General features: G+C 43.0%; 6 protein-coding genes across 9 annotated transcripts in view; 5 read left to right on the top strand and 1 right to left on the bottom strand.

Annotated features, from left to right (window-relative positions):
* LOC134067246 (procathepsin L-like) overlaps positions 1-844 on the top strand; it is a 6,707-nt gene extending 5,863 nt beyond the window's left edge. Inside the window, exons 9-11 of one of the 2 annotated variants that reach the window (XR_009936489.1) lie at positions 7-108; positions 212-262; positions 525-844. Coding sequence is in view for 1 of the 2 variants with exons in the window: in XM_062522404.1 (XP_062378388.1) it covers positions 7-106 (100 nt within the window). In the remaining variant the exon portion in view is untranslated. The remainder of the gene's footprint in view (positions 1-6; positions 109-211; positions 263-524) is intronic. The other variant, XM_062522404.1, reaches the window with a different exon arrangement.
* A 4,464-nt stretch (positions 845-5,308) lies between these two features.
* Positions 5,309-9,446, top strand: LOC134067244 (procathepsin L-like). Its single transcript, XM_062522402.1, has 7 exons — positions 5,309-5,408; positions 5,590-5,732; positions 5,918-6,169; positions 6,372-6,563; positions 7,685-7,850; positions 8,225-8,330; positions 8,545-9,446. The coding sequence occupies exons 1-7, from the start codon at positions 5,309-5,311 to the stop codon at positions 8,642-8,644; spliced, it is 1,059 nt and encodes a 352-aa protein (XP_062378386.1). The 3' UTR covers positions 8,645-9,446.
* Positions 9,447-10,863: 1,417 nt separating this feature from the next.
* LOC134067239 (guanylate-binding protein 1-like) lies at positions 10,864-30,450 on the top strand. Of its 3 annotated transcripts, XM_062522393.1 has the most exons (17): positions 10,864-10,967; positions 11,943-12,010; positions 12,608-12,686; positions 13,316-13,331; positions 13,452-13,573; positions 14,178-14,202; positions 14,630-14,815; positions 16,205-16,282; positions 16,510-16,559; positions 16,973-17,082; positions 17,286-17,470; positions 18,134-18,385; positions 22,473-22,753; positions 23,854-24,066; positions 24,291-24,393; positions 25,659-25,852; positions 28,578-30,450. In XM_062522393.1, the coding sequence occupies exons 1-17, from the start codon at positions 10,965-10,967 to the stop codon at positions 28,752-28,754; spliced, it is 2,142 nt and encodes a 713-aa protein (XP_062378377.1). In that variant the 5' UTR covers positions 10,864-10,964; the 3' UTR covers positions 28,755-30,450. The 3 variants fall into 3 exon arrangements, with proteins under 3 accessions (XP_062378377.1, XP_062378376.1, XP_062378378.1); XM_062522392.1 differs by lacking the exon at positions 13,316-13,331 and having other exon boundaries at positions 13,436-13,573; XM_062522394.1 differs by lacking the exon at positions 13,316-13,331 and having other exon boundaries at positions 13,436-13,573; positions 16,510-16,554; positions 16,971-17,082.
* Positions 30,451-43,582: 13,132 nt separating this feature from the next.
* On the top strand, positions 43,583-45,661 carry LOC134067132 (uncharacterized). Its single transcript, XM_062522206.1, has one exon. The coding sequence runs from the start codon at positions 43,583-43,585 to the stop codon at positions 45,659-45,661; it is 2,079 nt and encodes a 692-aa protein (XP_062378190.1).
* A 12,299-nt stretch (positions 45,662-57,960) lies between these two features.
* LOC134067133 (uncharacterized) lies at positions 57,961-61,530 on the bottom strand. The gene is made up of 2 exons (XM_062522207.1): positions 61,464-61,530; positions 57,961-61,371 (listed from the first exon to the last, which is right to left on the bottom strand). The coding sequence occupies exons 1-2, from the start codon at positions 61,528-61,530 to the stop codon at positions 58,067-58,069; spliced, it is 3,372 nt and encodes a 1,123-aa protein (XP_062378191.1). The 3' UTR covers positions 57,961-58,066.
* Positions 61,531-69,210: 7,680 nt separating this feature from the next.
* Positions 69,211-71,231, top strand: part of sgpp1b (sphingosine-1-phosphate phosphatase 1b) — a 14,159-nt gene continuing 12,138 nt past the window's right edge. The window contains exon 1 of the mRNA XM_062522416.1: positions 69,211-70,389. Coding sequence (XP_062378400.1) covers positions 69,535-70,389 — 855 coding nt within the window. The 5' untranslated portion in view covers positions 69,211-69,534. The remainder of the gene's footprint in view (positions 70,390-71,231) is intronic.

A 71,231-nucleotide genomic window follows, 5' to 3' on the forward strand; every position in this document is an offset into this window, starting at 1 on the left:
GTGAAGCTGGGGTGTCCGCTGGGGAGAACAGGGCTACATCAAGATGGCACGTAACCGGGGCAACCAGTGTGCCATTGCTTGTTTTCCAGTTTATCCTCTGGTCTGAAGGTGAGTTTGTGAAGACTTAGACAACATCCCTAACACAGACATATACATTCTAGGCTTCAGAGCTGAATTGGGTTTCTTGTTAATAGAGTATGATGTGTTTTAGAGAATGTCTAAAGAACTGTCAGAGTTGTTTCCTGTTTCAAGACTGATTGATGTGAGTAGGCTATTGATTCCTTTAAAGGTTTAAAGGGGAACTGGAGAATTACTTGAACTTTTCACTATTGTTTTGTGTCCATATGCTGTCATGTAGTCGTAATTCTTTGTCTTATTATTCATGAACAATCTCAGACACAGGAATTCCCCTTTAGTTGCACAGATGATTCCTGAAGTTCTCTGTATAAATTACAGATCATTTATGCAGGGAGTCTGCAAACTAAGAGGTATTCATGAGTCCCACTCTTGTCTTTCCTGTCTAGGGATCATGTGAGGACTCCGACACTTGAGTGTGCTTGGCTTTCCATTCTTACGTTACATTACATTACATTTAGCCGACACTTTTTGTCAAAAGTGACTTCCATATGTCAACTATATTACATTGTCATTATATTGTCCCCGGAGCAACTTGGGGTTACAGTAAGTGCCTTGCTCAAGGTCACAAATTGGAAGCCAGGAATTGAACCGACAACTTTCAGGCTACTGCACGCTGGTCCAGCTTTATGGGGCAAATAACCATATGTAGTCACTTCCGCACACACTGAAAATTCCCTCCCTCTGCCTCCATTTGGAGTTGTAGAGTCATGTGGTTTTCTCTCAGCCAATTAGGGAAGATCAAGCTATCTTACAAATATTGACATCATAGCATTTGACCAATCAGCAGTGGACTACAGCACCTCAAACACAACCATCTGGCAGAAATCACATATTTTAGGTTTTTGAACCTGGCTCATCCCACAACTATCATAATAGCATCAAAACTAAACATTGTAAGTTGATGTAACTCACACATTATTTGGTTGAATAGTTGTGTTAAAGATTGAGATTGTTGTTATTTGCATAGCATTTTTAAAAATGAGCTTATTGTTTGGCTAAAAACTAAATGCACTATATTTGATCATACGCCCTATTCACATTAGTGGCACAAGTGTCCATTTTTACACATATGCCTGATGTATGTATCTTTTTTAAATATAATTAAATGGCACACAGGTGCTTATTGTTAGTGTGAGACCTAGTACTGTGTGCATTTATTTTAATGACTCAATACTGGTTAGTGATAAAACACAATTATGAGCAAATATAAGTGGTAATTTAGTGATTATAGTTGTATTTCGGTTTTTATACACTGGTACATAGGAGTATAGCATTCATAGTACTAGGCACCTGTGTATGCCATTCATGCCATTTAATTATATTAAAAAGATACATGGTATACGAGTCCATGTACCAAGTTTGGTTTTGATACATGCAGGGGTTGCTGAGATATAAGCTCACTTTCTGTCTGACGGCTTCGCAAAATTGGCAAAAATGGGCAAAATTGGCTGTTACGGGCGAACGGTAAAAGTTCTGAAGAAAAAACTGAAATGGGTTGGTGAGGCATCAGCTGAGGATGCTCTGTGTCAAGTATGGTGTTGATTGGAGATTTTTTTTTCAAATTCACCCTCTGTCCCCCCCCCCCCAGACGGGCAAGGACATATATATGGTAACTTCATTGACCATGATTTGCTATCCCAAGATGAAAAATAATGATTTTTTTTTTTTTTAATGTCCTGAAACATACCCCATTAACTTTCTGAAGTTAAAATTTAGAATTTCCAAAGATTTCAATGAGTGCCCTATAAAGGGTTAATCACTAGACTTGCCACAGTTTTGACATTGTGCCCCTCATTCAAATGAATCAAAATTACTTAATGTCTTGTCTTCTTCTCACATTTGAAATAAAAATAACTTATGAAGAGTCTGCATGAGAAGAGCATTTTGTATCCTCTGAATGTTGGTTATTTGTTTTCAGTGCTTTAACTGAATGTGTGCCATATGTTTAGTTATGGATATTACACTTTAAAAAGGATAAGATGCTAAATATTAACATTAAACACAACACAAGTCTAGTCATTATATGGGCAGAGCAACTGGAACAAGTGAAACTAACTTGTCAGACTCCGTCTGAAAACAAATGTATTGAATTATAGCACATCCGCACTGCAGATCCAAAGGGCTAATGTGAAGCTGCTCAGGGAGTTTGGTTTGCAGAGCTACACCTGCTGGCGGCCATTACATGAACACATTGCTGCTATGTGGCTCATCAGTGAGATGGTGGCCATTACATGAACACATTGCTGCTAGTGGCTCATCAGTGAGATGGCGTTATAGTGTCTGATGCTGTGGTGGCGTCTTATTGCTTTCAGCAGCAGGTCAGCACTTTTACTTTTGGTCCCTAAGTTCACCTGATCAAATTATGAGTCGAGAAGGGAACTTGAAGTTCAACTAGAAATGCAATTCCAAGGAATTACCAGTGCATGAAAATGCAAAAAAAATATAGATAGATAATGTAGATATGGCTACTAAGGTATAGCTAGGGTAAACATGGTGGTTGCATAGTTTAAAGAGAGTTGATAGTGTTTAGGTAGACATTTTAAAGCTTAAACATTCCTGTTCTAACTTAACTAATGATTTCTAACAGGTATTCTAAAATGTTAACTATGCTAACAATGATAACCAGGTTGATTGGTTTACTTGGCTAATGATTTCTAGCAGTACTGTTAAAAATGTTAACTATGCTAACAATGCTAACTATGCTAACTATGCTAACCACGTTGATTAGCTAACTTAGCTAATCATTTTTAGCAGTTATGCTAAAAATGTTAACAATGTTAACTATGCTAACAATGCTAACCAGGTTGATTAGCTAACTTAGCTAATCATTTTTAGCAGTTATGTTAAAAATGCTAACTATGCTAACAATGTTAACTATGCTAACCATGCTAACTAGCTAACTTGGTACTGAGGACTTTTATTTTGAAACATTTGTTGATGGGGTATCCATGGCTGCCACTATCAGGAATAAAGAAGTTACTGTAGTAAAATCATGTTGGTTGCTATGGAAACGGTCATAAACGCTTAATTTTGATGGTTGCTATGTTGGTTGCTAGGTGCATGGAGGTCTCATGTAGTTGACTGGAGGCATAGTTGATGATAACTGACAGTTGGAATGGTTGAACAGTTAAATAGTTGAGTAGTTTCAATGGTTAAATGATTTAATAGTGTATTATTGCAGTGAGGACTTTTATTTTGAAACAGTTGTGGAAAGAGGAAACAGTTAACAGGATATGTAGTCTTCACAGAGAGATTGTATGCTTAAAGCCTGAGAGAGAGAGGGCTGCTGCAGGTGGGGCTGGCCACCTGGCATAAGATTCTAATTGCTTAATGATCCGATTGTGATGTCATAGAGGCCAATGTTAAGTCTATGGGGAAATTTGTAATAGTTTTTAATTTATAGTTTAAAAAGTATAAAAGTTACAAAGTTGAAAAATACTTAGCAGCCTTCCCCTATTTAAGACCTACGTTGCGACGTTTGAATGAAGTTTCTAAGTTAAACGGTTCAAGCTGAATAGAAAAAATGAATTTGATCAGCGGAATAATAAGAAGAAGAAGCCTTGGAAGAACAGTACAGTGCATTTTCATGCACTGTAATTAAACTCTGATGACTTCAGTGAGTTTCACTTACTCAAGGACATGTGTTGGGTGACTCTAAACTTCCCTTACGTGGAGAGTTTTTGTACTGAAGATTCGCCACGAGTAGATTGGGGAATAGCAGCAAATATTGCAAATGTACAAAACCATACAAAACGTAATCAACTACAGGCTGTGCCAAGTGTGAAGAAAATGAAAATCATCAATTTGATTATAGGGTTAGCATATTCACAGGGTTAGCATATTCACAGGGTTAGCATATCCACAGGGTTAGCATATTCACAGGGTTAGAATAATCACAGGGTTAGCATATTTGCATGGTTAGCATATTCACAGGGTTAGCATATTCACAGGGTTAGCATATTATGCCACAGGCCTCCAGGCATCTGTGCAGTGCATCATGGTGGACAAGTACATACAGATATTATCCAGCAGAACCAGAAAAACAGCAGAAAACAAGCTGGCAATATCTCGCCTGGAGTAAGCAGCCCTGCCCACCCCCTGAATCTGTTGCTCAGCCCTCTCCAGTTTGGCTGCAGGTTAGAGCACAAGACTGGAAGGGAGACAATTACTGTACAAGAGAAGCTTTGTCCCCTCAGCCATCACTGCCACAGCACTTAGACTGATGCAACTCTTTTTCTTAGCCCCAGTATGTCTGCTGATGGTCATGCTGTATCCGTACATGTTTTTCTGTGGGGAGTGGGTTATGTGCTGAGAGGGTTATTGTGATCTGTTACATGTAAGAGGATGTTTCCTTATGTTTTAGCTCTTCTGCTGCTTGAAACCTCTGATGTGTGAAAAAGATCATCCCCTTGAGACAATAAAGAACCTAACCTAACCTTGATTTTATCACCTCAAACACACACACACACACACACACACACACACACACACACACACACACACACGATGGAAAGGATGATGAGCTTGTTTGGCTGTAGCATTCTGTGAGGTCAGTGTTTCTGCTCCATAACTAGTCGTATCATGTTCTGAAATGGCTGAGGGTAAGCACTTTCCCAATGCCTCAAGCTAACACTCGCTCTCTGAACTGTGTGTGTGTGTGTGTGTGTGTGTGTGTGTGTGTGTGTGTGTGTGTGTGAGTGAGAGAGAGAGAGAGAGAGAGAGAGAGAGAGAGAGAGAGAGTGTGTGTGTGTGTGTGTGCGTGTAAGAGAAAGAGAGAGAAAGTAAGAGAAAGAGAGAGAGAGAGAGGGGGGGGGGTGTTTGAAATGACTGAGGGTAAGCACTATCCCAATGTCTCCAGCTAACACTCGGTCTCTGAACTGAAAGTGGAGCTGCTATAGTTCTAATACTGTAAACAGTATAAATATCAGGCACTGGACACTGCGCTGTTTCACTCCTGGTGTAGAAGTGGAGAGTGTGTACAGTGCAGTGTAGTGCATCACCTGCTACAGGTGGTGTTGGACAGACATGACCAAGTAAGCTGCATCTATCACACACACACTACACACACACACACACACAATGTAAACTTTAGCTATGCATTATTCTGAACAAGGATCAAACATCATACAAGGTCTCTCTCATTCACTTAGTCCCTGTTGTGTCTTCCAGCATGAAGCTGTTGATCATGGCAGCTGCCTCTCTGGCAGTGGTGAGCTGTGCCAGCCTCTCTCTGGAGGACCTGGAGTTCCACGCATGGAAACTCAAGTTTGGTGAGACAACTGATGTTATGATTGGAGTTTATTGACACGTGTGTCTCTGTGTTGCATTACTCCTGATGTCAGCAGCGTTTACATGGATGGCACACTGTGTTCTTTGTAGTTGAATGTATACTCAAAAAACTCATTCATGGTTAGCCTGGCATAATGATGTGTCTGCATCATTTCTCTACAGAAAAATCGTACAACTCCTTTGAGGAGGAGCTCCAGCGTAAACTCGTCTGGCTCTCCACCCGCCGCAGTGTTCTGACCCACAACATCCTGGCTGACCAGGGCATCAAGACCTACCGCATGGGCATGAACCAGTTCTCCGACATGGTAGCCGTATTCCCCCTGACCAAAGACAAATCATGATTTCACAATTAATGATCTATAATCAATGTACAGCAAGATGGGACAGTTTTAACTCTGCACTTTCTTGCACTTGGATTTTCCTCAGCCGCTTAACTACTGAACCTTGTTAGTATGTTAATTATTTATCCATCAATTTTCCTCTTCGACAGAACAACCAAGAATACAATCAGGCCGTCCTCTTGTCTCACTTCAATCGCTCCAATGCCGATGCCAATGCCAATGCCAATGCCAATGCCAATGCCAATGCCAATGCTCAAGCCTCATCCCAGAAAGTGGCGTCTGCCTCCAAAAAGCAAGGGGGCGATGCTGAGCTGCCTGACTCAGTGGACTGGAGGCAGAAGGGCTGTGTGATGAGGGTGAAAGACCAGCACCAGTGTGGATCCTGTTGGGCTTTTGCTGCAGTAGGTTGAGAGTGGAAGAGTGGTGTGAGTGTGTGTGAGTGTGTGTGTGTGTGTGTGTGTGTGTGTCCTCCATTGCTCTGTGTCCTCTGTGTGTCTTCAGATTGCTGTGTTGGAGTCCCACACCTGCATTGAGCACGGCTACTGCTGTGTGTGTGTGTGTGTGTGTGTGTGTGTGTGTGTGTGTGTGTGTGTGTGTGTCCAGATTGCTGTGTTGGAGTCCCACACCTGTATTGAGCACGGCTACCTGCCCTCCCTGAGCGAGCAGCAGCTGCTGGACTGCTCCCGTTCCTATGGGAACCACGGATGCCACGGAGGTTGGGAGACGGCAGCTTTCCAGTATGTCAGCGATAACGGGGGAATAGACACGGACGAGGCCTACCCGTATGAGGCAAAGGTAGTGACACCTACTGGATACATATAGAGGGGTATAGACAGGGACGAGGCCTACCCGTATGAGGCAAAGGTAGTGACACCTACTGGATACATATAGAGGGGTATAGACACGGACGAGGCCTACCCGTGTGAGGCAAAGGTAGCCTGCTGTGACACCTACTGGATACATATAGAGGGGTATAGACACGGACGAGGCCTACCCGTATGAGGCAAAGGTAGCCTGCTGTGACACCTGGATACATATTTACAGAGGTGTTCATACGTATTCATATGTCCACACAAGTGTCCATTTTCTATTTAGTCTAGTATAGTTACAGTTCAGAATCACTGTATCTAGCCTGGGCAGAGGTCTGCCTGTGCTACCAAAGGTGCCAAAGAGGAGTCTTCTGGTGTTCACATGAGTTGTGTTTGGTGTTGTGTTTGGCTAGGTTCCAAAAGTTATCTGTGTTGTGTTTGGTGTTCAGGTTCAGTTCCAACACTACTCTGTTCTGTGTTTGGTGTTGTGTTTGGTGTTTAGGTTCAGTTCCAACACTACTCTGTTCTGTGTTTGGTGTTTAGGTTCAGTTCCAACACTACTCTGTTCTGTGTTTGGTGTTTAGGTTCAGTTCCAACACTACTCTGTTCTGTGTTTGGTGTTTAGGTTCAGTTCCAACACTACTCTGTTCTGTGTTTGGTGTTTAGGTTCAGTTCCAACACTACTCTGTTCTGTGTTTGGTGTTTAGGTTCAGTTCCAACACTACTCTGTGCTGTGTTTGGTGTTTAGGTTCAGTTCCAACACTACTCTGTGCTGTGTTTGGTATTGTGTTTGGTGTTGAGGCTCAGTTCTAGAAGCTTCTATGAGCTGTGTTGTGTTTGGTGTTGAGGCTCAGTTCTAGAAGCTTCTGTGAGCTGTATTGAGTTCGGTGTTGAGGCTCAGTTCTAGAAGCTTCTGTGAGCTGTGTTGAGGCTCAGTTCTAGAAGCTTCTGTGAGCTGTGCTGTGTTTGGTGTTGAGGCTCAGTTCTAGAAGCTTCTGTGAGCTGTGTTGTGTTTGGTGTTGAGGCTCAGTTCTAGATGCTTCTGTGAGCTGTGCTGTTGTGTTTGGTTTGGTTCCAGCAGTGCTCTTTCTTACTGTGTCCCCCCAGGATGGAATCTGCCGCTTCAAGCGGTCTGGCGTTGGCGCCCTCTGCCATGGGCATGTGGAACTGCCGTTTGGAGACGAGGAGACTTTGAAGGAGACGGTGGCGTTTGTGGGTCCTGTGGCTGTGGCAATTGACGCCGGACAGTCTTCCTTCCAGCACTACGTGTCTGGTGAGTCCGGCACACACACACACGGCAATCAAACTCATCTTCACTGACCCCAACTAGATCAATGATGACCAACTATGTGTCTGGTGAGTCCGGCACATACACACGGCAATCTGGGTTAAATGCCTATATGGGAATATAGCACCCTCTGGTGGTTTAGACCGAGACTAAAGCCTGCTAGTGCTTCTCAAAGCTCTGCTTACTAGGAGCACAACATACAGAAGTCTGACTATCACCATGCTAAGTTCAGTCTTTTAAGATTTAAAATTGGTCTGGGGAGTCTGCGCTTTATTTCTTCTGCACAAGAGACTTGGGCAGATCAATGGGCATTGATTGATGGCTTAACTATTTTATTGGTTTGTTTGTTTTGTTATTAGGTGTCCACTTTGACCCTTACTGCAGCAAGACGATAACCAACCACGTTGTGCTGGTGGTGGGTTATGGAACTGAAGACGGCCAAGACTACTGGCTGGTGAAGAACAGGTCAGACCGTTGGTGCTCACCTGTTTTTAACTTTTAACTAATGTATTGTTCATATATGTTCTTCATTTATTTAGACGAAAGCATCTGCAAAATATTGTATTATGCCATATCAACTGCAGCTTGATATGGCATTGTAACTCACCTGTGAGAGATTTCCGTAATCAACTCTTAAGTGGTGAAGGATATATGCAGCGATTTCCCTCTCTGTGTGCAGCTGGGGTGGCCACTGGGGAGATGAAGGCTACATCAAGTTATCCAGGAACCAGAACAACCAGTGTGGCGTCGCCTCCTATGCAACTTACCCGCAAGTCTGAAGAGCAACCCATGCATGAGACAGGAGGAGTTACTGTACATCACACCAGGATGAGACTTTCATCACATAGTCTGGCACTGTTTCAGCTTTTCATCAGCTTCATGTGATTTCTGAGGTTTTCCCGACAACACAGGCTCTCAGATGGTGCTTTTGTTTCCTAGGCAACAAGAGGGGAAATTGTGAAAATAGCATACGGCTTGATAATATCCATCATCAAGTGTTTATAACTTTGTGTCTTTGCATGTGCAGTAGTCCGTTAAATGGTGTAGTGAACATTGCAGCTACAGTCTGTAGTAATTAAGGAGATGAATTACCACCATATTTCCTGTGTATGTTCTCATTACCTCAGAATGAGCCCTTTAAATCTCCATGAGAGCAGGCAGGCCAGAGCCATATAAAGCCATATATTTATATGGCTCTGAGGCAGGCTACTCCATGGAGGTTGCCATGCCACCATGTCGCTACGGTAGCCCAGAAAGGACAAATCAAAACAGCACATTTTCCTGCAACTTGACAGCCAGTATAGCCTATAATTCACACCAGCTCTGGTCGATGGTAGTGTAGTGACTAGGGAGCTGGGATATGTGGTAGGCAGAGAAGTTCAATTCCCAGCTGTCATCTGTGAGTCAAAAGCGAATAAATAACAATAATGATAATATTAATAATAATAACAATCCATTAATCTTTAACAATCCATTAATAATAATGCTTGACAGAACAATTTTTGAAGTCTGTTGAATAGTTGAATGTTTGTATTTTAAACCATTATTGAATGCTTGTTTTTAACAGTTCCTGTACATGATCATTCCCTTTCAAACAATAAACAAGCAATCTCAAATAACTTCATATTTAGCATGGCATTTCACAGTCTGTTTAATTGATCTGTGATTAACTTTTGAAATTGAAATGGCAGTAATTTATTACAGAGTACTTTATCATTTACATACAGACATAGACATGTTTATAAAGAACAGAACGGCTGATGTTTTGCCAAGGCAGTAGAGTCCCCCTAGTGGTCACCACTGGGTATGGCATGTGGTGCACATAATTCCACAGCCCCATTATTATGGGATCCTTCATCTACATACGTGAATAATGAGTTTGTTTATGAGGCCTCATGTTAGGAGAATATTTCCTATTATTTCCTCTAAGTGTCATTTCTTGAAAAATATTTCACTAGTGTTTTATGCCTTTTCTTTATCTGGCTTGAATCATGTATTTCCACGTCCTTAGTTTATAACACCTGCAGTGCAACTATCAAGTTGTCAAGCACTTCAAGTTCCACAAAGAATGTTGTTACGCTTAACATACATGCCCACAAAGAGCAGGTATAAAATGTACAGTATGGAGCATGTAATAACCCCAGGCCTATAGGGGGCTGTAGCAAGGGGAGTATGCAACAGGAGCTGAGGGCTAATGTGAAGAAGAGAAGTGGATGAGTGTGGAGATGGACACAGCCATCTCATAGGACTTCAGCAGAGACAAGGGAAGCCAATTTGAACTCCTTTTCTTGACCTAGTCACCTAGTCAAAAATGAAAAAGGCTTACAAAGGCATTGTAATCACAGCTTTGAGTGACAGATTCACAACTGCACAAAATTGTAAGTGTAGGATCCTTATGACACCCTCTGAATGTTTTTTGTGTATTTTGATTCATGAGGGACCATTCAATAAATGAATATGTGTACATTTATTGACTGTAGCCTACACTATCCACACGCATGCACAAACACATTTAAAGATACGTGCACACACAGGTGCATACACAGACACACACACACACACACACACACACACACACACAGATACACACACACACTCACATTCATACACGTACACACACACACACACACACACTTGCAGGCAAAATGTTTTCTTTCTTCCGTTTTCTTTTCTTTGAATGCACCATTCCTATGTTCCGAGAACTACAGTAGGCCTACAACACTTGCGCCAAGCTACAGCCTATTCATGGATTTCATCAGGTCCCTTTCCACAGGTGTATACAATCAAGCACCTTGATTATCAATGCAGACTGCATGGTGCTTGATTAATACACCTGTGCAAAGGGACCTGATGAAACCCATGAATTGCAACTCACTGTTTAGCCTAGTAACCTATGTTTGGAAAGAAATTAAACGCTGCCCTAATCCTTGGTTTCCTGGAAGTCACCCTACTGAGTAGCAGCTAGGGGCGCGTCCCGTTGTAGTCACTTTCACTTTCACTTTTGACTCGAAATCGAAACGGGTATCTGCCTACACTTCCCCATAAAACACGAACAAGCTAGTTCACAGCCTCGTGGGGGACAGGGCAGGATCAACAACAATGGTAAGCATGATTCAAATCCTCCTTTGTTTTTGTAACGAATGTATTTCCCTCGCTATTAGAAAGGCTAATCTTCTCCCAAAACAAGTAGCCTAGGCCTAGTCTATTAAAGACTGAGATGATCAGTCGGATTCAGAGTAGGCTAATCGATACTGGTATGGCTAAAATGGCAATAGGCCTACAGAATGAAACTGAAAAAAAAAGAGCTAGCCTATTTCCAAGCAACGTAGGGTATAGGCCTAGATCCGATGTGTGGCCTGGATTTAACAGTTGGCACTGACGAATCCTGCTTTGCATCAATCAAGATTTCTCATTGAAGATTGCTTGAAGGCTAAGGGATGTCACCGAGTCATCATGGAACAATTGGTGCGACTAAAAGGAGGCCCCCGGCCAATTTGAACTTAGATTTCAACTCAGCTGATCATGTTCATTCTGTCGATAGGGACAAACGTGATAAAAAGGTGTTGTGTGCCTTCTGGGTTTTCCCCACCTGCATGGTTTTCTAGCGCGTGCTCGTTGCTACACATTGTTGTCCAACATTCACAAAAGGTGCTTTAGACGGATTGGAAGTCGTATTAGATCTACGTCATGGTTTTGGTGAACGGCTGCGATAAGTTCAAAATAGCCTCACATTTCTCTCCTAAAATAGGAACCAGGCCAAGTTGGGTCAGACCCCCAACACACACTCACACACACATACCTGTTTATGTAGGCCTAGCCTTTCATTGTAAATTATTTACAGTAAAGCATATGGTTTTCTGTCAGTGAGTGTGCTCCCTGTGGTGTCAAAGTCTATCAGCAATATTAGCAGCCTGCCTTATCAGTAAAGGGCACTAAGAACAGCGGTTGAGCTACACCCTAGTCTGCAGCTAACAGCCCTTATCTCAGCTGCTGTGACTGCTGTTCCGTGACCTTAGGGGTCAGATGATGTCATCAGGTGCGTGCTGCTGATTGGTTGTCCGTGTGCTGTGGTTGCAGAGTGGACAGAGAGGGATGCAGCGCTGCAGAACAGTGTCCAGGAAGGGAGAGACCATCTACTCTTGCAGGTCAGTGGGTAGCACGCGTGCAGGACTGCACTGGACTCTCACAGGTGCCCGTCTATGATCATTTCATAGACTTTTTTAATAGAAACGTTCTTTGTACAATAACATCAACTAGATGTACCGCATAGCGGTACACAATATGACCGCCGCTCAGTTCTGCACATTCTCTCCACAAAAAGAGAGGCCGGTGGTGGCCCCCAGGGACCAAACGCAATGTTTCCGTAAAAGTCTACTGGGCCGACTTGCCCACCAGGTTTCATGTGACCCGGTATTACGGTGTCCCGGGAATCTTTTACCAAAAATTCAGGAAGTAGGGGGAAAAAAGAAGAAGAAGAAAAAAAACAGAAAAAAAAACTTTGACAATCACTATATGACTGATAGCCGCGGTCATAATAAAGAATATCGATCAATCAATCGATCAATCATGTGCACAATCCCATGGCCTCAATTATAACAATAAGCTCTATTGCTCTCAATAGATGACTGTATGGTTTTAGTAGGGCTGCTTGATCATATGGCAAAATAATGATTATGTATTGCTGATCAGTGCCTGTGTGTGTGTGTGTGTGTGTGTGTGTGTGTGTGTGTGTGTGTGTGCAGGGACTGTGCTCTGGACCCCACCTGTGTGTTCTGTCAGGACTGTTTCCAGAACAGCGCACACAAAGCCCATGCCTATAAGGTGCGTTTCCATGGTGATGCCTCATAGCTCTGTCCTTCTGTAGCTCTTGTTGAGTGTATTAATTGCACCACCTATAGAACACTGTAAACACTCACACACACACACACACACACACACACACACACACACACACAGCGTTACATGTGCAGATGTGTTTGCATGTCCTCTTGATTTACGAACCCATTTCAGGAAACAAAATGAACGCATGCCTTGTTGGTGTCCTAGCAAGTGAATTTATTTTCTCCTGCGGGTGGGGCGAAGCTGCAGTAGTGGAATATGCCCGTCCCGTAACCGAAAAGGTTTTGAATTTGATTTCACACTTGCCAAATGGCTGTGCTTGTGTCTTGTGTTTCTCAGAAGCGTGTGTTAGCAGGTGTGTGTGTGTGTTTCTCAGAAGCGTGTGTCAGCAGGTGTGTGTGTGTGTTTGTGTCTTGTCTCTCTCAGAAGCGCGTGTTAGCAGGTGTGTGTGTGTGTCTTGTCTCTCTCAGAAGCGCGTGTTAGCAGGTGTGTGTGTGTGTGTGTGTCTTGTCTCTCTCAGAAGCGCGTGTTAGCAGGTGTGTGTATGTGTGTGTGTGTTTCTCAGAAGCGCGTGTTAGCAGGTGTGTGTGTGTGTGTCTTGTGTTTCTCAGAAGCGTGTGTCAGCAGGTGTGTGTGTCTTGTGTTTCTCAGAAGCGTGTGTTAGCAGGTGTGTGTGTGTGTGTGTTTCTCAGAAGCGTGTGTTAGCAGGTGTGTGTGTGTGTGTTTCTCAGAAGCGTGTGTCATCAGGAGGCAGCGCCTGTAGCTGTGGGGATGTGGTGGGCTGGCGTAGCGCCCCCTACTGCTCAAAGCACAACCCTGCAGCCTCTAACTGGGAGACCCCCAGCACAGGCCTCTGGGACCAGGAGCAGGTGAGTGGGGAACATCAGGGAGAACATGAGGGAGGAGGGGAGTGGAGAACATTAGGGAGGAGGTGTGTGGAGAACATCAGGGAGAACATTAGGGAGGAGGGGAGTGGGGGACATTAGGGAGGAGGGGAGAGGTGCTCTGGGGAGGAGGAGAGAGGGGGACATTAGGGAGGAGGGGAGTGGGGAACATTAGGGAGGAGGGGAGTGGAGAACATCAGGGAGGAGGGGAGTGGTGCTCTGGTGAGGAGGGGAGTGGGGGACATTAGGGAGGAGGGGAGTGGTGAACATTAGGGAGGAGGGGAGTGGAGAACATTAGGGAGGAGGGGAGTGGCGGACATTAGGGAGGAGGGGAGTGGAGAACATCAGGGAGGAGGGGAGTGGTGCTCTGCTCTAGTATTATATCATATTGAAAATGATAAAAGTGTCCAAGAGTAGTGGGAGGATTTGTGTTTGTTTTGAGATTGCCTATTCATCTCTGTGTTATACATATTGCCCCATAAGATATGAATGTGTATCACTCTCATACACACTGTCATCTCTGTGTTATGCATATTGCCCCATAAGATATGAATGTGTATCACTCTCATACACACTGTCATCTCTACAGGACTCCAGGGCACCATTTAAAGGAGGTGAGCTACTGTACATCAGTTTAAATATGTTTGCGCTGACACCTGTCTCTACATTCAGTAAGATGGCACTGGCTCTCTCAGCCACACACTCACTCACACACTCTCTCATTTTTTCTTTCTCTCTCTCTCTCCCTCTCCCCCTCTCTCTCACTCACTCAAATGTGTGGAGTTCACACCGTGGGCATAGGTAGCTGAATTGTACACTAACTATCAGGCATCATTGGGCAGTTTATCAGTGACTAGAATGTCCTCTTCTTTGGTCCAGTCATCCTGCAGGAAGTTGTTGTGTGCTTAAGATATATGATATATTGTACAGGCTTTTAAACAAAGCTTTAGCTTGATGTGCCTGTCTAACATGTATGTGTGTGTGTGTGTGTGTATGTGTGTGTGTGTGTGTGTGTGTGTGTGTGTGTCTGTGTGACTCCAGGAACTGTTTCCATGCAGGCCCCGGTGTGCCTGATAGATAACGGGCCTGATGGGCGCATGAGTGTCCAGCAGGAGGCGCTAAAGATCCTGGAGCAGATCCAGCAGCCGGTGGTGGTGGTGGCCGTGGTGGGGCTCTACCGGACGGGCAAATCCTACCTCATGAACCGCCTGGCCGGCAAACACGCAGGTTTGAACTCTTTTCAGGTTTTTTTGTTTCTTCAGAGACTCACAACATGATTTCATTTCATGTGATTTGTGCAGAAAACAAGGAGAACTTATTTGGGGTGAAAGACTAGAACCTAACCCTGTTCTTTATGTATTTGTTTATTTAAAAGGGACGGTTTTTTCAATTACATTTTCAACATTTCAATTACACTTAAAATTGTTAGCAAATAAGCTCCTTTGGGTCTCTTGTGTTTGGTCTGGCTGACACCGAACCAATGGCCATTTGAAAGCACATCTGGACACTGAAATTAGCCCTCCTCAAATTTCAGAATTACAGCCAACACATTGTTGATTTAAATGGAGTTGTTCAAATGAAATGCCCGTGTTTACTGCTAACTCCATCAGGGCGTCCATGGGGTGTATAAAGCCCGCCCCCTTTTGGCTTTTACTTACAGGATAGCGACGCCATGGGAGGTTATGAGTTAGCAGGAGTGGGTTTGGGTTCCTGAGGTCTGACTAGAACTTGGGTTCCTGTACTGTGGGAACTTGGGTTCCTGTGGGCTTTGAACTCTTACGGGCTTCAGGACCCTGACACTGCCGTAGGGTTACAGCTGCCCTTTTATAAATCCTGTTTGCATCCTCTGAGACTCTTGATAGACCTAGATCCTGTCATGGTAACCGTTACCCTGGTAACTGTAACACTTACCTGTTTGCATCCTCTGAGACTCTTGATAGACCTAGATCCTGTCATGGTAACCGTTACCCTGGTAACTGTAGTCCTTACCTGTTTGCATCCTCTGAGACTCTTGATAGACCTAGATCCTGTCATGGTAACCGTTACCCTGGTAACTGTAACACTTACCTGTTTGCATCCTCTGAGACTCTTGATAGACCTAGATCCTGTCATGGTAACCGTTACCCTGGTAACTGTAACCCTTACCTGTTTGCATCCTCTGAGACTCTTGATAGACCTAGATCCTGTCATGGTAACCGTTACCCTGGTAACTGTAACACTTACCTGTTTGCATCCTCTGAGACTCTTGATACACCTAGATCCTGTCATGGTAACCGTTACCCTGGTAACTGTAACCCTTACCCTGTTTGCATCCTCTGAGACTCTTGATACACCTAGATCCTGTCATGGTAACCGTTACCCTGGTAACTGTAACCCTTACCTGTTTGCATCCTCTGAGACTCTTGATAGACCTTGATCCTGTCATGGTAACCGTTACCCTGGTAACTGTAACCCTTACCTGTTTGCATCCTCTGAGACTCTTGATAGACCTAGATCCTGTCATGGTAACCGTTACCCTGGTAACTGTAACCCTAACCTGTTTGCATCCTCTATGACTCTTGATGCACCTGGATCCTGTCATGGTAATTGTTACCCTGGTAACTGTAACCCCCTCAGGCTTTGCTCTGGGCGGCACCATCGAGTCCAAGACCAAAGGCATCTGGATGTGGTGTGTGCCTCACCCCTCTAAACCAGGTGGGTATACACAGCTACACACACATACACATACACACTGCACTGACACATATACATTCACACACACACACACACACACACACATACAGTGCCACACTGCACAGGCGCATACACATTCCCACACACACACACACACACAGTGTGTGAAATGTGTGTGAATGCACAGTATGTGTGCTGGTGTGTTTATGTGCTTACAGACACTCATTTTCTCTTTCTCCTTTGATCAGGACACACCCTGGTGCTGCTGGACACAGAGGGCCTTGGAGACGTGGAGAAGGTGAGGCCAGTATGGGGCAGTCTGGGAGGAGTTTAGATCAAACTGTGTGTGTGTGTGTGTGTGTGTGTGTGTGTGTGTGTGTGTGTGTGTGTGTGTGTGTGTGTGTGTGTGTGTGTTGTTATACCTATTTATTGCAGGATTGCAATTGCAATGACTTTCTAAATGTAGATGTAAATCAGGCTTCTCAGGGATTGAACCCTTCGGTTACCTGCCTGAAGCCCTAACCAGTAGGCCACAGCTGTCCCTCTACCCTTCGGTTACCTGCCTGAAGGCCTAACCTAAGCCACAGCTGTCCCTCTATCCTTCTATCCTTTATAGACAGTACAGTGTTCATATGGGCTTAAACAGGCGCACAGTAGTCCCTTGTACCAGGTCAGACTTTGGTTAATAGACATAATGTCTGTGGTTGCCAGGGCGATGAGAAGCACGACACGTGGATCTTCTGTCTGGCTGTTCTACTCAGCAGCACTCTGGTCTACAACAGCATGGGCACCATCGACAACACTGCCCTGGAGAAACTGCAGTATCCTTTCACACACACACACACACACACACACACACATATGTCCACACACATGCACACACACACACACACACACACAAATGCAAATTCAATCCCTCATTCCAAATTAAAATAGACAATTTAACAGTATGATGTTAATATAGGGTCACTGCAAACAATCTGTGTCTATAAGGTACATGCCTCCTGAACAGCTCCCCCTACAGGTTTGTGACAGAACTGACGGAGCACATCAGAGTGAAGTCCAGCGAGCACAACAGGAACACGGAGCTGATGCGTGTCTTCCCCTCCTTTGTGTGGACGGTCAGAGACTTCACTCTGGAGCTGGAGAAGGAGGGCAAACCCATCACTGCTGATCAGTACCTGGAGCATGCCCTGAAGATCAAACCAGGTCAGAGAAACACACACACACACACACATGCACAAGCACACACATGCACAAGCACATGTACTGTACATAGTCAGCCAAAGCATCCAATCAGTCACATGCACACACACACACACACATTCATAAACAGACACACACAGTCAGACACCCATAACGCCCTGTAGCTGAAACCAGATGAGACCTTCAAACCCATAGTCACACACACTGCACTGTCCCTGTCTCCTTATTCTCAATAAGACTAATAAGAGTTCTCTTGTGTCTGTAGTTGACGCCAGCCCCCCTCCTCCTTATTCTCAATAAGACTTGTTCTGTTGTGTCTGTAGTTGACGCTAGGTCCCCTCCTCCTTATTCTCAATAAGCCTTGTTCTGTTGTGTCTGTAGTTGATGCTAGATCCCCTCCTCCTTATTCTCAATAAGACTTGTTCTGTTGTGTCTGTAGTTGACGCTAGCTCCCCTCCTCCTTATTCTCAATAAGACTTGTTCTGTTGTGTCTGTAGTTGACGCTAGATCCCCTCCTCCTTATTCTCAATAAGACTTGTTCTGTTGTGTGTGTAGTTGACGCTTGGTCCCCTCCTCCTTATTCTCAATAAGACTTGTTCTGTTGTGTCTGTAGTTGACGCTAGATCCTCCTTATTCTCAATAAGACTTGTTCTGTTGTGTCTGTAGTTGACGCTAGGTCCCCTCCAGGAGTTGAGAAGCACAACAAGGTGCGCCAGAACCTGAGGGACTTCTTCGCTGTGCGACGCTGCTTCGTGATGGAGCGTCCAGCCAATAGCAGAGCGATGAAGCGCATGGAGGAGCTGACGGACGCGGACCTGGATCCCAGCTTCGTGCAGCAGGCCAAGGACTTCTGCAGCTACGTCCACAACAGCGCCCAGGTCAAGACCATGAGAGGAGGCCGGGGGCTGACCGGCAGGAGTGAGTAGCACCGGTCACTTCTGATAACCTGCAGATAGTCCAGCAGCCTGATGACCAGCAGATAGTCCAGCAGCCTGATAACCAGCAGATAGTCCAGCAGCCTGATGACCAGCAGATAGTCCAGCAGCCTGATGACCAGCAGATAGTCCAGCATCCTGATAACCAGCAGATAGTCCAGCAGCCTGATGACCGGCAGCTAGTCCAGCATCCTGATAACCAGCAACCTGATAACCAGCAGATAGTCCAGCAGCCTGATGGCCAGCACATAGTTCAATGCAGAATTTGAAGAATTTTCCACAGGGGTTGAGACAGAGCTGAGAGCCAAAGGAATTTACAGTACAGATGCTCTGCATTTAGCAGAGAACCAGTAGTCAGAAGAGATGCTATTCTGAAAACCAGTAGTCAGTAAAGATGCTGTTCTGAGAACCAGTAGTCAGAAGAGATGCTGTTCTGAGAACCAGTAGTCAGAAGAGATGCTGTTCTGAGAACCAGTAGTCAGGAGATATGCTGGTCTGAGAACCAGTAGTCAGGAGAGATGCTGATCTGAAAACCAGTAGTCAGGAGTAGGGGTGTCACGATTCTCCAAATCTTCGATTCGATTTAATTTTCGATTTTAAAGCCACGATTCGATTCGATTTTCGATCTTTTTTATTAATGCATTGTGTCATTATTATTATTATATTCATTTTTATTTTTGCCCTCTTCCTATTCTGTTTCAGGGGGCTCTTATTTTGAAAGCAATTTTTATTTTGAAACCGTTCCATCCGTGAGGTTGTAAACAAAAAAATGTGTAAACATAGACATGTGAACATATCGAAATGAAGCAACACAGAATGATACTTTGAATGTTTGTGCACACTCTGAAGAGACCCAAGGTTAGTGCTCATGGAATAAGTACTTATCAATGTGCATTTTAAGCCTTAATGTCATTTTGGACTGTAGGCTAACTAAATCGTTTTTTACTTGCTAAGTTGAGAAGGCTAAATTGGTGTTAGGCTAACTGACGTGAATGAACACAAAAATGCTTCCACTCCCGTGATTTCAGAGTAACAAGAGGTTGATGTGCATTTTTAAACTGGCTGCAGCCTAAAATTAGAGGAGTGTTGATGCTGCACTTGTGTGGTTTTGCGTCTTGGGCATACATGCTGGACGTCACGTTGGGGGTGTGGCTGCATCGTCGATTCTACTTTTCTGTTCGAAGTTTGAGATTGAGATGTAATTTCGATCGATTTCGATTTAAAATCGAGATCGTGACACCCTTAGTCAGGAGAGATGCTGATCTGAAAACCAGTAGTCAGGAGATATGCTGATCCGAGAACCAGTAGTCAGTAGAGATGCTGTTCTGAGAACCAGTAGACAGTAAAGATGGTCAGCTTTTAGCAGAGGACTAATAGTCAGTAGTTGGTCAATTACCTAATGGATGTTTCTGCCTGGTCTGAAGCTGGCCAACTGTATTGAGCAACTATTGATTTGGAATTTTAGGGCCGATAGCGATAACCAATATTTATCGGTTTGTTGTGTCCAATACCGATAATATCACTCTTGAAAAATTGATAAATGTGAAATGTGGCGGCATTGGGACAGTATTTATTATGCATAATTTAATTACAGTAATTCTATCTACCAATGATGGACAGAACTCATAATAGTCAATGGTACAACAGTCAACAAAATAGCAGTAGCCTATGCCTATCCGTTAAAGTGAAAATGACATCAGTGACTTCACCTCACTATGTGCTAGCTGCCTCTGCCCTGAATACGCTGTAAAAAGGCATCTCTGTGGACAGCACAGGCTCCGAAAACGGCAACAGAAACAACCTGGTCCAGCCTGGACCATAAAAACATTACAAACTGTTCCAGCCAATCACCGATGAGATGCACATTTAGGAGTTTCAATTGAACAGGAGAGAGGGGGAGAGAGTAGCGAGCTAGCTCTTTTGATGGTGCAAAACTCATAAACTGACAAACAGCACTGGTAGTTGGTATATAATGGGCATGTGTGCTGGTTAGCATTAGCTGGTATATAATGGGCATGTGTACTGGTTAGCATTAGCTGGTATATAATGGGCATGTGTGCTAGCATTAGCTGGTATAATGGGCATAGTGTGCTAGCATTAGCTGGTGTGTATGGGCATGTGTGCTAGCACTAGCTGGTATAATGGGCATGTGTGCTGGTTAGCATTAGCTGGTATGTAATGGGCATGTGTGCTAGCATTAGCTGGTATATAATGGGCATCAGTGCTAGCATTAGCTGGTGTGAATGGGCATGTGTACTAGCATTAGCTGGTATGTATTGGGCATGTGTGCTGATTAGCATTAGCTGGTATGTAAGGGGCATGTGTGCTAGCATTAGTTGGTCTATAATGGGCATGTGTGTTAGCATTAGCTAGTATAATGGGCGTGTGTGCTGGTTAGCATTAGCTGGTATTTAATGGGCATGTGTACTAGCATCAGCTGATATGTATAGAGCATGTGTGCTAGTTAGCCTTATCAGGTATATGATGGGCATGTGTGCTAGTTAACCTTATATGGTATGTATTGAGCATGTGTGCTAGTTAGCCTTGTCTGGTATCAATATCCAGCTTGATTCATCCTCACTGACTCCAACCAGATCGGCACGTAACTTGGGTGTCATAATTGATGACCAACTTACTTTCTCTGAGCATGTTGCCTCAATTGCAAAGTCATGTCGGTATACCCTGTACAACATTAGGAAGATCAGACCTTATCTGACACAAGATTCCACTCAGCTTCTTGTACAGGCAATGGTTATCTCCAAGCTGGACTACTGTAATTCTCTGTTAGCTGGCCTACCTGCTTGTGTTTTAAGACCACTACAGTTGATTCAGAATGCTGCAGCACGACTGGTCTTCAATCAGCCAAAGAGGACACATGTAACCCCTCTCCTAGTTACTCTCCACTGGCTCCCTATAGTAGCCAGAATTAAATTTAAATCTCTCACTCTGGCCTATAGGACACTGACTGGATCTGCTCCCAGCTACTTCAGTTCTTTAATCACGATGTACATTCCCAACCGCCCATTGCGATCTTCTGAGGAGCGTCTGTTATGTCGACCAACCATACATGCTAGGTCAAATTGTAGATCCTATTCTTCAGTGGTTCCGTGTTGGTGGAATGAGTTGCCCAGTGCTCTCCGTTCCAGCAACAGCTTTGGATCTTTTAAGAGGGGTCTTAAGGCATATTTATTTAATATGCACTTAGTCCTTTGAGTTTGTGATGTGTTATGGTTTGTATAATAGTATTGTTTTGTTATAATTTGTCTATTGATAGAATTTGACATTTATTTTGCTATTGTCCTTAAATTTAGCCATACCATGCTTTAGTTAGTATTATTATAATATATAATTAACTGAGTGACTTATTTGATTGCTATTCTCATTTCACTGTTTTATTTCTCATTAGGTTAGTGCTTAAAATTATTGTTTTACTGATAATATTATTCTCCCTAGTTTGTAATTGTTCACTGTTAATTTAATTTGTATTGTTATTTATTTGTATGTCGCTTTGGACAAAGGCGTCTGCTAAATAACCATAGCCATAGCCATAGCCATGATGGGCATGTGTGCTAGTTAGCCTTATCTGGTATACTGTATGATGGGCATGTGTGCTAGTTAGCCTTATCTGGTATATGATGGGCATGTGTGCTAGTTAGCCTTATCTGGTATATGATGAGCATGTGTGCTAGTTAGCCTTATCTGGTATACTGTAACGGGCATGTGTGCTAGTTAGCCTTATCTGGTATATGATGAGCATGTGTGCTAGTTAGCCTTATCTGGTATACTGTATGATGGGCATATGTGCTAGTTAGCCTTATCTGGTATATAATGGGCATGTGTGCTAGCAGTTGCTGGTATGTACAGTAATGGGCATGTGTGCTAGCAGTAGCTGGTTTGTACAGTAATGGGCATGTGTGCTAGCAGTAGCTGGTATGTACAGTAATGGACATGTGTGCTAGCAGTAGCTGGTATGTACAGTAATGGGCATGTGTGCTAGCAGTAGCTGGTATATAATGGGCATGTGTGCTAGCAGTAGCTGGTATATAATGGGCATGTGTGTCTCCCTGCAGTGCTGGGCAGCCTGGCACAGACGTACGTGGAGGCGATCCGCAGTGGCAAAGTGCCGTCTCTGGAGAGTGCTGTGGAGTCGCTGGCGCTGATCCAGAACGGCCGGGCCGTGAAGGAGGCGTTGGAGTTCTACCGGGCAGAGATGGGGCGCAGAGTGAAGTTCCCAACTGAGACTCACGAGGCGCTGTCTACAATCCACACTGCTGCAACCAAACAGGCCATCAGCATCTTCATCAACGCATCCTTCAACGATGAGGACCAGAAACATCAGCTACAGCTCATGGTACCAACAATTTCAGCCATCCACATCTCACTCAGCAGGGTCCCCACGGATCCTTAAAGGAACACTTCAGTTCACTGTTTTGTCATATTAAACTATGTTATTCCCTTAATTAAGACGAGTTGATACATACCTCTCATGTTTCAATGCGTGCACTAACTGGCTCTGGCGCGCGGCGCAACTTTGATAGCATTTAGCTAGCCCAATGCATTCATTAGGATCCAAACAGAGATGAAGTTAGAAGCGACCAAACACCTCCATGTTTTCCCTATTAAAATACAGTTACACGAGTAGTCACACGGCCAAGTATGGTGAGACAAAATAAAACGTGTTGCATTTGTAAGCAGGTAAGAGGGATAACTATATTGTGTGGCGCAGTAATATCCTCACTCTTGCACTTTCAGTTTCACTTTAGATTGAGGATATTACTGCGCAGAGTCTAAGTGCTCCCAATGTTATTCCGCCACACAATATAGTTATCTGGTGATGATTGGCCAAATATGTGCAAAAAGTTGCAGTGATTGGACAAAATTGCAAGGTCGTTCAGAATTTGCGGGAATTGGTTGATTTTGCATTAATTGTTGCAATTGCCATATCGCCAATTAGCCCTTTTCACGGTGATGTCAGACGAAGCGTTGCTGGGTATCCTCCGGCATGTCCAGCCGCCAAATACTACAGAAGAAGAAGAAGTATTCATGGGTTTCATCAGGTCCCTTTCCATAGGTGTATACAATCAAGCACCTTGATTATCAATGCAGACTGCATGGTGCTTGATTGTATACACCTGTGGAAAGGGACCTGATGAAACCCATGAATACTTCTTCTTCTTCTTCTGTAGTATTTGGCGGCTGGACATGCCGGAGGATACCCAGCAACGCTTCGTCTGACATCACATGAAAAGGGCTAATTCCTTGAGGGACTGTTTTTGTTTGTTTGTTTGTTTGTTTGTTTTTGTTTGGCCCTTGTTGTGGGTGGGAAAGGTCAAACAAACACCAAAAGTACATAAACATGTAGTCAGTGTGGATCTTAAAAGATATCTAAATAATAGGAATCTTTCTAGATGTTTCTAATTCCATGGAACATCGTTGTCTTTCTCTCCACAGAGCAGCATGGATAAAGAGTATGTGGCGGCCTGTAAGAACAACGTTAAAGTGTCTCGGAAGGAGTGCTGGTCGGTCATCCCTCGTACTTTTGCCTCTCTGGAGGCGGGCCTGAAAGACGGCTCCTACATGAGATCTGGGGGCTACGGAGAATTCCGTCGTGCCCTTGACAGCGGTGCTCGACTCTACAGATCAGAGAAACGCAAAGGAGTTATGGTGAGCACAGACTCTCCTCTCCGAACACGTCATGTCTGACGACACTGTATCCTCATGTGAGCTTTCACTGCAGTACATAATCTAAGGCCCAGTTTTGAACCTCATACACGTTCACTCACCACCTCTTCGTAAGCAACATTGTGTGTGTGTGTGTGTGTGTGTGTGTGTGTGTGTGTGTGTGTGTGTGTGTGTGTGTGTGTGTGTGTGTGTGTGTGTGTTGCCAGGGTGAGGAGGTATTGACCGAGTATCTGGAGCAGAAGAACGTAGCTGGGGAGGGCATCCGTAGAGCAGACATCTCTCTAACTGAAGCTCAAAAGAAGATGGAAGGTAAGATTTAGATTAGATTAGATTAGATTTGGGGGTTTTAGTTGGTTGGTTGTCGCTGGGATTCAGAGCTAGAGTTCAGTACAGTTACAGCCGTAGGAAAGAAGCTTCCTCTGAGCCTGCTGGTCCGGGCACAGTGCAGTTTACTGCCGCATATGACACAGTGACTGATGACACCTTTGTGTCTACACCACTAAAACCTCCATTTGGGTGTTATGACTGATGACCACCTTATTATTTCTTATCATGCAGCTTGTCTTGAGGTCAGTAGGCTACGATGTCCAATCCAGTGTTGTCATATCTAAAATACTGCATTTGATGATCTATGAAGATTAGGAATGTATGTGATCTACAAGTTTAATACATAGTGCCAAAAATGTACAGTTGCTGATTTGACAGTCACAGTGTCATGACCTACATAGTAATCTGAAAGATGTGTATACTGTATTAGGCAATACTGAATTGTGGCAATAAGGCGGTGCAGTGTAGTTTTTTTCATGTCCAAAATACTACTATTCTGCATACGAGCTGCAAGGAATTCTTCCAAAATTGAGTTTTCACTAGCCCGGGTGCCAGCCGAACTTAGCCCCGCCCACAACATTTGAGGTCAGGAAGTTTGGTCTTGCATTGCTCCATTGTGGCGCAACTATGCTTTAACCAGAGCTGTTTGAACCAATCAAATTGTCAGGGCGGGCTTTATATGATGATGGACAGACGAGCAACAATAACGTAAATCAACCACATCACCAAAAAGCGAGCACTTAGGTTGAATTTGTTTACAACAAAGATGCTGCTCTGATTGGTTGTGGGTCTATCCAATTGAGTGAAGAGGCATTTTTATTCCTGCTTTTAAACCAGTGGTTTCCTGTTTTTTCCTGGGCCATACTCACAGCTCAATGGAGCAGTATCAGACTCAGATTCTGAAAACAGCTGTTTTCACACTTGATAACGGCAGTTATTTTTTGAAGTGGCCACCTGCTTTATCTCAGACAGCATGCCACTCTACTTCTTGTGCAGGCCCTGGCTATTTCTACACTAGTCAGCCTGAGCAGGCCCCGGCTATTTCCACACTAGACAGCCTGAGCAGTTAGACCTCTTCACACTAGACAGCCTGAGCAGTTAGACCTCTTCACACTAGACAGCCTGAGCAGTTAGACCTCTTCACACTAGTCAGCCTGAGAAGTTAGACCTCTTCACACTAGACAGCCTGAGCAGTTAGACCTCTTCACACTAGTCCGAGTGTCACCAGGCTCCCCTCCCTCTCACAGAGAACAAGGTGAAGCAGCAGGAGGCTGAGCAGCAGAGGAGACTCCTGGAGCAGCGAACGCAGATGCAGCAGCAGGCCCTCCGCGACCTCAAGAGCAGCAATGAGGAGAACATCCGTCAGCTGGAGGCCAAGGTGGAGCGGGAGAGAGAGAGATCCCTGAACGAGATGGAGCGGGTGCTGGCAGCTAAGCTGAAGGTACACATGGATTAAAGTTTTCCGTCGCTACGACGGATTTCCGTCAACCGGAGGCGCTAGATGTCAATCATGAGATTGATGCAGATCCGGGGAGAAAATAATTGGGGGTGGGGGGCGATCTCAATTGCAAGCCGCAGTGATGGTTACACCTCTTGTTGAACCCTGTTTTGTGATAGGCCTGTGCTTTTGTAGCCTATGTTAAAATCTTCGTTGTGCGCAAAATAAATAAATGCGTTGGTGCACCTGCGTTGATGAACATTAGGCTACTGCTACCACTATTAGGCTGCTACTACTATTACTACTACTACTGCTACTAATAATAATAATCATCATCATAATCATAATGATACAATAATAAACGAAAGAAAGGCCTATTGAAACAGATAATAAACAGTTGTTTTGCCAGTTATAATAGTAGACTATAGAATAGCATTAGGACAGACATCCACGCACTAGCTGCGCAAAGGTCTGCGTTGTTTGCGATGACTTCTTGTCCGCACTTGCTGTGTAGTTCCCCGATCTCATTAAATTAGGCTACTTAGAGGTCGGCAGTGTTGGGGAGCTTAAAGGGATAGTTCGGGTTTTAAGACACGAAGTTATATGGGTTCCCTGTCAGCAACGTTGTGCATCAGCACTGACTTACCCCCCGACAGCGTCCTGTGAGCCGAGATCCAGCCGGTTTTTGATCGTTTTTGATGCCGGACTATTTTCTTCAGCAAGTTTCTGGGGTCACGAAAGTAAAGTGTTTTTCTTCTCAAAACCATATGCGTTCAACAGAGTGATATATTTGCACCACAAAAACGTTGTCCAGCTGTCAGTAACGCGCAGTGATAGGAATCGCGAAAAATAAGTAAGTGATAACGAGGTTTGAATTTTTCCTGGACAACGTTTTTGTGGTGCAAATATATCACTCTTTTGAACGCATATGGTTTTGAGAAGAAAAACACTTTACTTTCGTGACCCCAGAAACTTGCCGGACTACTTTCTTCAGCATCAAAAACCGGCTGGATCTCGGCTCACAGGACGCTGTTGCGGGGTAAGTCAGTGCTGATGCACAACGTTGCTGACGGGGAACCCATATAACTTTGTGTCTTAAAACCCGAACTATCCCTTTAAAGATGAATAGTCAAAAAGAACATGGCTATAGCCTACTTTTGTTCATAATATTAATAGAGTCGGGTGCGTCTATTAATTAACGCAGAGACAGACTACGGGGAAGTGTGTGTCTGCGCCACGCCACTATAAGGCTATCCTACTCAAAGCCATCGATATATATCGATGGCTTTGATCCTAGGCTACTGTTTAAGTTTAACGGCTAATTTCTCTAAAAAATAATTATAATAAGCCATTCAAAAGGATCCAGTAGCTTAGGCTATGTCTATACAGTTTGCCTAATTTGTCTTCTTCAAAGAGAAAGTCGTAGGTCCGTTTCCAATAAACTTATCTAATATGAGTCCTATGACTGACGCGTGTTCTTAAAAACGTCTTGTCTTCCAGTTAACAAACAGCACAGCTCATACTCATATAATTGACACGACCAACACGGTCAGAAAAAACGTGGAACTCCTAACATTCATGCCATGCATCACGTTCTTACACAAAAACTAAAACCTCTAAAAGTGACATGCCCCTAATTAAACATGTCACCTAGGGCCTAATCACACTAAGTAAAGTTACACCAAATTATATCCTGGATCAGAAAACATCAGAATTCTTTAGCATATTACATTTCAAATAAATTATTCCAAATTTTCAATAACAGAGGCCTATCTGACGGTAAATAACCTATGGCTGTGAGTTTTAATTGTTTTCATGCATGTCTGATAACAGGTTTTGGAGTCATACATGTATTTTAGCCATAATGCTGGCCCTAATCTCTGACTGAAAGTGCGCAGAATTTATGCATTTAGATAACAGTATTTAATACATTTTCTCGGAGGTGACACCCCCCAACCTCCTATAACAATGGGCTATGGCCGGCCCTGGGAGCACTCTTAATAAGCAACAGTCTGCAGTACTGAATAGCTACGCCTACTTTAAAATGTGTTACTTGTAAACGGAGGGTACAATTAGTCTGTATGGCCCTATTTTACGTAGGTCTACGCTAAGGCCCTTTGATTTGCATCACTTGCGTGTGTCAAATTTATTTTTTTTTGGACAACATTTTTTCAGTCAGATGATTTTTTTTCACTTTAATCCATGGGTACAGTAGTAGATCCTTCAAAGAAGTTTTCATGGCATCAATAGCTAAGCTGAAGGTAGTAGCCCTTTCAAAGGAGTTGTCATGACATTAACAGCTAAACTGAAGGTAGTAGCCCTTTCAAAGGAGTTTTTTCACTGAATGCTAATTTTTTTATTTTATTATTTATTCATTTTATTTGTTAGGGACCATGTACAATTTTGTGTTTTTATTTATACATTTTGTTTATTATGGATGATGTAAATTGTTTTTACCGTAGGCTAATTTAGATCTGCAGTCCTTAGGGAGGACACAGTTTAAATCCAACAGACAACATCTAACAAACAATAAGATAGATCACAAATCCTACATCAATATAATGCACATTGTGACGGTGCTCAGCTATATGTGTATGTGTCCAGTTTAATACGTTTTGCATGTGGTGTGTTGTTCAGTTTGATACATTTTTCATCTTGTGTGTGTGTGTGTGTGTGTGTGTGTGTGTGTGTGTGTGTGTGTGTGTGTGTGTGTGTGTGTGTGTTGCAGGAGCAGCGGGAGCTGCTGGAGCATGGCTTTAGGAGACGCGCTGAGGACATGGAGGACGACATCAGAAAGCTGAAGAAGGAGCAGAAGAGGGAACAGGAGGAGAAGCCGGGCTTCTTCCAGAAGCTGGGCTCCGGTTTTAGCTCAATAGGAAGTGCATTATTTGGCTGGATGTTTTAGCCGGCTTGTAAGCCCTTAGCTCTGCGCAGCACAGCAGGTCCAAGAACATCATGTCTAATGAGGAGGAAACTGCGCTCACTCTCGTAGACAGTCTGCTGTGAGTACAGACAGTGGTGGAGGACATGTACAGGCTCCAGTATGAAGGGTCATTCAAACCTTTACCTCTCTTACACACAGGAAGTGCTTTTACAGTCACAACTATATCACAATGATGTCAAGTGGCTGAAGTGGTTAAATACAGCATATTAAGTATAATGGTGCATATAAATATGTATGTGTTATAACGGCACATGTCAGTAGGTATAATGGTAATATACTGTATAAGGTAAATATGTATGTGAGTTATAACGGCTCATGTCAGTAGATATGATGGTGTACAGTATGTAAGGTAAATATGTATGTGTGAAGTACAACAGCTCATGTCAGTACTGTAGGTATGTTGGTGCCTTGCTGAAGTTGTTGGCTCCTCTGTTATTTCAGCAGGGTGTTTACCCATCACTCTTCAAACATTAATCATAATATGAATGCTTGGCTCTCACTAATATACCTCACATAAATATATATTTACATTGAGTAATATTTACACTAGTGTTAAAGATCACACCCTGAAATGCCACCCTTCATACTAGTGTTGAATTTAAGTGGGTTGCAGACATCATTGGTTATTTACATATCTCTGTAGTAATTACACTGACACTGTGCTTGAACTTCAGAAATTAATAAAATGATGAACAATATGGGCACAAGCAGGACCCGTGGTAGTGATGTAGTAACTTTATGTAAAACATAATGTGTAAAAAAATTAACACATTTCATTCTTTACTTATCTGAATTCCTGTGTCAAAATAAAAGTTCTCACTTGGACTGCAACACATGAGTATTATGCCTGTCAAGCTTGGCTGTTGTTTTTATCAAAAATAGATGCACTCAAGCAAAGTCCATCTAAGGCAAGTCCATTCACTCAGTCGACATATTGGAGACGCTTTCGGGCAGCTAATTGGGCTTAACAAGATCAAGCCCTATCAAAATGAATAGGGAGATATAGAAAAGTCCAGATTAGCTGGTCGTACTGACTAAATATTGTAATATATTGTGTGAATCCTTGTTTAAATCTGAATTGAACGGTGTCAAAATCCACCTGCACATTACTGAAATAAAGCTTAAAAGACATTTAAAATAGCTATTTGCTCACTACACCTGGGCCAACATTTGCGGCATGGCTATCACCATGGTGATGGAGATAGTAAACAAAAAGCTGTCAGTCATACAGCATCCAACAATGCGATTGGCTATTTTAACGGCAAGGCAGGACTACCAGTTTCTCTACTCCGCCATCTTTGGGTTCCAAACGGCTGTAATGCATTCCTATGGGAGGACTTCCTACAGTTTTTTTCAATTGTTTACACACAAACGGTAAACAGTTTAGTCCTATGAACAACAGCAGTACACCATTCAAACTCAAAATTCTGTGGTCACGTTGAGGTGAACTGCGACATGTGGCATCAGATTTTTAAAATAGGTATTCAGAACATTTTCAATGACGGTGGAAGTTCTTCTTCAATGTTTATAACAATACCAAAGCTACTAAATGGTTCCTTGAGTGTTGGAATGTGGATAAAACAGTGTGATTTTGTAATGTTCAATTGTTGAATAAACTCTTTTGAGAGGTGGATGAACTCTAATAAGAGGTGGATGAACTCTTTCTGAAATTTCAGAGGTGACTGAAGTGAACTGTATGTATTTACTTGCATTTGGCCTCCACTGTATTACCCCTCCACTCCACTAGATGACAGTATTAGAGCATTATGATAAATATAGAATGTGGGAAGTAATTACCCCCCACTGCTGCTCCCAAGAGGAGGGGAAGTGAAGTAGACCTGATCAGAGTGAAGCATGGGGCAGGCTGAGCTAGATAATGGGTTCAACCAAATATACGATACTGTTGCTCAAAGCTCATTATCTGAATGCTTTGAAATGAGAATCTTTACGATTTTTAGCGATGCTAAAACACCAAACAGGTGCACTATCACTTAACTTCTGAACATTGCTGTTGAAATACAATACATACAAATTATCAATTACATGCACATAAAATTCACATGTGTAAACACTCAAACACTCAAGATTCAGGTTTGCAATTTGGTGCATAGAGTGTGTATGTGACCAGATTCACATCAAAGAAAGCATGTAATGTAATTTAATGTAATGTAAAACTGCATAACAGTAAACGCATACTGAATGTTTTGTTTAAAACAGACATACAACCAAGAAAATATGATTACAGAATATGTTTCACTTTCAACTTTGCCCTTGATAAAGCTGCTCAGCTGCCACTTCAGTCTGCCACAGACACACGACCACGCCACAGTCCTCTTCAGGAGCAGAAGCAGCCTCAACTCTCTAAAGCTTTAAAGGTTAGTCATGCTGAATTTTACTCTGATTGTGTGTGTGTGTGTACAACCTGTAGCTTCCTAGTAAAGATGAATATGTTTTAAAAAAAAAAGGCCATTTGTTTACATTGTAGCCGATCTGAAAACTAGGCTACTAGTGAGTTATACTCATACAAGCAATGACCCATAGCCAACAATCATGGGTGGCATTGTCATGTGTGAGAGACTAATGAGAGCCAATACTTATTTTCACCAAAGTGCTGGATGCATTTGCTGTGCTACTGAAGCACATTCAAGATCAAATAGGCTTCTTTTGCTGGGAAAGGGTCACAATAGCCTATAAAATGATTGGTCTTAGCATTCATAGGATAGACAACATTTCTCTAAAGGGTGATAACTGTAATTACTGTAATCTATAAAAATCCCTGTAGAGCAGCATCAGAGGAGGCAATCACAAAAATAAATAAATAAATATTTATTATTATGACCGCCAGGCAGTGAAACGGTGGTCATACTGTAGGTTTAGTCAGATTATTTTTTTTCGCATGTGCAATTTTCCGTCAAGGAGTCCTGGGACACTGAAAGACCGGGGGGCACGAAACTTGACCCCCAAGCATAGCATGGCATCATTGTTTTTCGTTTTGATCCGTCGCACCCCCACTGGACTGGATCCCCCGAAAGGTGGTATCAACCCATAATCACTCATTTCATACAGTATAGCGCCACCTTAAATAGGAAAAAGCAAAAATGAGGTGTTGTAAACGCAGGTATTTCTGACCTGACATGGTCAAAACTGCACGAACTTGGCCGTGTAGGATCATTATGACACTCTCTAAATCAGGGGTCTCCAACCTTTTTGGGGATGAGGGCTACCGGAAGAACTCAAAATCATATGGAGGGCTACCCATTTGAAGCGAACAGCCCCTCACAACCTTTTATGCGAGGGTAACCCTCCTAAATAGTGGATGATTTACAATGTCAAATTATCAATATTATGTGCTGTAGGCCCATACGCCTTTATATATTTTAAACAACTGTATTTTCATCTGATTCTTCAATATTTTAATATCAATATGCAACACTACCAACATCTTGTTCAGTTTGTTCATTTCAAAGTTTGCATGGGGAACCTAATATTTATTTTTAACAACAACAAAAAAAATGTTTTGTGCAACTAATAATTTAGGTTAGCTACATTCTTAAGGCATTATTCACCATTAAGAATTTTGAGGCTGTTGATTTCAGTGGACAACTGTTTTTTTTTTTTTTTTACATTTCAATAGCAATCACCAACACCACCCTCCCTAACTTATGAAGACACCTTTTATAGTTATTGCACGTCTCCATGATCTGACAACATGTTGCGCCCGGTAGGTTAATTGGATCATGGCATAGCCTACATCCCACACGATTTCCAGTGCTACACGGAGGAGAAAAGGCCCGTGCGCTACAGTAAAGCAAACGTTTTTCAGTCCTTGAACAATCATGCACAAACCGTATGGGACAAACACGGAATGGGCACAGAACTTTCGCGAAGACATGCTTCCATTTGCTACACCAGACGAGCGAGCTTGTTTTTTCTGCATGTGTGCGAGCAGCATGTATATGCGCTCCACTTCCGTTGTCGATTGAATGGGAAAGGTATTCTGAACCAAAGGCTAAAAGTTAACCAGCCAGGCCTACAACTTAAGGTATCACCACCAAGTTAATGTTAATGTAGTTAAGGCTACAGATTGTTGTCTACATACATTCTTAAAATGGTTCTTGTCTATAGTTAAATGATTAAAAACGTCTCAACGGAGGATGTTTTTAGAGGGTGATCTGCAGACGACTTGTGGGCTATTTTTAGAAGGTGCGCTGCGGGCGCCTCATATGCGTCTCGCGGGCACCACGTTGGAGACCCCTGCTCTAAATGCACGCCAAGTTTTGTGGAATTCTGTTCAAGGGGCGGCCATACAATGTAATACAATGGTTTGTCAGTCATAGCAAGTAATGTATGCCATCTTTGCTCTCCTTGAAGATATACTCATATCATGTCACATAGACGAGTTCCTTCCAGAATTGGTCGGTCCAGCAATTGTGGAGACTTGGAAGCTTGGAAAACTGAACCCAGTTGCTCCAAACACAGCCCAATGAAGTAAGGATCACATTGTATAATTTAGTTGCTCATTTAGCAGATCCACTTAGCTAAACTGTGCTCGGCCTAGGCCTGGTCTAACCCTGTCCTTTCTGAACCCACAGGTCTGTTGGCGTGCAGCACTCGGATTTGAGGGAACTGGCTGTGGCTGTAATGGGTCCCCTGAAAAGTGGGCTCCATTCCTTCAACACTGTTGCAGAGATGCTTCTCAGTGTGGGTGCAGACATTGTCCTTCCTGGATGCCAGACCTTTCATGAGATCAGGGAACACATTGAGTGCATGAAGCAGGCGTTAGGGAAGTCAGAGCAGACAGTCGATGATAAGCTTCAACACCTGAATTCGGAGACTGAGCATCTCATTGACAAGCAGAGTGATTTAGCCAGGCAGAACAAGCAGTTAGAGAGGGTGTTAGACGACCTGGAATTACAGCAGACGTCTTACAGATCCCATCTAAATGATTACACGGATGCTCTACAGACAGAGGAGAGCAACCTGAAGTCAGCAGGGGATGCATTAGCCAGCATGAGAAAGAAGAGAGATGGCGCCAAGACTGTGCGAAATGTTGGGCTTGGTCTCATGCTTGTCCCAGTTGTGGGAACAATTGCCGGTGAGTAAAATAGAGCCTGAGCTTTTGGAAATATTTGTTTTCCTTGACAATACAAAATAAGGTGCATTCACAATCGAGAATGTGAACTTACAGTATTACTATTATCAAAGTAACAATCTAAATGTTGCTAATGTTCCTTTAGGATCAATCATGGTTGGTGTTGGGCGAGCAGACATGAATCGGGCTGCTAATGCTGTGGACAATGCTGAGAGAGAGGTTGAGAACTCTGACCATAATGTATCAAAACTCTCTAACAAAGTGGTTGAGTATGAGTCTAAGATCCAGCAAGCTCAATGTGAGATCCAAAACCTTAAGAGTGACAGGGATAAGACAGATTATGCACTGAAGGATTTATCTAAGAAGCGGAAGGATGTGTCTGATGTCCAGGCGAAAATTAGACAAGCTGTCCGTCATCTGGGCCAGCTGAGTGGGGTGGCGAATGCGGCGGAGCTGCAGACTCGACGCCTGATCCTGCTGGAGCCTGTGATGAAGGTGATGGAGGAGATGACCTCAGCACTGGGGCAGATCGCTGGAGATGAGCTGATGCTCTCGGAGGGCATCAAGAGCCTGATGGAGGATATGAAGAACCACCACAGGGAATTAAAGGAGCTTGCTGCTTCCACTGAGAATTCAGATGGTCTCCACGGTGTTTCACTGCTCGATGGTGTTTTGAGCCTCCAACGTCGTCTTCCAGGCAGCGCTGCCACTGTTGACTTAAAGGCACTTAATCCTACCCCTAACCCTAACCTTAACCCATGCTTATCCCTCGAGCCCTCCAGGCAGCGCTGCCTTGAAGACAACGTTGGGGGCTCAAAACACCAAGAAACTGTTTCAATCCCCCACCGTCAACTTCAAGGCAGTGCTGGCAATAGAGACAAGAACTTTTTGGTTATCTTGTTGCTTGTTTTTTGTTTCATCATTGTTGTAGCAATTGTGAAGTATAATCCTTTATTGTTCTTCTCAGGATTACTCGTATTGTTATTCTTCTGCAGATGAATTGCTGCACCCCATGTAAGCTCCTAATTACCTCTTATTCATAGTTAAATAAGTTGTTGCATATGAATTATGACTTAAATATGCATGGCTCAGTATGGGGCTTGTAAGGTGGTACCACAAGAACAGTTATTCACCCCTAATAATACTTATCAAAGATGGTCTATTCAAATGGAACTAGACACTAAACCACAAGTGCTAATAGTGTACAAATAACTCATAATTAAGTCTTTGCAATGCCGAATATGTTTGCTATTCTAAATTTGGGTCTTTGTTTACATCTAATTCACAATTAATTTGGCAATTCTCCCCCAAGTGTGCCGCCTATTCACATATTATTTGTATTACAGCGCACAGGCTACAACAAGCAGACAGCCAAGTTAGCACAAATAAAACATATATCTTTTATTGATTAATACGAGATAGCGAGAAAGGCAAACCTGAATACATTTGTATGCTAACTTTTTCTCAAACTCAAAACTATTTTTTGAGTGTGAAGAGTCACACGTTAAAAGAAAACTCCACAGTTTTTTCATATTAAACTACGTTATTCCCTTAACTAAGACGAGTTGATACTGTACATACCTCTCACGTTTCAATGCGTGCACTCACGGGCTCTGGCGCACGGCGCTACTTTGATAGCACTTAGCTAGTCCAGTTCATTCATTAGGATCCAAACAGAGATGAATTTAGAAATGACCAAAGATCTCCATGTCTTCCCTATTAAAATACAGTGACACGAGTAGTCACACAACCAAGTATGGTGAGACAAAATAAAACGTGGTGCATTTCCAAGCGGGTAAGAGGGATAACTATGTTGTGTGGCGGAATAACACTTGGGAGCAGTTCGACTCGGCACAGTGATATCACTCTTGCACTTTCAGTTTCACTTTGGAGTGAGGATATCACTGCGTCTAAGTGCAGTGATATAACACAGCATCTGAAAATAGTCCCCATAAGCAACAAGCAGTAGTGCGTGAAATCACTGCGCCCATGGTACGTTTGCAACTTTCCTTGATTATTATGCCAGATGAGAATATAGTTCCATGTCAAATCAGCCAAGAAAAACGGCAGATTTCATTTTAAGTTGGTCTTATTGCACTTTCTAACTTGAGAAGAGACACGTTTTAGAAGGGAAAATGACCAGAAATCTTAGTCACTTAGTCACTTTTCTGTTTGCACCAATAAAAGACTGCAAGTGAGATCAGTGTGCTCCAGTCTCCTTCCTATGTGATCCTCCTGGTATACTGAGAAGCACCTGTGACGGCAGATGATTAGGATTGATTCACAGAGTTCTTCATTTTAACAAGATCTGTATATGTCTTTTAATTATTCCACCTTGAGTCTTCTATGTTTTCCTATTAATTATTCTTTAGTGTTAAATGATTTTACCTTGACTTATGCTTCCTTTGTGTGTTTTAGTATGATTTTTTTTTAATTACTCTTTGCCCATCTATTCTGTAAGTGTAGCAGACTGCCTCATAGTGCCTGAAAGGCCCCGGACCTCTGAGTGTTAAATGATTTCCATAACCATAATGTGGGCTTAACACCGTCACTCTGAGTGTTAAATGATTTCCATAACCATAATGTGGGCTTAACACCGTCACTCTCTTCATTTCCCTCTATCACATGAACAGCAACCAACACCACCAGCCACCGCTGACACACTCATGCCTAAGAGAGTGTGTTGCTACCATTCCCCTATACACTACTTCCCAGCCATCTCCCATCACCCCCGGCATGCCTAAGAGAGTGTGTTGCTATCATTCCCCTATACACTACTTCCCAACCATCTCCCATAACCCCCAGCATGCCTAAGCTCACTGTCCATCTGATTCCATTCATCAACAGAGCACCATCACCTGCATGGAACAGCCCATGAGTTACCTGCACAGAGTTCATTGCTTTGCCCTGTTGGACTTTTAACAGCTGACTTTATTAGGATCAGAGTGCAAAGGGAGTCACATCAAAACAGCACCATACTGTATATTTGAACAACTTTCTACTTTACTTTCGATTTCGTCATGGTGTGTGGGTCAGGACTATCTAACAAACACTGCACTGATAATTATCTGGCACGGAAATCTGCTAGCTATCAGGTTTTCTTTTGGAAAAGAGACAGACCACCGCACAGACCTCCGCCAAGGGAAAACATAAAAAACGATAGCGAAAACCGCTTTTTTGGATCCAGACGGTTGGCTTATACGGATCACTCCCAAAATGTAACCGTTTCTTCTTTAGGTCATTTCAGACCTTCCCTGATAATTTCGTCGAAATCCATCCATAACTTTTTGAGTTATCTTGTGAACAAACAAACAGACAGACAAACCAAACCCAGATGAAAACATAACCTCCTTGGCGGAGGTAAATATCAGTTAACCGGAGCTGAAGGGCCGGTCGCGGCCGACCTCAAATTAAAAGTACACCAACAACAGCGACTTTTTATTCTTCAACTACACAGGAATCCGCACTTCAAGCGTCTTAGTTAGTTTCGTTTGAGCTTGCTAAAGCAAAGAAGCCATTGTCAGAGAATTGCTAAGGTGTGTGCTGGGGAAATGGCCAAAGCTTAATGATGATATCGTGCAAACTTTTAAATGGTATCTTTGTCCCGTCACAGGGTGACACGCAGAATTTTTGACATTAATGATCATGTCGAGGGAAAGCTGAGATTGACATTCATATTCAGCCTACTGTGCATCAGCAGGCGAAGGTCCAAGTATTTCATTAAAAAAGAACCGGATTTATGCTTTCCATGTTGTGGGAGAGGTAGGCTATAGGGCACATTAATAGTGGAAAGGTGTGTAAATTCTTAAAAATGGAGTGGGAGCAAAAATGCACTGAATATGAGGCTAATTGTTGCACTTAATTTTGGGCCACTGTTTTTCAGTTTTGTGCCATCATTGAATGGTGATTTATGTGAAAAAAAGTTTTATCACTCATGGCTGTGAAATACTTCTTGTATTTGTTGTTAAAAAAAAGAACCTAGGCCCCAGCCGTGGCGCGACTGGCTGGGGCACCTGCACCGCACACCGGCGACCCAGGTTCGACTCCCGCCCCGTGGTCCTTTCCGGATCCCACCCCAACACTCTCTCCAACTCACTTCCTCTCTCAACTGTCCTATCATTAAAAAAGGCATAAAAGCCCAAACAATATACTTTAAAAAAAAAAAAAGAACCTAGACGTGTTCAAATGCATTTGAGCATGAACAAAATATAAAATTATATGTTGGTTCAATAAACATACAGACATACATGTGTTGTTCTTAGTTATTTTGCAGCTTCTCTCGTGTCAGATAAGCGGTAGTGTACGTGCGGTCACATGTGGCCCTCTGATGGTGATGATAAAAAAATGTGGCCCTCTTAGTCATGAAAGTTGCCCATCCCTGGCCTAGACCTATTATGCTCATAAACAAGTCATATCAGTAATGCGAAAGGTCAACTGTGTCATTCTATGTTTTGCAGTGGATAACACATTCCTCACAGATATTCACAGATAAATATAGGGTGTGGAGATAGAGGGCAGGGCAAAGAGCAAAAAATCCTCCTGCTCCTATGGGAATTTAACATATGGGTCAAATACTTACGCCCCCTGTATTTAAGGAAGAACATTTATTTATTTACGATACATTCTCCACTCATAAAGAAAAGGTAATTGTGTTGCATATAGGCCTACCAAACTAACTAGTGTCAATTTATATTTCAAATTTTGGATTAGACTTACTAGTCTCTATGCTGTTTTCATGGACAACAAGTTTCCGCTTTGTTCTTAGTTTTAAATAACGTTGTCTGTTGCTTCTTCATAGGCCATCTCCAGTGGTTCCATTTGACTTGTGCAGACATGCACATATGCACGCTGACAGCACTCCCTCTAACTGCATGCCTCTTTATTTGATCATCTGGAAATCTAATTTCTTTTTCTTTCCGTCCATGGTTCCATTAGCCTATACTATTCAATTGTTCAATTGTAAATGATCAGCAATTTCCTCGTCAAGGAGGTCCTAACCTTGCAGATCATTGCCAGAGAAAGCATGCTCTGGGAACAGAACACAGTTGCCTGTCTAGTGTATCCAAGGGTCTGTCTACAAGGAAAATGACAAGTGTGTCACGATGCGGTTCGGGGGCGGGGGTGCGCACTGACCAACAGTGGGTGGGAGAATCTCTTGTGGCCTGCTGGCGCGAGTCTTCTGAGATTCTCTGAAGGTTACGTCACGGTATGCGAATCAACCGTTTCCATCAACTTCATTAACATCATACCTTAGGCGCATCGAAAGTTAGTCCACCCTCCTCTAGCGAATCAAATATCTATGCGCATTAGACATTTTAATTCTAACCGGTATTTCTTATATGAATAGTTAAAATATGCATTACAAGGTTGGATGAAAACACAATTAGTAACACAAAAACAGAACGTTATAATCTGTCCACTTTTCCGACCAACTGTCAATCCATCGCAAACCTCAGCTAACAGATGGCTATTTGTTGTGAAACAATGTTTTGCACCTTTCTCTTGTTTTGAGAGACTTGGTCTCATTGAAAAATAAACATAAATGATGCTACACAAAGGTGTATTCTGTAAATACATACATTTTATAAATACACAGACTCGCTATTTTTTGTCAGCATTGCAACGGCTGACTAATATGTTATAAAAGCTACGGTTTACTTCAAACTAAGCTAATAGGCCTATAGGCTACATTGATAGGCTACTCCAAGGTAGCCTAGTCGTCTCAAGGGTGAGGTGTCCTTTTATTATAAATATTAAGGTCTCCTTCCTTGAACTTGAGCACAACCTCACATCACATATTGAACACACAAGCACAAGTGTCATTCTATGTTTTGCAGTGGATAACACATTCCTCTCATACATTCACAGATAAACAGGGTGTGGAGACAGAGAGCAGGGCAAAGAGCTTTGTTCATTTACTGATGTGTGGCTAAACATGTGTACAAGTTTCACTTTCAGCTTTAACCCTTCATAAAGTTGCTGTCCACACTATTATATCACTTCAATCTGACACACAACCCAAGTCCCAATCAGGAGGCTTCAGCTGAAACTAAGGTCAGTCATACCTTGCTCCATACACTTTAAAATCGAATAGCTATTCTTACATAAATGTTTAATTAGTATAACTCTGCTGAAGTTGTCCTACACTGTGAAGTTAGTTAGTTAACCTTACCTAAACTGTTAGTTAACCTTAGTTTAAGAAAAAAAAAAACGATTGCCTTGAAATTGCAGACCAATCTGGAGCAAGAATTGCAAGCTGTGCAAACAAGAACTTACTTAGTGTAATACTTACACTACTGAGAATTCCTATTTAACCTATCTTGGTCATTAAGTCAAGTATATTATGTGTTTAGCAATCACAACATGTGTATTAAAGGGGTGCTAACAAATGTTACATTCCCCACAATGCATTTCCAGAATGCCACAGTCCTGGCCCACATATTTGTAAAAATGTCACATATTAATCCTTGATCCTTAAAAACATTTTTAATTACAATTAAGTGGCAGTGACACTAACGGTTATAAATACTGTTGTTGCGTAATTCATGTTGCTGCATCACACGATACATAGATATACAAAACACCCTAATGTTGTGGGTAGAACATCAACGACATGCTACATAAAAGGGTAGTGCTTAAGAGTGGGTGAAAGTAAAAGTGCTGCACAGTGATGAATGGGGAACTTCATTAAGCACCAACCATATGTAGCACACGTGTGGATGACACATGGTAGACACCAACACTACTTCTACAGATCTATGCCTGTCGACAACCAGGGCAGCCGTTCCCCAAATGCAGAGTACGCAGAGTGCGTAGGTTCCCCAAGTACCCTCCAAAATCAAGGCTGCTAAAAAAAAGTTATGATAAATAATATATTATTACATTAAAAAAATATAGAAATGAGTTATGAACAGTCCCATCGTTGTTCTTTCTTAATTTTGTACTCTATCACTCAATTTGGGCAAATTATATGTTTTTATCTAATAAAAAGAGTCGTCCCCCCCCCCCCCCCCCCGCTTCCCTGAAATGGTACAGCATTCAAAGTTCTTGCGTTTTCAAATTGGCGCGTCATTCTGCCTGAAGTTTACCATAATAATAATAATAATCTTTATTCAAGCTGAATTTGAATGGTGATTCATAATAGGAAGTACGAGGCAATATGGAGCTGAGTCAGGCCCTTCTACTTCCAGTCCATGGGACCTATCTCTCGAAATATTATGAACTGGAGTCAATGGAGAGATAACAATTATTTGTTGGTCCCGTTCGAATTGGACCGTGCATTTTACATATGATGTGTGGGAATTTAAAAGATTTTTCAGTAAAGTTCTGTTGTTCGTTAGACTTTAAAAGTTATGTTAGTTTTGTGCAAATCCGTTCAGTGGACTACATCTCTCGTCTCAAACGGTCACTATCACAATGAAATGGTTTTGTACAGTCTATGAATGAATACAACTTATCTAATGTGTTTAATCCTCTGACTCATGGTATCAAGTAAGACCTGTTGCTGGAATGCCTGTACAGTCCGGTGTGGCTGTGAGTGGGGCTAAATTTCACTAGCGCGACTGATGGGTTTTAGTCGTTGGAATTACAATCTTTCGCAATGTTGTAATTCAATAGTTACGAAATACATTTAAAATGTCTTTACATGAAAAATTGTCATTCAAATTGACAAACATCATATGGGTTGATCATATGGGAAGGCTGGCTCTGTTGTGGGAGCTGATCTGGAGTGCATCACTTCAGTATCAGACAAAAGGACCCTGAACAAGCTACACAGCATCCTGGACAATGACTGTCATCCACTCTACAGCATTATCATACAGCAGAAGAGCTTGATCAGCTGGAGACTACGCTCCATGACATGCACAACAGACAGACTGAGAAAGTCATTTGTACCCAGGGCCATACAACTGTACAATGCTTCACTGAAGGGAAAAGGAGAGTTGGACTTCTATGCATAGTATATCTGCACCTCCACCCTCTTATACACTTACATGGCATGACTTACATGTCTACACTCATGTCTAACTCTTATATTATTACTATGTTAAGTTTATTTTAATTGTCCATATATTTATATTAGTACTGTTATTATTATTACTATGCTTACATTTTGTACTGTACATATTTATTACTGGTCACTAGAATTTTATCTTGCACTGTTGCACTGTTGGACTTATTTGCACTACCACCTTGACACACACCTCAGACTGGATCACAGTACCAATCCTCAGTACATTCATGCATACCTTATCTATAGTATTCTACTGCTCCTTTAGTCATTGTTGATTGTTGATTGTTGATTTGCTTTTTAATCTTCCTGTTTACATTGTTTACATTGTACTGTATGTTGTGTGTGGTGTCTTAAGCTGCTGGGACCTTGAATTTCCCCTTGGGGATCAATAAAGTATCTATCTATCTATCTATCTATCTGGGTAATTCAAGGCACAAGACAATCAGCCAGAAAATAATTTATCTTTCTCCATTGACTGCCGTTCAAAAAAAATCCAAACATAGGTCATGGTGGCTAACGTGCTAATGCTAGCTAATGTCAGCAACCTAGGCTAGATCGCCTAGCAGCAGTTGGATTTTATGTTAGCTCTAAGCCCTTAATTATATGAAATCTAGATTTCACAATGCATGTGACAATGTAACATGTTTGCAAATAGTTGGCAGTTGTCCATGTAGATATCTGGCGCCCTATAGGAAGTCAACAAAATTCTAGTTAGCAGTTTGTGTAAAGTGCACTGCAAGATTAGCACTGCTGCTTCAGTCCAAAGCTTTTAGGCATAGGCTGTGGTGATACAACGTGATCAGCGAACAGAGATTAGACAGGAGTTAGACAGGCAGATGAATGTATCAAGAATAGTGAGTATTATTTTGGAACTCTTATTTAAGGCACATGCATGTAATATCTCCATTCAATTTCATTTGGTTGGGCCAAAATGTGCTAGGCTATCTTTACTTTTGGTCATTTACAAAATGCCTCATGGTTTTGTTTAATGTGTAACGTTAGGCTATGATTAGAGTATATAGACATTTAAGGTTTTGTATATGTTCCACAAAATCAATATAATATAATAGTTTGATATGCTTCCCATATCATTGTGAAATACACAGGCTACTAGATGGCTATGAAATAACGAAGTGCTTTACAGATAAACAGCAGATTTAAGATGATACACATGTTGTTTTTGAGTCACTTTTTATATGAACAGTAGTGCAACCTGATATTTTTGTCATCAGAAAATCCTAATGTTTTGGTGTTTTTATTTAGCTTTAGCTAATCATCTGTAGTTGCTGATATTTTGTTACTCTATGATTAAATTTTGCTTAACTTACAGTAATATACAGTATATATTCTAATGTTTATATATAATAAATAAATAGCGAAGCAGCGGCCCTGTCCACAACTCTGTCAGCACTAGTTTTACTCACAGGATTAGTTTGTTTTGGATACATACTAATATGTAATGGGAATTGCAAGTGCAATCGGTTTGCATGCTTTTAAATAGTAAAGTTAAAAAATCTGCCGATCAGTAGCTTCGTTTACAAAATGGCCACCACATGAATGAGGTGAATTAACTCAACACGGTGTGGCATCTGGGAAGTTGCCCAGATTGCAAATGTTTTCCTCTGGCCCTGACTATGACAACTCCTAAACTAACACCAGCAATCTCCCTTTTTTATTCAGAAAATGGACCAAATTGCAAAGACCACTCAATCTCTCACCACTGCAGCAGACATGCGGGAAACCAGCATGATGCTGATGCAGCCCAATGCCAACTGGGAGGAGTACCTGACTCCAGCTCCGCTCTCCATCGCCATCATGGGGGAGCTCGTCTTCATCTCCACATGTGATGACTTCTCCATCAACAAGAACCCCCCACCAGGCGGCTTCAAGCACATTAAATTCCCAGACTCCTTCAGGGCCTGTCTTATGCAAGTCTGTAACTCAGGCTGGCACGCTTTCAACGAGGCCCATAAGAACATGGATCAGATCCGCATCCACACGGCCACAGTTCCTGATTACATGAAGGCAGCTGTCAAGATCCTTTTCCATGGCAGCGATGAAGTTATAGAAAATCTTCTTCCAAATCAATTGGAAAACATCCGCAGCATTGCAGAGGAGTGTGTCACATTGGCAGATGGTGTTAATCAGAAATACACTGAAGTCATCAACATAATCCAGGAGCTGTTGGAGGCCTGTATCAATGCTGAACACTTTTATGGAGACGAGCTGGAAAAGGTGAAGATGAAACTGGAGGAAAACAAAATCAGGGAGAAGACGGCCACAGACCTGAATGAACTATCCAAGAAGGCAATGGAAAACATGTCAAAGCAGCTGGAAAACGATCAGAAGCAGTACAAGAAATCAATAGATTCCCTTCCCTCTGCCTGGCGCATGCTTGCCATGGATGTTGCAGCAGGATACGCAGGTGCCATGACAGGAATATTGCATGGCATCACTTCTTTAATAAGTTCTCCTGTGTCAACAGCTTGTGATGTAGCACAGATAGTCTCAAAAACATGCCAGAACATCACAACACCAGCAGAAGATGAGGATGAAAGTGATGTGATCTCAGATATGAATATCTGCAGCAAGTCTGAAGAGATTATTCACTTTGTAGAAACACTCAAAATATATATCAGTGGAGGTGAAATAAACTGGAAGGAGCTATATGACCAGAAAAATAAATGCACAAAGGCCCAGTGGATTGAGAAGCAATTCATAAGGATCTCTGAGAACTTGAAGATTCCACTGAGTAAACTACAAAAACAAGGTTTGTCACTTTGTGAATCGGGCATCAAGGTCTGTAAAAAGATGGATACATATAAGCCAGATTCTGTGTGGGATGCAGAGAAAACGACAAAGCTCATTGAGAAAATAGAGAAGCTGAATGATGATGCCTATGGTTTTGACTCTAAGAGTAAAGCCGTCTTAGGTGCTCCCGCACTTACCCCCAAACCACCAATGATGTTCAAAACAGAGAGCAATCACGCAGATCCGCATTGGGCCAGTAAAAAAATGTCTGAGAATGCCCATTTCCGCATTGAACAGAGCAGAGAGCAACTCAAGCATACACAAGAGCTATATGAGAAGAGTGTGGAGAACATGGAAAAGAATCAGAAGGAGCTGACTGACATCCTGGTTGAGATGCAGAATTGCAAGGTCAAAGAGATCGACTTTGACACCACCATCAGGATGCTGGTCAAGGGTCTGGATGCCATGGGCAGAGTCAAAGAGCAGTGGGAGAAGATGGTGCGCTTCTTCCAGTTAGTCTCCAACATCATCAGATGCAGCCTGAGCACAACAATGCGCAACTTTGTCCAAACAGCTGATCAAGCAAAGAAGCTTTCTTATGATGGCAAGCTCTTTGCAAAAGACATGCTGTACAACCAGGCCTTTCAAGCCTCCAACATCGCCAGCCTGGTCCACATGATCTCAGGGACCTACACTGAAGTGTCCAACACATACCTGATGGACAGAGTGAGCAGCCTGGGCAAGCTTATGGCCATGGATAAGGCGAAGCCAGAGTTTGACTTAGAGCGTGTCAAGCTTCAGCAGTCTTGCCAGGAAGCTCAGAAGGGCATCCTTCAGCTCGTCCTGAAGAACAAGAGGGAATTTGAGATGAAGACCCAAACCAGGATGGCAAAAATAGAGAGTGGGCTGAAAGCTGTTCTGCCTGCTGCTGCGCCTGAGAGGAGTGAGAGAATGAAAGAAATAGTTCAGGCCGGTTTTGGTTCAGAAGATGGAGATGATGATTACGTTTAGCAATTGTTCCATTTTTTTCGAGTTGTTCCACATTTTTCCATAAACTGCAGTACCTTGATTTGATTAACAGTAATAAGTATAAGCTTAGTTACGTTTATGCAGAAATTCCAGTTGAACAATCTAATTTTGCTCCACAAAAACTCAAAACAAAAAAATGTTGAGGCTGGGTTAGAAGAAGCGTGCTACTTTTGACACATTTGGAAGATGAAGAGGACTACTTCTGTCACTGTTGCTGCACAATAACATCAAACAACTCACCTCAAAGTGTCAAACCATCTAGATTCTCTTATCAAAAAGTCCTGTAAGATTTCAATCAGATTCCAATAAGATTTTGAAGCTAATAGGATCCTATAGGATTGACAATCCTATAGGATTCCAATCAGATTTTGGAATTTATTTGGACAATCTTGTAGGATTCCCAAATCCTGTAGGATTGTTGCTATTGGAATTCTATAGGATTTTGGTTCCAAAATCTGATCTTTTTGATGAGGGGTGCTTTGTAAGTTAGTGAGATAAATAAAGAAAAGACACATTTCTGTAAATGTCCCAGCAAAATCTAGTTATACCTACCCCAACCATTCTCTGTAGTCTAAAGTTTATAATCAACTCTTTATATATTTATTTGTCTGATTTGTATTATTTAATATGATTGATTAATTTCTTTAATGTAATGTTGTGAGATCTGTATAACAGTATATTAAACTTACTAAATGACTCACAGCCATCCTGATTTGTTCCATTATTTAGGGATTTACTAATACATTATTTGTGAGAGTTTTGCCTGATGTTTGACTGATTTAGTCAAGAGGGGATGTTACTAAATGCTTTGCCTCATTTATAAAACAGTGTTTCCTACATTACATTTGTACAGTTATACAGTAAATGGTCTATTCACACTTTAATTATATGCCATTTAAGTATAAGTACATATACTTAAAAAAAAAAAAATATTTCAAGATAATATCTCGCTATTTCAAGATAACAGTAACATCTCGAAATAACGAGATAATATCTCTCTCTTTTGAAAGTGTCAAAACAACTTCGCCCCTAGAGTTGGTCTGCATTGATTTTTGGACTGCACAGGGTGCGAAGAACAGAACTGTCGACGTCTTAGTGGTGACTGATCACTTAGGCCAGTCAATCTAGCTCAAAAAAGGGCCAAAACTTAAACTAATTGCAATAGTAATGGTTCATACTTTTTATTGATCCTTAAACCCTCCTGCATCACATATTAAAAATCTACCCATTTATATTTAGTGGAACATACTTTTATTCAAGGTCAAAGGTAGCAATTTCCAATGCATTTTGCTATTGGGATTTACTACAGGTGAAATGGGTAAAATTTTAAACTATAGATATCAAATTGAAACTTTCACAGTTGTTTACTCACATTAAGGCAAATATATTTTGTATCGCAAGTTTTCTGAAATGTGATGTTTAGATATGCAAATGAGACCAGTTTTACCTAAATATGCAATAATTTGCATATATTTCTAGAAAACTCAATCTGAACAATAGGTACAGTCAGCTTTAACATAATTGCTGCATTTTGCTTCTATATTGGATACCAAAAGCCTATGCAAAGGGAATATTAGATATTACTTCATATCACCTCAGAAATGAGGAAATGAAGTCAAGTCAAAATCAATGCGTTTCAATGGAAGTACATTATAGAACAAATGATTGTCAATGGTATGGTATGAAAGAAGTATCTCAATGCATGCCAAGTCACATAAGGAAGATATTGACCTTTAGAAAACATATCAAGTGAGTTGGCATGCACTGAGATACTTCCATCACACCATGCACTGTAATTACAGAAAACTTGTAATACATTTATTTTTCATATTGATCTAAGCAATCAACTGGTGAAGTTTCATTGTGATATCTGCTTGTTATTTTTTTTACCCTATTCACCTATAGTATCTCTTATACAACACATTGGACAAGAAAGGCTTAATATACAAAATTGCCCAAGGGATATCACCGGGCACCCTCCTAAATCTTAAGAGGTACCCCTAGTCTACTAGATTCTGCAAAAAAAAAACCAGGTGTGACACCATGGCTGCCTGACTAAAAGCCAAATAACTTCACTGTGGTATAGTTCTGAAGTTGTGCTTATTTAAAGCCTCAACAATGGTCCTTTTGGTTACAACATGTGATTTTTGACACTATAGTGATAGTGACCTGTCCAATCAACAAAGAAAGAATACCTTGGAGGTAAAAATATGGTCTCGGGTATATTGACAGTTTATTTGAGCTAAATATGACTATAATACTAGATTTAACATGGAAATTGTCTTACAATAAGAAGGATATATCAGAATACGATTCCTTGTATCAAACAAAGTAGAAAAAATACATTAAACATCAATTTAAGAGTAAAGGAAGCTGAGATATAACCTTTTCTCTTTTCGGTGGGGGCCATTTTGGACTGTATGCATAACTGTCACTAGGGGTGCCACCCCAACTTGTATCCATGGATTTTTAAAACCTTAAGCCTATATCTAACACCCTGCCAAAAATCAAAAACTTTTCCAGAAGTGCCCAATTTTTCCGAATTCGGCCCTAGCTAATTGAGCATTTACGTCCCTTCTTCTCCTGCTCTCTCCTCTCCTGCTCTCTCTTCTGCTCGTTCCTCAGGTCTCTCATCTCGTTCTCCATGTCCTCAGCACGTTTGTTATAGCCTTGCTCCCGCAGCTCCTGCTTCTCCTGCATCAACACACACACGTGCACACACACACACATGCACACGAGCACACATGCACAAGATGAAAAATGTATCAAACTGACACATGACATGCAAAACTTACTAAACTGGACACATACTGTACACATATGAACACCGTCACAATGTTCATTATATTGATGTAGGATTTGTGATCTATCTTAATGTTTGTTAGATGTTGTCTGTTGGATTTAAACTGTGTCCTCCCTAGGGACTGCAGATCTAAATTAGCCTACGGTAAAACATTTACATCGTCCCTAACAAACAAAATGAATAAATAAGAACACAAAATTGTACATGGTCCCTAATAAATAAAATGAATAAATAATAATAAAAAAATACCATTCAGTGAAAACTCATTTGAAGGGGCTACTACTGTACTGTACCTTCAGCTTAGCTGTTAATGCCATGAAAACTCATTTGAAAGGGCTACTACCTTCAGCTTAGCTATCAGCATTCAGTGAAAACTCATTTGAAGGATCTACTACTGTACCATCTCTTTAGCTGCCAGCACCCGCTCCATCTCGTTCAGGGATCTCTCTCTCTCCCGCTCCACCTTGGCCTCCAGCTGACGGATGTTCTCCTCATTGCTGCTCTTGAGGTCGCGGAGGGCCTGCTGCTGGATCTGCGTCCGCTGCTCCAGGAGTCTCCTCTGCTGCTCAGCCTCCTGCTGCTTCACCTTGTTCTCTGTGAGAGGGAGGGGAACCTGGTGACACTCGGACTAGTGTGAAGAGGTCTAACTGCACACTCTGTCTAGTGTGAAGAGGTCTAACTGCTCAGGCTGTCTAGTGTGAAGAGGTCTAACTGCTCAGGCTGTCTAGTGTGAAGAGGTCTAACTGCTCAGGCTGACTAGTGTGAAGAGGTCTAACTGCTCAGGCTGTCTAGTGTGAAGAGGTCTAACTGCACACTCTGTCTAGTGTGAAGAGGTCTAACTGCTCAGGCTGACTAGTGTGAAGAGGTCTAACTGCTCAGGCTGTCTAGTGTTAAGAGGTCTAACTGCTCAGGCTGACTAGTGTGAAGAGGTCTAACTGCTCAGGCTGTCTAGTGTGAAGAGGTCTAACTGCTCAGGCTGTCTAGTGTGAAGAGGTCTAACTGCTCAGGCTGACTAGTGTGAAGAGGTCTAACTGCTCAGGCTGTCTAGTGTGAAGAGGTCTAACTGCTCAGGCTGTCTAGTGTGAAGAGGTCTAACTGCTCAGGCTGACTAGTGTTAAGAGGTCTAACTGCTCAGGCTGACTAGTGTGAAGAGGTCTAACTGCTCAGGCTGTCTAGTGTGAAGAGGTCTAACTGCACACTCTGTCTAGTGTGAAGAGGTCTAACTGCTCAGGCTGACTAGTGTGAAGAGGTCTAACTGCTCAGGCTGTCTAGTGTGAAGAGGTCTAACTGCTCAGGCTGTCTAGTGTGAAGAGGTCTAACTGCTCAGGCTGACTAGTGTGAAGAGGTCTAACTGCTCAGACTGACTAGTGTGGAAATTGCCAGGGCCTGCTCAGGAGGTAGAGTGGCATGCTGTCCAGGGGCGTCACTAGGTGTACCATAGATCCGGGGCTGTAGCCCGACTTTTTTTTTTTTTTTTTTTTTCTTTCCTTCTTACGGGGGTCCGGGGGTTTTTCCCCCGGGAAATTTTGAAAATTGGGCCGTTAAAGATGCCGTTTCAACGTAGTTTGAGAAGGAAAGGAAGGACATTCGTTGGGGTTCTCCTCATCATATTGTAATAACAAATAAAGCTAATTTCCCTCAAGGCTAGCCTATAGGCTACTTCTAACAGAGACCTCACACCCAAACATTTTTTTCTGCCCCTGACATGATGAATGAATGAATCATTTCCAGGTGCCACTCTAATCGCTGTAAATGGATTAATGCAACACAACTCCTCGTCCAATTTTCAGTTTGCATGGAAATCATTGGTATAATTGCCTAGGAGATCTACGTGCGGCCAGCCTGACTCTTCCACTCGTTTTGTGATAACTAGCAGTGTTTACTACTGTTGTTGTAGGCTACTACGTGTTTACTACTGTTGACTACTGTACTAGTAGACTTAATGGAACAAGTTCATGGAAAACGAATGCTTGTGCAGAACGTTTCGTTAATCTATCCTACAGAGCCGTTAGGTAACGTCGGTGAGTAAGTTTATCTCTTGTTATCCAAATGAACGGTCTTAAAGTTAGCGAGTTACAGAGGCTGGCAGTCAGCCCGACAGAGGGGCGAAGCATGGAACACTGATGTCGCATTTGCAACAATTTATTCCGACTCCATGGAACGTCAGCGAACAGAGTAACAATATTGCAGTTGTGCCTGTGTTTCTGGCTCTCAGGCTAAGTTGTGACTGCTAAGAAATAGACTAGAAATCTAGACGCCACTAGCGGCAATCACGTGAGGCTAGGGGCTGCTGACCGTGGCATTCAATTTGAACCTTATAAAAAAAACTCTGTGGCGATTTTCATCATTTTGTAAGGCACGGAGATCCGGGGCTATCCCCAATACATCCGGGGCTCTAGCCCCGAATGCCCAGGTCTAACGACGCCTCTGATGCTGTCTGCAGGTGGCCACTTCAAAGACCAACCAACTAATAGTCCGGGAGCCAAATGCCATAATTTAGGTGAACCTGGTTTTGTCGGTTAAAGTTTTTTTTTTTTGCAGAATCTAGTAGACTGGGGGTACCTCTTTAAGATTTAAGAGGGTGCCCGGTGATATCCGTTGGGCAATTTCGTATATTAAGCCTTTCTTGTCCAATGTGTTGACTATAAGGCGGATATACTACAGGTGAATAGGGTAAAATATTTAACAAGCAGATATCACTATGAAACTTCACCAGTTGATTACTTAGATCAATATGAAAAATAAATGTATTACAAGTTTTCTGAAATTTAATGTTTGAATATGCAAATTAGGTATGATGTAATTAAATATGCGCTGATTTGCATAAACGTAAAAAGATCAAATCTGAACATTGGACAAAGCCAGTTTCAATTTTTTTCTTTTCATTTTGTTGACATAAGAGATGAAAAGTATTTTAGAGAGGGAATTATGGATATCTCATTTAGTTATTCAGTAAATCAGTAAATACTATACCAGCCTTTAAAAAATCCATTTTCGCCATGTTTTTTGGAATAAAATGTCATGTAAATCAGGCTAAGAATCATATATCAACAAACCCCTCTGCAAAAACCTTCTAAACATGGTTAGGTATAAGACTGAAAAGTTTGGTGTATGTAGATGCTTGTGAAGTGGAGATTTTGTTCTCCGAGTGAGAGAGGAAACTCATCCATATCCGCCTTATATTCAACACATTGGACAAGAAAGGCTTAATATACAAAATTGCCCAAGGGATATCACCGGGCACCCTCTTAAATCTTAAAGAGGTACACCTACTCTACTAGATTCAGCAAAAAAAAAACTTTAACCAACAAAACCAGGTCTGACCTGGGTTGGTTGCAACCTGACCCCATGGCTTAGTGACTGGTCTGGTCTGCCAAAAGCTCACGAGAACCTTAAAGGAACACTTCACTTTTGTCGGTTAAAGTTTTTTTTTTTGCTGAATCTAGTAGAGTAGGTGTACCTCTTTAAGATTTAAGAGGGTGCCCGGTGATATCCCTTGGGCAATGTTGTATATTACTGTAAGCCTTTCTTGTCCAATGTGTTGAAAAAAAAGGCGGATATGGATGAGTTTCCTCTCTCACTCGGAGAACAAAATCTCCACTTCACAAGCATCTACATACACCAAACTTTTCAGTCTTATACCTAACCATGTTTAGAAGGTTTTTGCAGAGGGGTTTGTTGATATATGATTCTTAGCCTGATTTACATGACATTTTACATGAAATTGACTGATTTACATGAAATTGATTTTTTAAAGGCTGGTATAGTATTTTCTGATTTACTGAATAACTAAATGAGATATCCATAATTCCCTCTCTAAAATACTTTTCATCTCTTATGTCAACAAAATGAAAAGAAAAAAATTGAAACTGGCTTTATCCAATGTTCAGATTTGATCTTTTTACGTTTATGCAAATCAGCGCATATTTAATTACATCATACCTAATTTGCATATTCAAACATTTCATTTCAGAAAACTTGTAATACATTTATTTTTCATATTGATCTAAGTAATCAACTGGTGAAGTTTCATAGTGATATCTGCTTGTTAATTTTTTTACCCTATTCACCTGTAGTATATCCGCCTTATAGTCAACACATTGGACAAGAAAGGCTTAATATACGAAATTGCCCAAGGGATATCACCGGGCACCCTCTTAAATCTTAAAGAGGTACCCCAAGTCTACTAGATTCTGCAAAAAAAAACTTTAACCGACAAAGCCAGGTCTGACCCCATGGCTCCCTGACTATTTGGCCCAGGGTGTGGCTTAGGGACTCTATAGCGCCACCTAGCACATTGACTGATGTGATTGATGCACACATTCACGAAAATGAAGCAAATTTGGTGGTTTTGTGTGTTATTGCTGCCGCTGCTGAAAGATAGAGCTCTGGCCTAGGGTGTGGCTTAAGGACTCTATAGCGCCACCTAGTGGGTTGTCTGTTGTGGTTGATGTGTACATTCACGAAAATGAACCAAATTTAGTTGACTTCTTTCGTATTGCTATCGCTAGTCAGAGACGGAGCTCAGGCCTAGGGTGTGGCTTAGGGACTCTATAGCGCCACCTAGCGTGTTGCCTGTTGTGGTGGACACCAGGCCTGCACGATAAATCGTTATAAAATCGCGATCTCGATTCACCCCCGTGTGCGATTGAATTTTTCATTGATTTCGATTCACATTTAATTTAGTGAGTCATTTAATTCATGCGTTACAAACGCTAATTTCTTCTGTGAGTTTTAAACTTTTAAAACGCTCCCAAGCGCTGCTCTTCCTTCCCGGTTCTCTTCTCACAAAGCTCAGGGCTTCACCCTCAGCCAATGACAAAGCGCCTTTTAGTCACGTGTTTCACTTGTGGAGAACGCGGTAGTTCGGAGAGTCCGAATCACTCCCAAAATGTAATCGTTTCGTTCTTGGGTCATTTCAGACGTTTCCTGAAAATGTCATTTAGTTATCTTGCTAATAAACAGACAAACAAAGCCCGATGTAAACATAACCTCCTTGGCGGAGGTAATAAGGCAATAACAGAGGCAATTGCTTACCATCTAGCAAAATATATGGTTCCAATAAACACTAGAACGTGACAGATTTCGAAAAATGATGCACACATTGGACAAACGCTCCCCTCCTGCAACTAACTGAAACTTCAGTATCTAAAGAAAAGGAGCATCAATTGGCCTTTTAAGTGTAGTAGCCTATCAAAAATGAATTATTTATTTTGTAGATATTGCACATTGACTTTAAATGCTGACATTTTATAACTATCTTAATGTTTCTTGAGCCAACTCCACACACCTGTAAATCAAGGCTTCAATGAAAACAAAAATTGGCCATGCAGTTACATTTAGGCTATAGGCCTAGGCTTGTAGTGATAGGCAATGTGCTGTAGATGCCCCAAAAAATCTATGTCTAGTAGGCCTACTGCCAATTAGTTTTGTTTTTGTCATGGTTCATGTGTACAATAAACATTGCACTTTGCGAGGGAAAAAATCGTGGCAGAAAATCGTGATATCAATTCTAAGCTAAAAAATCGTGATTCATATTTTTCCCTGAATCCTGCAGGCCTAGTTGACACATACATTCACGAAAATTAACCACATTTGGTGGGCATGTGTGTTATTGCTACCGCTAGTCAGGGACAGAGCTCTGGCCTAGGGTGTGGCTTAGGGACTCTATAGTGCCACCTAGCACGTTGTCTATTATGTTTGACACATACATTGACGACAATTAGGTAGGCTTGTGTGTTATAACGCTAGTCAGGGACAGAGCTCTGGCCTAGGGTGTCGCGTAGGTACTCTATAGTGCCACCTAGCATGTTGTCTTTTGTGGTTGACACATGTATTCACAAAAATAAACCAAATTTAGTGGGCATGTGTGTTGCTCATGCACATGCACACCAACCCACACATGTTGCTTTGTTAGATTCCGAAATGTCACAGGTCCGCACCGCAGGTGCTCGGGCCCGCCATCGCTGCTTGCGGCTATATTTATTTTTGTATTCCAATTAGCCTACATTTGAGGTGCTATCACAGTTCTAGAGGAGGATAGAAGATGATAGTGACCACAGCAGTGATCTTTATACTTTTTTTGGTTCAGGTTATCACATAATCATGCACCTCATCACCAGGGGTCTCTTATTTTTTTCCAGAGCTGTACATGCACATTTTCAGTTCTATTTTCTCACGCATTTCTCATAAAAGAAGTCACAGAAAAACTTTCCATGCCTGCAGGTGTTTACACAGGAAACCTCTGTGGTACTGTCCCCACAACTCCTCCCCTTGTTTTGGCTGACTGTCTGACATACAGTATGTCACGTAATGTATTTATCTGCATTGCACCTTTCATACACAGAATGCAGCTCAAAGTGCTTTACATTTGGAACATTTAACACAATAATAAGTAAAGTAAAGTAAGTAAAGTAATTTTTATTTATATAGCGCACTTAAAGCCTACCTTACATTGACAGACTTTGCAAAGATTTGGAAAAGATTTTTGAAAGACTACAGTCTCAGACCCTCTCACATCTAAAGACAATTCATTGAGTTTTTAGTCACAGGCCAGTCTCAGATTAGGATTTTGCAAAGACTGTGGGTCACTATTTGCAAGACTGCTGCTAGATTCCTTCAAATTATTTCCATCGTGCACTAGGCTACACATCATCATCAACAGGAACTCACATGATAGTCTACTCATATCAAAGCATTTTTTTCGCATTTCTGCAGCATTGTTTGATGTGTGACATCACTAACAGATATAGAGTTGTTCTGTCACGTAGAATAGCCGACTAATAAATTATAAGAAATGAAATAACAAATAATCATATAGGCTACAGCTGTCGCCTATTTTGCCCCTTCCGGTTTCATGTTCGACCGAGGTCACTATTGTTTTTTAATGTTCACGTCACTATTTGCATGTAACCTGACTTTCGCCAGATCCTGTAGTTCGCTGTCTGCTTCACACAAGGATCTGGGACTTCTCGATAGGAGATGTATTTCTGAAGGCGGGTCCTTGTAAAACATCCTCGCATGTGATTCGATAAACCACTTGCCTGTTATCTTGAATGACGTGCTAGGCTTCTTCAAGCTCTTGCCAAACCCGGTCGGAAGAAGAGTAAAAACATCCTTGCCACCAATAAATGTCTTCAAAACTATTCTCTGTTAATCTTTTAAAGAATGAATACTCGATAGATTCGACAAAACGGTTGAAATAGCAGAATCAATGTCAGCACAAGACTCCTCGCTGCGTGCCGCCATTGTTATTTGAATCAAACACTCGCTTCGGCGCTCCTGATTGGTCGATTATTTTTTGATCACTGGCCCAGGGGTTTGGGTTGCCCTCGCGTCCAGACCCTTGTGTGGAGCTCAGCCTCTGGTGGAGCATGGCGGAACTACATGGGTCTGGCGAGAGTCAGGCTAATTTGCATGAGCCACGACTGAAAAGACTTCCGATAATAGGCGCGTTCAAGATGGCTGCGCAGCACAAAAACTGCGCAGCACAAGATGCACGTGGTTAAAAATCTGTCCACGTTGGTCTAGATGGGTGTGTTTTCGACTCGGCAGTCGGTATCACATGGCCTCAACTTATCGCGGGAGCAAGGCGTGGCCAGGCAGCTGCTTCGCAGCGGAGCAGCAGCTTTGGAGGTACTGCGGAGCGCAGCGGAGCCTAGACCCTGCCTTCATGATGTCAGGTCTGTGCCCTAATTGGCTTTTACATCCCTGACGTATGTGCAGGTGTTTAGATGCCTCCTCATATCCACAAGGGTCCGTGCGGGTCCGTGCCTCGTGATTCGTCACATGGTCAAGTCTAGACTACGGGAAGTAGAGAGTGTACAACTTCATAGCAGCGTTTGTATCCCCTCCCCTGCTGCCACCAGCAGCTCTCGCTGCTGCAAGAGGTCATTTGGAGTTGAACTTGAACACACCTAATATCAAACATGTTTGATATTGTCGTAACGGCAAAGCTAGAAAAAGACTGACTCCGACGGACTTAAAACCGCTAAGATTGGCATCTTACACTAAACGATTTAGATGACGGGAGCGCGCCGAGATTCTAGTACAACTCCCAAGATTTCCGCCCGATTTTGGAAATTTAGTCGCTGACTGTTAAAACAGACCAAAATCGTGCAGTGTAAGCCAGCCTTAACGTGCACTGAGTGCAACCCAAAGCGCTTTACAAAACACAGAAACAGTGCCGAAACGGAGTGGCGTAGTCGCCAGCGTACCCGTGGCAACAACACAACAAACAAATTCACAAAATAACAAGACACAGACAAAAGATGCCGGACGGAGTGGCGTAATCGCCAGCGTACCCGTGACACCAAGACATACAAGACAGACAAACAAATAAACAAATGTCAAATAAATAATAAAACAAACAAAAAAAACCCCAGAAAAGTCCAAAAACATAATGCCTTAATTAAAAAAAATGAGTAAAAATCAAACCGCTAAGGACACCAATTTTCTTTGTGATTGAAGAAAGTATCTAACATAGGGGCAGGCAGATTTTTATTTTTAAAGGCCAGCTATTTCATGGATCCAGGATATTATCCATCGTGATAAAGTTCCTTTGGCCGTTGGAATTAAAATAGCCCCACATCATTACATACCCTTCACCATAGCTAGAGATTGGCATGGTGCTTTTTCCAGTAGGCCTAGCCTGTTTGATTTGCATTGAGCTCAACTCCACCCTCCACTGCTCCACCCGACTCCCCTCCGCTCTGCCCACCTACACACAACCCCAGCGTGGTAGGACAACAAGAGCCTCACCCGTGCCTACCTACAGCAGCTCGCTGCTGCTGCTGTGCCACCTTTCCTAGAACAGTGCCAACCCCAACCCCAGCAGCAGCACTGCCCTCGATGGCGCCCGCCACGGAGCCTTCACGCTCAGTCCGTCGCCATCCTCCTCTTCCTGGGCACGAGCGTTCCCGACCTCCTCCACTAGAGAGCCATTCTTCCTCCACCACAGGAGCAGAAGCAGAAACAGATCAGATGTCACATCTACCTCTCGGACGTCACATCTACTGTACCTTTCACATCAATTCAGTCGATCAAGCACTACAGTTTGCTACGGTATACTACAGCCCAAAATCGCAAATAGTGGATTAGCTAAGGGGCCGTTAAATTCTTCTTATTAAGCTAACTACATTGTTGGTACTTCATTATTTGTGCACATCTACAAAAAATAAGCAGATGCTGGATAGCTTATATGGCTGAGCCAACATATGACAAAATAAAGCAATACCCGCATACTTTTAAAACCCGGGATCAAGTTTCGAGAGCTCCAATCCAATCCAATCCAAAGCACAATTTAAACAAACACAAGATTTCCAAAGTGCTGTACACCACAAAATCAGGACAACACTAGGATAAAAGAGATAAAACTCATTTTAAAAAAGTAAAAGAAATAGAATAAAAGAAGTAGGATAAAAAGAAAGTAGGATAAAACTAATCAATTAGCATAAAATAATGGTTCTTACATACATCTTCTGATGCAACTTGGGCACATCATCAGTGATGTAACCTGGGGTCCTCGGGTGTTTCGGGTCTTTCAACATCAGACACCCTCACCCAGGCGACCCAGCTGGAGGTGATCAGTCCCCAGCTTGTGCCCAAGTAGCTTTGGTTTTCCACGGATCGCCCCGCTTGATCCACAGCCATCTGGATGCCTTTTCTGCGGCATCGGTGATGCTCCTGATGGCTCTCCGCATCTGCAGCCCTCTCACACCCAGGCGCTTCAATACCTGGTACAGGGACTGGCCTGCGAAGCCTCTGCAGCCAACCTCGATGGGGTCACATCGGGTCTTCCATCCGCTGCTTCGACAATCGCCTACCAGTCCCTCATACTTGGCTCTCTTCCTCTCAAAGGCCTCCTCCATACGGTCTTCCCAGGGGACAGTCAACTCCAGCAGGACCACTTGTCTTGATGTTTCTGACACCAGGACCATGTCTGGCCTGAGTGTTGTCACAGTGATGTTCTCTGGAAATTTGAGCTGCCTCCCTAGGTCGACCTTCAGCTGCCAATCACGTGCTGTTGCCAGGAGTCCTCCTGGTGGACTTGGACGCTGTTGTGTCTTCTCCCCTGCTTTAACAAAGGCGATGGATTGCCTTGCTGGATGTTGCTTCCGGCTGTGAGCTATCGCTGCTGTGATCACCTCAGCTATAACCCTCAACACCTGGTCGTGACGCCAGCGATAGCGCCCCTCTCCCAAGGCCTTCGGGCAACAACTCAGGATATGCTCCAGAGATCCCCTTCTCTGGCACAAGGGACAAGCTGGAGTCTCTGCTAGGCCCCAGCAAAACAGGTTGGATGGGCTAGGGAGGGTGTCATAGACTGACTGGATCAGGAATCTAATCCGGTGTGGTTCAGCCTTCCACAGCTCTGCCCAGGTGATCTTACGGTCCAATGCCTGGTCCCAACGTGTCCAAGCCCCCTGTTGCCGCATGCCTACTGACCTGCAGGAGCGGCCTTCCTCCACGCCAGCCCGGACTTCATCTTGGACTAGCCGGCGCCTTTCTTTCCCTTGGGCCTTGCTGTAGACTGGCCTTGGAGAGCTTCCCAATCCTGCTCGCCCTGATGCCACCGTGCCCACCAGCTCGCCATGTTGCAGCCGCCGTTCAGCCAGCTTGACTGCCTCACATGCTTTCCACTTCCTTCCAGTTCGAACCTCGATGCCAGCTGAGGAGACCTTGGTGTCATTGGAGTCCCTGTACAGCAGCACCTCCCTGGCCCGGGTGACCATAAACTCCTCCGACAGACTGCTGAAAGGAAGTTGCAGCTTGTTCTTACAGCCATAGAGTGCTATGCTGCTGAGGCTTCGAGGCAGCCCCAACCACCTGCGCAGGTGTTGACTTATCCTCCTCTCAAACACCTCAACAGTAGTAAGCGGAACCTCATAGACCAGCAGTGGCCAGAGGAGTCGTGGCAGGATGCCATGCTGGTAAATCCAGGCTTTGAACTTGCCTGGCAGCCCAGACTTGTCCACCGCTGAAAGCCAGGTTCCCAGCTCACTGCTGGTTGCTTGCAGAGCTGCGGTGTCCTTCAGGGTACTGTCAAACATCTTGCCCAGGCTCTTGACAGGCTTCTCTGTAACTGATGGAATTGGGGTGCCTCCCACAGAGAAACGAAACCTGTCAGTCACCTTCCCTTTCCTCACTACCAGTGCCCTAGATTTAGCGGGCTTGAATTCCATCCTTGCCCAGCTGATGAGTTGTTCAAGGCCTTTTAAGATCCACCTGCACCCTGGTACTGATGTTGTGGTCACCGTGAGGTCATCCATAAATGCCCTTATAGGGGGCTGACGGGTACCTGACTTTGTGAGGGGTCCTCTGCACTCCACTTCTGCTGACTTCACCAGCATATTCATGGCTAAGGAGAACAGAATCACCGACAATGTGCAACCAGTGATTATGCCCTTTTCCAAACAATGCCATGCAGATGTTAATGCTCCATTGGTGACTCTCAGACTAAAACAACTGTAATAGTCTAAGACGAGGTCCCTGATCTTAGTTGGAACATGATGCAGGTTGAGTGCAGTCTCCACCAGCTTGTGCGGGATAGAGCCATAGGCATTTGCTAGATCCAGCCACAGCACCGCAAGATCTCCTTTGCCCTCTCTTGCTTCTCTGATCAGCTGGGTAACTACACCTGTGTCCTCTATGCAACCAGGCACCCTTGGAACTCCACCCTTCTGCACCGATGTGTCTATGTAGGCATTTCTCAGGAGGAACTCCGTCATGCGTTGGGAGACAATGCTGAAAAAGACCTTGCCCTCCACGCTTAGAAGTGAGATGACCCTGAACTGCTCGATCGAGCGGGAATTCTCCTCCTTGGGGATCCAGATGCCCTCGGCATGTCTCCACTGCTGGGCCACCCTACCTCTTCTCCAGATGGCTTTGATGATCAACCAGAGCCGCCTCAACAGCCTTGGGCATCTCTTGTACACCACATATGGCACTCCGCTGGGACTTGGTGCTGAGCTGGTTCTTGCCGCTCTGATGACCTCTTCAACCTCCTTTAGGGTGGGCTCCTTGATGTTAAACCCTGTGATTGGATCTGGGGGGGTTAGCAGGGTGCTGCAAGGGTTGAGGTCCTTTTCCTTTGCAGCATCACTGTAGGTGGTGCTGAGGTAAGCATCTACCTCCTCCTGTGAGCAGGTAAGTTTGCCACCTCGTTTCTGCCCGAGGATCTTCCTGGTTACCCCAAAGGGGTTTGCGATGAAGGCAGCACGTCTCCTCGCTCTTTCCCTGCCCCTTTTCCTGTGCCACTCTGCCCGTCTGAGAGTGGTAAGTCTTTTCCTCAACATACTGCGAAGTTCTGCCAAGCCTGCCTTCTCCTCCTCCCTTGCCTGCTTGTACTGGCGTCCCAGGCATCTTAACTCCTGTCGTAACTGGCTGATCTTCCCCTCTCGTCGATTTGGACCTCCCTCGCTTCTGCCTGCCCGTGGTTCTTTCGTGCCAAACCTTTCTGCAGCAATGCTGATGATCAAAGTGCACATGAGCCGCAGCTTCTGGTCGGCATCCCCTCTGGCTGTAGCACTGAGGGCTAGGTCCACGTCCTCATCAAATTGGGACCACTGACTGACCTTGTTGGCAGCAGGCCATTTTATCCGGCGATGTTCTGAATGCCTGTTCTGGGGTGTGCGAGTTTGTGCATGGAGGGACTGGGCACTGTGGGGTGACTCCTGGCCTGGCTCCTCCTCCGTCTCACCAGGGACTAGCCCTGCGCGTTGCACCAACTGCTTCCCTGTGAGGCATTTCATTTTGGCCTGGTGGATCTTCAAGCCATGCTGGTTCTTACAGACCTTGCCACAACTGCAGATTGCGCTCGTAGTCATTATTCCGTTAGCCTGGGTCGTTGCCTGGATATCCGTACTGTTGGGGTGCTCATCCTCCCCCCCTCTCGGGCACCCCTGGGGGTATAATTCTGTAAGGCTTTCCGTAGCGTGTTTTGGGTTCTCCCTCACGAGAGATGCAGATAGGGGTGCTAACCCGCACTGCCCCGGTTACTGTCTTTCCAGTTGTCTGCTGTCTCTCCAGCTGTCACCATACTATTCATGGTCGTCATCCGGCCTATTCCCGGCAGTCACTGGCAGAGCCAGATGATACTGGTTCTTACATACATCTTCTGATGCAACTTGGGCACATCATCAGTGAAATAGAATAAAATCCAAGAAGATAAAAACAAATAGAAAATAGAATAAAAATAGAATAAAATCCAAGAAGATAAAAACAACAAAACAAATAAGATGAAAATAAGTAAAATCAAATAAGAATAAGTACATAAAGTGCACTGCCCATAACACATTTACCTCACATCAACCATACTACCTGGTATCAAAAGCCAGTGAAAAAAGATGGGTTTTAACCCTTAGATGCATAAGTGGGGTCAAAAATGACCCCAGAGGTTGTTTTCTTGCAGTATCTTCTTAATTTTAAATTTTTTTCATTTAACCTTCCATGTATTCCTCAAATAGGTTGTCTTTGACATGAGGCCATTTGGATTTGTGTCTAATTATTATATTTTTAAAGTAATTTCATGTTTTGTATCAATACCACCGATCCGCATACGTGGGGTCAAAAATGACACCAAGCATTTTCTATGGAATTTCAAAAGTTCACCCTAGGATCTTTTGATTTTTATCAAGTGTGGCTGTAAGGTATACATTTACTGTTGATTATCACATCTCATGTCAGCAGTCTCACCATCCTGAAGGCTATTTTTACACAACAACATAAATCTAAGTATCATCATATAATGTGGCGGCCAAGCGTTCATAGCGACGTCGCTTTTTGATCCTTCGATGTCCACTCTTCCTATCATTGTGAAGCAGAATTCACCAAGCGATATTTACAGAGGGATTTGTTGATATAGCATTCTTGGCCTGATTTGTATGACTTTTTATGCCTAAAAATAGGGCGAAAATTCATTTCTTAAGCCAATTGGCAGTATTTTCTGATGTACTGGATAACAAAAGAAGATATTCATAATCACCTCTGTAAATGTTTTTCTATTTGATATATTAACACTACAAAAAAACAATTTTCAACCTGGCTTTTTCCAATGGTCAGATTCTTCGCATCAAAACATATATGAAGAGCTCTTTTCCAAAACGCTATAAATCCATTTTTGAAAATATTAAAAAGTCATGTTATTTAATTGTGTATTTCACTTAATTTCAATAAAAATGCAGATGTTTTGTTTTGATTTAGTAAAGATAAATCCACTAAACATAATCCAATACAGTTTCACTGAAATTACTTGAAAAATAAAATTAAAAAAAATGATTTGTGAAAATGTATTAAAATGGTGGATATAGCGTTTTGGAAAAGAACTCTTCATATGCAAATTAGCGCATATTTAATTATACATGGCCTAATTAGCATATTTAAACATAAATTCAGAAAACTTGCAATACGTTTTTTTCTCCTATTTATGTGAGTATTCAACTGGTAAAGTGTCATGAAGATATCTCTAAGTTAAAATTTTTACCCTATTCACCTATGTTGAGATCATTTTAGGATGTTTACCTTTTTTGCCTTTCTAAAAGCTGTTTTGTAATCAAATGTTAATACAAAGTGATACATCATATGTCCAACATGAAATAATAATTTCTTTGACAAATATATAATAAAAATCATCATCTTTAACCAAAATGAAAGACATTATTTGAGTTTAAAGCAAAAAACGCATGCATTCTAATTGGGGTCATTTTTGACCCCACTCATGGAAGAGTGTAGGTATTGGTAGCCTATGCATCTAAGGGTTAAGCAAAGATTTAAAATGAGACAGTGAAGAGGCTTGTCTGATGTAAAGTGGCAATACATTCCACAGCTTTGGGGCTGCAACAGCAAAAACTCGTTCTCCTCTGGATTTCAGCCTAGTTCTAGGCACTGTCAGGAGCAGCTGGTCGGCTGACCTGAGAGAACGGCTAGGAATGTAGGGGTGTAACAGCTCGGAGAGGTATGGTGGGGCCAGGCCATTCAAGGCTTTAAAAGCAAACAACAAAATTTTAAAATGAATCCTAAAATGAACAGGCAGCCAATGGAGTGAGGCTAAAATAGGTGAAATGTGGTCATACTTTCTAGTGTTAGTTAAAGACGAGCAGCAGCATTTTGGACTAGTTGCAGACGGGCAATGGAAGACCCACTAACCCCCATATAAAGTGCATTGCAGTAATCCAACCGGGTGGTCACAAAGGCGTGGATTACTGTTTCAAAGTGCTGTCTCTGAAGGACTGGTTTGATTTTTGCCAGCTGCCTTAATTGAAAAAAGCTAGACTTCACCACAGCTTTAATCTGAGTGTCAAATTTAAGGTCAGCATCCACCTTTACCCCTAGATTATTAATAATTGGCCTGCGATACTGTGCTAAGTGATCCAGGTCAACTGGGGGGGGTCACAGAAGTGCCACTAAAAACCATAACTTCTGTCTTTTTTTCATTAAAATTTAAAAAGTTAAGAGACATCCAGGCCTACACTTTAGAGCTACACTTTAAGTGAGGATTTGCGCGGGCTGAGGGGTGCATAGCTTTTTTTTGACTTGCACATCCTTATGCATATGGGAGAATTTGCCCCTTTGAGAATAACAGGAGAGACTCAAGAAAAGCACTGCTTTTTCTGTGCTTATTGGCCTTTCTTTGATCAAAATAACATGTTCTAGGTGTTGTGCACATTCAGTAAGCCAATCTTACTTTCATTTAGCTTGGGATGAAAGGATGCTTATTAGTAGTTGAAATAATAAATATAGTCGCAAGCGGCGATGGCGGGCCCGAGCACCTGCGGTGCGGACCCGTGACATTTCTGAATCTAACAAAGCAACACGTACCTGTTGATGGGCATGTACATGAGCAACACACATGCCCACCAAATTTGGTTCATTTTCGTGAATGTTTGTGTCAACCACAACAGACAACATGCTGCTTGGTGGCGCTATAGAGTCCCGAATCCACACCTTAGGCCAGAGCTCTGTCTCTGACTAGCAGAAGCAATTCCACATGTAGCTGCCAAATTACATCCAATTCATAACCTTTTTTCTGCCTATAACACCAACTTCCTGTTTCTTAATAAAACGCCATAATTCAAACCTTCGCCATTTCAATATACTTCAAAAATTCAAAAATCTGGTCGCAATTCCTCTCGGGCAACTCCTCTAGATCATTTTAGTGCTTATATGACATGATTTCGATAAACCGTCTAGGAGAAGTGTTTCAAAATATGTGATGTGCAAAATTCATAATTATAATCATAACTCAAATTATTCTAAGATTCACTATATAGTTTAAATGTAAAACTTGTTCAGAATAATACAACACACTTGTCCACCAAATCTGGGCCATTTCTGTGAATGTACTGTATGTGTCAACCACAACACACAACGCACTAGGTGGCGCTAGAGTCCCTGAGCCACACCCTAGGCCAGAGGTCTGTCTCTCAGTAGAGGTATCAATTCCACAGGTAGCTGCCAAATTTCAAGAGTTTTAGAGCATGCCAAGTTGGTGAAAAAGGGCAAAACATTCCAGTAAGAGGAAATAGGGATAGGGACACTGGGGGCGGGAGGAAATATTACTGTTTTCGATAAAACTGGTCAGTCAAGCAAAACAACGATTTCTAAGCGATTTTATGACTATGAAAAAGTTGCATAGGGTCTCTTTAATTTGACCGGGAAGCCAAAATGCTCCCAAAAGGGGATTTTAATGCCGCGGGGCGCCTCAAGCTCCTCTGATCCTCCGCTCGCCATGACCACGCTGTGTGTGGCCTGAACATGCGCACAACGTTTTTTATATATATATATATATTCGTCTGCTATATATATATATATATATATAAATCGATCCGCGGATCATGTGTGTGCCGAACCAAAATAATTTATCTGAATGATGATCCGTTGCACCCCTAGTCATTCTTAGCAATCCTTCGCTCAAATCATGAGTTTCATCAGGTCCCTTTCCACAGGTGTATAAAATCCAACACCTTGATTATCAATGCAGACTGCATGGTGCTCGAATGATACACCTGGAAAGGGACCTGATGAAACCCATGAATAGCACCATCTGCAGGCCGATGGGTGTACAGTCACTAAATGTACACAAATTGATTTATTTTATAGCCCCCATGGATAAAATTCCACAAAACGTGGCATACTCCCAGAGGATGTCAGGTTAATCATGAAATTTGGTGCAGTTTATAACATTTCATCTGAAGATTACAGGTTCGATTACAGCAATGTAATGTTTTTTACCGGATGCAAATCACAAAATATAGCCGCAAGCGGCGATGGCGGGCCCGAGCACCTGCGGTGCGGAGACCTGTGACATTTCGGAATCTAACAAAGCAACATGAGGCGTGTTGGTGGGCATGTGCATGAGCAACACACATGGCCACCAAATTTGGTCAATTTTCTTGAATGTATGTGTCAACCACAACAGACAACGCGCTAGGTGGCGCTATAGAGTCCCTAAGCCACACCCTAGGCCAGAGCTGTTTTTCACTAGCGGCAGTAATAACACACAAGCTTGTGAATTTTTTGTGAATGTAAATGTCAACCCAAAACGGCTAACATGCTAGGTGGCGCTATAGAGTCCCTAAGCAACACCCTCAGCCAGAGCTCTGTATCTGAATAGCGATGGCAATAACACATGTGCCCACCAAATTTGGTTCATTTTTGTGAATGTATGTTTCAACCACAACAGACAATGCACTAGGTGGCGCTATAGAGTCCCTAAGCCACACCCTAGGCCAAAGCTCTGTCTCTGACTAGCGATAGCAATAACACATAAGTCCACCAAATTTGGTTCATTTTCGTGAATGTTTGTGTCAACCACAACAGATAACGTGCTACAAGGTGGCGCTATAGAGTCCCTAAGCCACACCTTAGGCCAGAGCTCTGTCTCTGACTAGCGATAGCAAAAACACATAAGTCCACCAAATTTGGTTCATTTTCGTGAATGTTTGTGTCAACCACAACACATAACGTGCTACTAGGTGGCGCTATAGAGTCACGAAGCCACACCTTAGGCCAGAGCTCTGTCCCTGACTAGCAGAAGCAATTCCACATGTAGCTGCCAAATTACATCCAATTTATAACCTTTTTTCTGCTTATAACACCAACTTCCTGTTTCGTAATAAGACGCCATAATTCAAACCTTCGCCATTTCGATATGCTTCGAAAATTCAAAAATCTGTTATCAATTCCTCTCGGGCAACCCCTCAAGATCCTTTTACTGCTCATATGACATGATTTCGATAAACCGTCTAGGAGAAGTGTTTCAAAATACATGATGTGCAAAAATCATAATCATAATCATAACTCAAATTTGTTTAAGATTCACTATGTAGTGTAAATGTAAAAGTTGCTCAGATTTACACAACACATCTGCCTACCAAATTTGGTTCATTTTCGTGCATGCACATGTCAACCACAACAGACAGCGCGGTAGGTGGCGCTATAGACCCCCTGAGCCACACCCTAGGCCAGGGCTCTGTCTCTCAGTATCAAATGCAATTCTACATATGCCTGCCAAATTACAAGAGTTTTGGAGCATGCCAAGTTGGTGAAACGGCCAAACGGGCTAAGACGAAGAAAGAATAATAAATAATCTGTACAAAAACAATAGGGCCTTGCACCTACGGTGCAGCCACTTTCAGTGGCCGCACCTCGGTGCTCGGGCCCTAATGAGTGGTTATAAGCTAAGTGCGGGCTCTTGAGACCAACATCGGCGTTTGGTTGGGGTGCGCACATCCACAGAAATAATCCAGGTGCCGGACAAAAATATAGATAATGGAATGGATAGGTCCGCACACTGAGTAGGCTCCAAAAATACACTTTATTTAGTATAAAAAGGCAATACTGCGGGTCGAAACGTTGCCTTTTTATACTAAATAAAGTGTATTTTTGGAGCCTACTCAGTGTGCGGACCTATCCATTCCATTATCTTGAGACCAACATACCATAAACATTTTGTCATCCTCAGTGCCATGGTTCAGGTAGTTATTTAGGAAAAAATGCATTTTTGGGGGGTGGAGTGCCCCCCATGAACCAAACAAATGTTTTGCGTAAAAGTCTACTACTGGCTCCATGCTCACCAAGTTTCATGTGCCCCGGTGCTACTGTGTCCTGGGAATCGTTGACCAAAAATTCAGAAAGTAGATGACAGAAGAAAAAAAAATCTTTGACAATCACGATATGACCGCTACGCCAGTTACAGTGAAGGATCAAACCGGCCATCACTAGTCCAATTCCATATATAGTGGACTAAGGAAACATGTTGAAAACAACACACAAATAATTACTTCACCAATCCGTAAGCTACAGTATGTCAAAAATACATTTCATGTACACAAATGTGGTGCTACCAGTCTTCGTCTGCTGAAATGAGACAGGTGTGTTTCCTGCTTTACAGCCTGCAGTGCCCTGTTCAGTGAAGACCACAGGGCTGTCTATGGGTTGGCCCCTGTTCAGTGAAGACCACAGGGCTGTGTCTATGGGTTGGCCCCTGTTCAGTGAAGACCACAGGGCTGTGTCTATGGGTTGGCCCCTGTTCAGTGAAGACCACAGGGCTGTGTCTATGGGTTGGCTGGGGTGGGCATCCTGTCATCTAAGAGTCTTGCCAATCCAGGGGAATTATATATCCACCCAAGATATGAGCCATATTCATTATGTAAATTATACAAGGCAGGCCCTGCATGTTTAAAACTGACCACATTTTACAAGATCACAAAAGTAGGTATGTTCAGCTGAATGTTCAGCTCTCTCTCTCTCTCTCTCTCTCTCACACACACACACACACACACACACACACACGCACGCACGCACGCACGCACGCGCGCGCACAAACACACATGGAATCCCTGGCTCTAGGTGTTGGGTACAAGAAGTTGTAATTTCATATTTGTGTCCCCAATTTTAATGAGGGTGGCTAGGGTTATATTTTAATTTGTCCCACACGTGTAAACCACGGTATGATCATTGCCTACTACTAACCAGCAGAGGGCAGTATTACATAGTAGTTGTATTCATTATATCAATTATACAAGGCAGGCTCTGCATGTTTAAAACTGAACACATTTTACAAGATCACAAGTATGTTCAGCTGAATTATTTCTCTCTCTCTCTCTCACTCACACACACACGCACGCACACACACACACACACACACACACACACACACACACACACACACACACACACAGATGTCACTCCACTTCAGATGTTATAACATTGCTAATCCCATATAATAACACAGGAATTCATGATTGCATGGATCATTTTTCAAAACTTCAAATTTAATGAGATGCGAAAGACACAATATGTATTGAATTATTATAGATAAATTATTATTTATAATCTAAGGGTTCTTGTTAACATTGTGTTTAATGAGTTTTTAACCATGTTTTACAAGTGAATGGCCAATTTCACGTAGGCCTACATCTAAATATCACTGTGTTTTACTCTTATCAAGCTTTATTACTCGATAGGCTATTTAAACTTTGTTATTTTTAGGCTTTCATGAAACTTTAAGGAGTCAAAGAACAATGTGAGATTGTGTACAGTAAATATACTGTAGCCTATGACAATACTTTTGGTTCAAGGGAAAACTTCCTGCGTAGCCGACACTTTATTATTATAAAACTTTTAATTTGAAGTAGTTTATCATGCTTCTAACCACAAAATCATTACCGGAAGTGTCCCCGTTAGTGAGCTAGTTCGAGTTTCAGAGCTTCGGTTCAGTGGTAACAAGACACCAAGTGACCTGAGATAGCGGATTTGAACGCACAGCGGTACATGGGCTATCACAAGACCTCAATGCCTTCATGTATTCGTACCATTACCTGGAGGAGACGGAAATGCCTATTTTCCCTGAGGGTCCGCGGGTGTAGTATTGTATAACTGCTAATTACTTAGAAATATTTATCGCTGACATTGGTAACCAAGACTGCTAGTGCTTACTCATAAGTCATGGTTTAAGATATCTTCTGGACTAGCTACTAGCTAGCTAATTGAGGTGGTAAAATCGCGGAGACACGAACATTTTCACTTTGGACGTAACATTAGTTGTCACACAATGGCAAGTACTTTGAAAACGCAGTTCTTACAACTTTGGCACTATCTGCAAGACCCGCATCATGTTGCGCTATTCCAACAAATGTGTGGCGTAAGAGGGACATTCTCAAGAAATCCAGCAGACTGTAACGAAGCGAAGCAGACGAGCCTACAGAGCAACGGCGCGTACGGTAACGGGGTCCGTTTGAACGGAGGAGGAGAGGGGGAGACAGCCGATCATCTGCGGCAGAGAAAAAGTATCTCCACTGATCTCAACTGTTGTAAGGCATCGGGGTCTGACAGTGATGATCGGCTATTAGAGACAGACGTGTCTAAAACTACGGAGGAGAAATCAGGGAGTCTCAACCGCTATAATAATTCCCATCCCACTAAAGTCAGCGATGGCGAACATCCAAATGAGGTCGGGGGAGTGTCGGAAAGTAACGGTGCTGGCCGTGATGACATGTCGGAGGTCACAGATGACTCAAGCTGCCCCACTAGCACCGTTAAACCTCTGCGCAAGAACTCTCTGACTGGAGACGCGGGCCAGGAGTTCCTCATCGAGAACAAGTTTTTATTTTACCTGTTCACTTTCGGAACTGAGCTTGGCAATGAGCTCTTCTACATCACTTTCTTTCCCTTCGTCATCTGGAACGTGGACCCCTACGTGAGCCGGCGGCTCATCGTGGTCTGGGTCTGGGTGATGTACGTGGGCCAGTGCACTAAGGACCTGATCCGGTGGCCGCGGCCCGCGTCGCCGCCCGTGGTCAAGGTGGAAATGTTCTACAACTCCGAGTACAGTATGCCTTCCACGCACGCCATGTCCGGTACCGCGATCCCCCTCTCCCTATTCCTGCTCACCTACGGACGCTGGGAGGTAAGTAAGCCCTGTCCCTCTGCCGATGGCGATACACTTGAGATACACTTGTGTCTTTAGTCAGTAGTGGCATCAATATGCCTTCATAGCACCTCATATAGACTCTTTACGTGCAGTGTGCAGGCCTATGTGTTGGCCAATATGTTAGCATAGGCCCCTCAGGTAAGCCCTTGCACCCGCTGTTCAACTGTCTCTGCGTACGTTTAGTCTGTATGGTTGTGTGTGTGTGTGTCTGAGAGAATATGTCGGCCAAATGGTGGCCTAGGTCGATGTGCTGTAAAAAGTCAGTCTCTCGCTACTTTAGTGGGCAGGTACATCATGCGATACACTGTAGTGCAGTGTGTTATCGCTCCTGATAACTTTGACAGTGTGGGCCGCTGATAAAGAGGCTGCAGAGCGACGAGGTCACGTTTACCTGACGTTCACCTGACGTTTACCTGACGTTTACCTGACGTTTACTCGGTCAGGGCCCTTGGACGTGTGTGGTGAGGTTTGCTGGGCTGCAGGCCTACTTCCTGTTCACGTCTCACCGCTGACCAGCACGACCGTTAACGGCGGAAACGAGATGTGTAGAAATCGAAACCTAAACATGTAGCGCCATGCGATGCGATCACACACTGGAGCGCTGCGTGTTTGCGCAACTGCTGTGGCACCTGTGCCCTGGGCAAGATGCGCACTGTGGCAGGACTAGGAGGGTGTTGCCATGCTTCAGCTGTGCCCTGGGCAAGATGCGCACTGTGGCAGGACTAGGAGGGTGTTGCCATGCTTCAGCTGTGCCCCATCCACACCCCAGGGAGGAGGAGGAGGGCGGAGGGGAGGAGGAGGAGGGAGGAGGAGGAGGA

The sequence above is a fragment of the Sardina pilchardus genome, chromosome 20, assembly GCF_963854185.1.
Source record: "Sardina pilchardus chromosome 20, fSarPil1.1, whole genome shotgun sequence".
NCBI lineage: Eukaryota > Metazoa > Chordata > Actinopteri > Clupeiformes > Clupeidae > Sardina > Sardina pilchardus.

What these genes read in the sequence shown, in the direction of transcription:
- LOC134067244 (XM_062522402.1), top strand. Translation starts at nt 5,309, where the DNA reads ATGAAGCTGTTGATCATGGCAGCTGCCTCTCTGGCAGTGGTGAGCTGT. An exon ending in CGCATGGAAACTCAAGTTTG is followed by an intron (nt 5,409 to 5,589) that starts GTGAGACAACTG and finishes ATTTCTCTACAG; the next exon opens with AAAAATCGTACAACTCCTTT. An exon ending in TGAACCAGTTCTCCGACATG is followed by an intron (nt 5,733 to 5,917) that starts GTAGCCGTATTC and finishes CCTCTTCGACAG; the next exon opens with AACAACCAAGAATACAATCA.
- LOC134067239 (XM_062522393.1), top strand. An exon ending in GCCTCACCCCTCTAAACCAG is followed by an intron (nt 16,283 to 16,509) that starts GTGGGTATACAC and finishes TCCTTTGATCAG; the next exon opens with GACACACCCTGGTGCTGCTG. An exon ending in TGCCCTGAAGATCAAACCAG is followed by an intron (nt 17,471 to 18,133) that starts GTCAGAGAAACA and finishes TTGTGTCTGTAG; the next exon opens with TTGACGCTAGGTCCCCTCCA.
- LOC134067132 (XM_062522206.1), top strand. Translation starts at nt 43,583, where the DNA reads ATGGACCAAATTGCAAAGACCACTCAATCTCTCACCACTGCAGCAGAC.
- LOC134067133 (XM_062522207.1), bottom strand. Translation starts at nt 61,530, where the DNA reads ATGAATAGTATGGTGACAGCTGGAGAGACAGCAGACAACTGGAAAGAC. An exon ending in CAGTAACCGGGGCAGTGCGG is followed by an intron (nt 61,372 to 61,463) that starts GTTAGCACCCCT and finishes GGTGCCCGAGAG; the next exon opens with GGGGGGAGGATGAGCACCCC.